A 72,089-nucleotide genomic window follows, 5' to 3' on the forward strand; every position below is an offset into this window, starting at 1 on the left:
ATTAAGAAGCAGACAGTTTCTGCTCCCCAAAATCTCACAACCAATGGACAAAGACGGGCAGACACATAGGTCATGATAACATAGTCTGTTGTACATGGGGAAAGCCCAGAGCAGGGACAGCTCAACTGGTCTAAGTCGACAGAAAATTTCCTTCAAAACTTGGAAACAGTCATAGTGGTGTTTTTGTTTTTTTTTTTTTTACTGGATGATTTTTTTTTTTTTTTTTTATTAGTTGGAGGCTAATTACTTCACAACATTTCAGTGGGTTTTTTCATACATTGATATGAATCAGCCATAGATTTACACGTATTCCCCATCCCGATCCCCCCTCCCACCTCACTCTCCACCCGATCGATTCCTCTGGGTCTTCCCAGTGCACCAGGCCCGAGCACTTGTCTCATGCATCCAACCTGGGCTGGTGATCTGTTTCACCATAGATAGTATACATGCTGTTCTTTCACAACATCCCACCCTCACCTTCTCCCACAGAGTTCAAAAGTCTGTTCTGTATTTCTGTGTCTCTTTTTCTGTTTTGGATATAAGGTTGTCATTACCATCTTTCTAAATTCCATATATATGTGTTAGTATGCTGTAATGATCTTTATCTTTCTGGCTTACTTCACTCTGTATAATGGGCTCCAGTTTCATCCATCTCATTAGGACTGATTCAAATGAATTCTTTTTAACAGCTGAGTAATATTCCATGGTGTATATGTGCCACAGCTTCCTTATCCATTCATCTGCTGATGGGCATCTAGGTTGCTTCCATGTCCTGGCTATTATAAACAGAGCTGCGATGAACGTTGGGGTGCACGTGTCTCTTTCAGATCTGGTTTCCTCAGTGTGTATGCCCAGAAGTGGGATTGCTGGGTCATATGGCAGTTCTATTTCCAGTTTTTTAAGGAATCTCCACACTTTTCTCCATAGTGGCTGTACTAGTTTGCATTCCCACCAACAGTGTAAGTGGGTTCCCTTTTCTCCACACCCTCTCCAGCATTTATTGCTTGTAGACTTTTGGATAGCAGCCATCCTGACTGGCGTGTAATGGTACCTCATTGTGGTTTTGATTTGCATTTCTCTAATAATAGCTCTCTGATTTTTTTCTGGATATTTTCTTTAGATAATTCCCCATAGGAGACTATTTCCATCTCAAATAGAGAAGGCTAAACATAGAGAAATTTACAGGAATGAGCTAGACACAGCTCTGATTAGAGAAATTTGTTTGCCAATATTATGACTGTATTCCTTTCCTTTAGAATTTTGCATATTGGACACTATAGGTCACTTTTAAAAACTGAATTAATTGACAGCCATTCTCAGATTTAAAACTCGGGCTGCTACTTACTTTCTAGATGATCTTAAAACTGTCTCAATCTCACCATGTCTCCATTTCCTTCTCTTGAAAATGGGAATGGTAGTGTCTAACTACTGGACTGGTTAAAAGAATTAGAAAAAAACAAAAATAGTCCATAGCACATAGTGGGAACTCAGTGTAAGTAAGTATTGCTGAAGAAATTTATTACAAAAAATGATAACAAATCCCAAATCATAATTCTCTAGGTCAGATTTATCAAGGATTCCCTTGATAAATTTGCCATCATCAATGCATCTGTAGATTCAGTGGCATTTGGAGGGGTAATTGCGGTGAACCAAATGAAATTCTATTTTATTTAGTATACTTTTAAATAGAGACTGTGTGTGCTTAGCTGCTCAGTCGTGTCCGACTCTGTGCGACCCCTTTGACTGTAGCCTGCCAGGCTGCTTTGTCCATGGCAAAGATGTGGCTGCTTTGTCCAATATTCTCCAGGCAAGAATACTGGAGTGGATCGCCATGCCCTCCTACAGGGGATCTTCCCAACCGGGGATCAAACCCAAGTCTCCCGCATTGCAGCAAGATTCTTTACCAGCTGAGCTACAGGAAACTACAAATACTAAAGAGTTTTCAGGAAGTCTACTGAACTCCTAGGCATAAATAAGTCCTCTGGAGATGAACACCATCAACTTCTTCTCACCTTTCCTTTTAGATAACTGGAACTAGAACCTTTCAAAAAGGCATAGTCCGACTAAAGAGAATGTCTTTCTCTTTCGAATGCAGAACTTCATGTCCTAAACAACTGGAAAAATGGCACCATATCTTTGGCAGGTTTCCTTTATCCTCATATTTTCACTCTAGCAGTTTTGCCTATAGCAATGAAATCACTTAACATAAGATTATATTAAGGTCAAAACATAAATTGCTTTTTTTTTAGTATTAGAAAATGATACTTGTTTTAAGATAAGCACTATAAAATAAATGAGGATGTAATATTAAGATGCATGATGTGGTTGTTTTCTTATTATATGCTAACAAGAGCTCTCAGTAAATGCTAGAATGTGTGTAAATACTAGAAATAAATCTGCCTTTATGCTCTGTTCTATGACTCTATAGAAGGTCCCTTATTTCTGAAATAGCCATATTACATTCGGAACATTGAGCTGATAATTAACCATTGAGTAGTAATTAACCAACTTGTCAAATTTACACAGAGGATCAGGTGGTAGGCTAGGAGGAATTGTACTGTGAAACAAACATGGGATCGGGTAATCCAGAGAAACCCATGTGCAAATGTATCAGAAATTAAGATAAGAGCCAGGGATCCCAGGCATATACAAAATCTACATCACACAAGATGACCACAGAGTTTCATAGCTAAGTTGAAAACACATGAAAAAAAAAAAAAAAAAAACAAATTCAGATGGAAAAAAAAATTAGTCTTTTATTAGTAGCAATAAATTTTAGTATTAAATTTGGCCCCCAAACCACAAGCAGAGAACTATGGTAGCTAGGCATGTCATTTCCAAATATTATACAATAAAGTCTAAATAATTCTATGTCTCAAAAACAAGGGAACCTGAGGCTGCACCCCTCCCACTACCCATCCAAGGGAAATCCAGCATCATACACATCTCAGTACCAGAAAGAGAGAAAACAGAGTTTACTTGTCCTCACAGGTGCACTTTCCCTCAGGTTGCAGCTATAGGTGGTATAGTCCCAGAACCAAGTAATTGGGAAAAAGAGCAAAACAGCCACAGAAGGGATTTGTGCTATACCTCCTAGACCTCCCCAACACCCACTCCCTGCTGCAATCATGGAGAGAATGAGAAAGACAGTTTGTTTTAAGATAATAAGGCAATGGATCCACCCACTTTTAGTATTGGTCTGATTGGTACTCTTTTTCCCATTGTGGTTGTATTAGTTTTGTATTGCCATAGCAATTTACCACAAATTTAGCAGCTTAAACAACAAAAATGTATTATTTTATAGTTCTGTAAGTAAAAAGTCCAACCCAGTTCTCATGATGCCAAAACTAAGAGATTAGCAGGTCTCTGTTCCTTTCTAGAGGTTCTCAGGGGAGAATTAATTTTCTGATCTTTTGGGTTATTGGCAGGATTCAGTTCCTTGAGATTGTAAGACTGAAATCTTTGTTTCTCTCTGGCAACTGCTTCCCACATCTAGAGGTCACACACATTCCTTGGCCCCGGTGTCTCCCTCCATCTTCCCCACCAGCAAGAGCAGATCTGGTTCCTTTCACACAGGATCTCTCTTTCTTTTTCTGTCTCATCTCTCCGACCCAGAAAGAAGGCTTCTCCACTTTTAAGGACTCTTACAACTTAATTTGATCCACTTGAATAATACAGAATACTGTCCCTATTTTAAGGTCAGCTGTTTAGCAACTTAATCCTATCTACAACCTGAATTCCTTCTGCTAAAGTAACATGTTCACTGTTCTAGGGATCAGGATGTGGACATTTTGGAGGGTCATTATATTTCTTACACCATGGAAGTAATGATGAAAATATAGGGGAAAACAAGCTGAATGTAAAGAGTCTTTGAATTTTTGCCTGGATTTCTTTTATGCCAGGTACTAGCTGTTTAAATTTGAGATAGATACTTTAGTTCTCTGAGCCTCTCAGTTCCTGTTCCTTTTACATCAAAGTACTAATACTTACCACAATGAAGGCTGAAAAGATTAGAGCCCAAGGTGTTTTTTTTTTTTTTTTTTAATTTTTTTATTAGTTGGAGGCTAATTACTTCACAACATTTCAGTGGGTCTTGTCATACATTGATATGAATCAGCCATGGATTTACACGTCTTCCCCATCCCAATCCCCACTCCCACCTCCCTCTCCACCCGATTCCTCTCAAAACATCCCACCCTCGCCTTCTCCCAGAGAGTTCAAAAGTCTGTTCTGTATTTCTGTGTCTCTTTTTCTGTTTTGCATATAGGGTTATCGTTACCATCTTTCTAAATTCCATATATATGTGTTAGTATGCTGTAATGTTCTTTATCTTTCTGGCTTACTTCACTCTGTATAAGGGGCTCCAGCTTCATCCATCTCATTAGACTGGTTCAAATGAATTCTTTTTAATGGCTGAGTAATATTCCATGGTGTATATGTACCACAGCTTCCTTATCCATTCATCTGCTGATGGGCATCTAGGTTGCTTCCATGTCCTGGCTATTATAAACAGTGCTGCGATGAACATTGGGGTGCACGTGTCTCTTTCAGATCTGGTTTCCTCAGTGTGTATGCCCAGAAGTGGGATTGCTGGGTCATATGGCAGTTCTATTTCCAGTTTTTTAAGAAATCTCCACACTGTTTTCCATAGCGGCTGTACTAGTTTGCATTCCCACCAACAGTGTAAGAGGGTTCCCTTTTCTCCACACCCTCTCCAGCATTTATTGCTTGTAGACTTTTGGATAGCAGCCATCCTGACTGGCGTGTAATGGTACCTCATTATACTCAAAATGGATTAAAGATCTAAATGTAAGACCAGAAACTATAAAACTCCTAGAGGAGAACATAGGCAAAACACTCTCCGACATAAATCACAGCAAGATCCTCTATGAGCCACCTCCCAGAATATTGGAAATAAAAGCAAAACTAAACAAATGGGACCTAATGAAACTTAAAAGCTTTTGCACTACAAAGGAAACTATAAGTAAGGTGAAAAGACAGCCCTCAGATTGGGAGAAAATAATAGCAAATGAAGAAACAGACAAAGGATTAATCTCAAAAATATACAAGCAACTCCTGAAGCTCAATTCCAGAAAAATAAATGACCCAATCAAAAAGTGGGCCAAAGAACTAAACAGACATTTCTCCAAAGAAGACATACAGATGGCTAACAAACACATGAAAAGATGCTCAACATCACTCATTATTAGAGAAATGCAAATAAGAGCCCAAGGTGTTAAAAGGGGGTTGTCTGTAATAAAACTGAAGAGCAAATGGCTCATCTAAAGGAACTTAAATTCCAAAATTTTGTTAAAATATTCCTCTTGACAAAACACATCAGTGGGACATATCAGGCAAAACTACAATATTCAAATATTCAGCTAAACTCATATGATTGCTATGAGGCCAAAGTGAAATGGATTTATGTAAGATGCGTAGCATATAATAAATATTCCACAGTTTTAGTTTTCTTTTTTCTAAATGTTTTATCCTAACAATATTTACCAAGTTTTTGAATATTAAAATATTATTGCATTCATTTATTTCTTATTTAACTATCCATATCATGCTATCTCTGACCACCCGGGTTCCTTTTTACATGCTTTTAAACACATCCAGTCAAATATTTGGTTTCTAAAATCTCTACTCTCAAAGTCCCATCTATCACAGTCAATCATATCTATTGGGTTGTTAAAAAGCTCATTCAAATTTTACCATATCTTATAGAAAATAACTGAACAAATATTTTGACCAACCCAAGTGTATTCATCCATGGAATGTAGACATTAAAAAATGTCCAATATTCAAATAGCTTTTTATAAAAGTCTTTTCATTATTCTCTTTGTGAGTTAGTTTTCTAATGCTTTTCTAATAATCTTATTTTATTTTTATCACTGTAGATGCTAATGTCATATCATTTTGACAGCATTGCTTATTCATTTCACCCTTAGTTTCTAATGATTTCAAAAAGGATTTTAAATTGCATATAGGCATATTTAATAGGCACTTTTTTTCTCATCCAGTTTTACTGGCTGTGGCTTATAATCTCAGATACATTGCATTGCTACATGTGTTTTATCAGTCTATTTATATACTCTTAGAAATATATTACTAGTATAGATATGTTAATAAATGAACTTTATATAACACTTCTTAATAAACATTAACTTAGGCCAAAAGATGAGGTATAAATAAGACATCTTTCATGGGAACATGCAGCATCTTTTTCATTCTTGAATTTCCTCTAAACTGAGGTTTCTCTCAAGAAACAATTCTCTCCAGCATTAGTCATAATAAAACAGAAAGAGCTAAAAATCTAAGGGAGAAATTGAACTTCTCAAGATCCTTTGCTCCTTCATTAGAGATGTAGGAAAAAAAAAAAAAAAAAGATGAACTAACTCTTCAGTAACCAGGCATAAAGTAACATATTATAACAGGTTATCTTTCTTTGTTTATCTCTCCCCTTATTCCTCCCTCCTTCCCTCTTTCTTTTCTCTTTTTTTTTGGCAGTGAGTTGGAAATATTATAAAAAGTTATTTTAATAAGATTTATAGGGACCATTTAGGCAAGAAACTTTTTTAATGAGAGGCATATGAAAGGAGCACAGGAAAACACTAATACTAAAAGAGGTGAGTTGTTCATTCTGAAGAAATAAGTTATCTATGGTTAAGAGAAGCTTGTTGGCATGAATTTTATTTGCAATCATGGCTCTCATTTGACCAGAACATTTTTTATTTGCTTTATTCTAGGATTGAAAGAATAACAAATAGTATGGCTTAAGAAAGAAAAAATGTCCAAGATTGAATACATACCAAACTACTTGATGTTTCAGTTCAGCTGACTTGGGTAACTATACACATTTTTTGCCAGACCCAAGACACAGTCGAGCTTCCCTGGTGGCTCAGCAATAAAGAATCTGACTGCAATGCAGGTGATGCAGGTTGGATCCCTGGGTGGGCAAGATCCCCTGGAGAAGGACATGACAACCCACTCCAGTATTCTTGTCTGGGGAATACAATGGACAGAGAAGCCTGGTGGGATACAGTCCATAGGGTCACAAAGAGTCAGACACGGACTGAGGAAATTTAGCATGCATGCACACAAGACACACTCATGTGGGCATAATTAGCAATCACATCAGTACAATAGCTGAAAATCTAGCTTGTCTTAAATCTGGACATATGGATATTCAATACCCTTTTTGGACTCAAGGTATTTGTAAACCTCATCCCTCCTTTTGGAATACTCTATCCCACTGCTCCTAGCTTTTCACCTACACCTTTTCTTTCTTTCTTTTCTTAAAGTTAAATTTTTCATTTTAAATTTATATTTTATTTATTTTTTGCCTAGAGGAAAGAACTTTATTATTATTTTTTGCCATGTTGAAAACATTTATTTTAAAATTCAGTTCAGTTCAATTCAGTCACAATTCAGTCACTCCAGCATGCCAGGCCTCCCTGTCCATCACCAACTCCCAGAGTTTATTCAAACTCAAGTTCCATTGAACTGTGGTGCCATCTCACCATCTCATCCTCTGTCGTCCCCTTCTCCTCCTGCCTTCAATCTTTCCCAGCATCAGGGTCTTTTCAAATGAGTCAGCACTTCGCATCAGGTGGCCAAAGTATTGGAGTTTCAGCTTCAACATCAGTACTGCCAATGAACATTCAGGACTGATTTCCTTTTGGATCGACTGGTTGAATCTCTTTGCAGGTGAAAGGACTCTCAAGAATCTTCTCCAACACCACAGTTCAAAGACATTAATTCTTCGGCACTCACCTATCTTTATAGTCCAATTCTCACATGAATACATGACTACTGGAAAAACCATAGCCTTGACTAGATGGACCTTGTTGGCAAAGTAATGTCTCTGCTTTTTAATATGCTGTCTAGGTTGGTCATACCTTTTCTTCCAAGGAGCAAGCGTCTTTTAATTTCATGACTGCAATCACCATCTGCAGTGATTTTGAAGACCCAAAAAATAAAGTCTGCCACTGTTTCCACTGTTTCTCCATCTATTTGCCATGAAGTGATAGCACCAGATGTCATGATCTTAGTTTTATGAATGTTGGGTTTTACGCCAACTTTTTCACTCTCTTCTTTCACTTTCATCAAGAGGCTCTTTAGTTCTTCTTCACTTTCTGCCATAAGGGTGGTGTCATCTGAATGTCTGAGGTTATTGATATTTCTTCCAGTGATCTTGATTCCAGCTTGTGCCTCATCCAGCCCAGCATTTCTCATGATGTACTCTGCATATTAGTTAAATAAGCAAGGAGACAATATACAGCACTGACATACTCCTTTCCCAATTTGGAACCAGTCTGTTGTTCCATGTCCATTTCTAACTGTTGCTTCCTGACCGGCATACAGAATTCTCAAGAGGCAGGTCAGATGGTCTGGTATCCCGATTTCTTTCAGAATTTTCCAGAGTTTATTGTGATCCACACAGTCAAAATCTTTGGCATAATCAATAAAGCAGAAATAGATGTTTTTCTGGAACTCTCTTGCTTTTTCAATGAGTCAGTGGATGTTGGCAATTTGATCTCTGATTCCTCTGCCTTTTCTAAAACTATCTTGAACATCTGGAAGTTAATGGTTCACATATTGCTGAAGACTGGCCTGGAGAATTTTGAGCATTACTTTACTAGAGTGTGAGATGAGTGCAATTGTGCCATAGTTTGAGCATTCTCTGGCATTGCCTTTCTTAGAGATTGCAGTGAAAACTGACCTTTTCCAATCCTGTGGCCACTGCTGAGTTTTCCAAATTTGCTGGTGTACTGAGTGTAGCACTTTCATATGATCATCTTTTAAGATGTGAAATAACTCAACTGAAATTCCATCACCCCCACTAGGTTTGTTTGTAGTGATGCTTCCTAAGGCCCACTTGACTTCACACTCCAGGATGTCTGACTCTAGGTGAGTGATCACACCATCATGATTATCTGGGTCATGAAGATCTTTTTTGTACAGTTTTTTTTTCTGTGTATTCTTGCCACCTCTTCTTAATATCTTCTGTTTCTTGCCATCTATTCTTAATATCTTCTTAATATTTTAATATCTTCTGTTAGGTCCATACCATTTCTGTCCTTTATTGAGCCCATTTTTGCATGAAATATTACCCTGGTATCTTTAATTTTCTTGAAGAGATCTCTAGTCTTTCCTACTCTATTGTTTTCCTCTATTTCTTTGCATTGATCGCTGAGGTAAGGCTTTCTTATCTCTCCTTACTATTCGTTGGACCTCTGCATTCAAATGGGTATATCTTTCATTTTTTCCTTTGCTTTTCACTTCTCTTCACAGCTATTTGTAATGCCTCCTCAGACAGCCATTTTGCTTTTTGGCATTTCTTTTTCTTGGGGATGGTCTTGATCCCTGTCTCCTGTACAATGTCATGAACCTCCATCCATAGTTCATCAGGCACTCTATCAGATCAAGTCCCTTAAACCCATTTCTCAATTCCACTGTATAATCATTAGGGATTTGCTTTAGTTCATTCCTGAATGATCTAGTGGTTTTCCCCACTTTCTTCAATTTTAGTCTGAATTTGGCAATAAGGAGTTCTGATCTGAGTCACAGTCAGCTCCCAGTCTTGTTTTTGCTGACTATATAGAGCTTCTCCATTTTTGGCTGCAAAGAATATAATAGATCTGATTTCAGTGTTGACCATCTAGTAAGGTCCATGTGTAGAATCTTCTCTTGTGTTGTTGGAAGAGGGTGTTTGCTATGACAAGTGCATTCTCTTGGCAGAACTCTATTAGACTTTGCCCTGCTTCATTCTGTACTCCAAGGCCAAATTTGCCTGTTACTCCAGGTATTTCTTGACATCCTACTTTTGCATTCCAGTGCCCTATAAGGAAAAGGGCATCATTTTAGGGTGTTAATTGTAGAAGGTCTTGTAGGTCATCATAGAACTGTTCAACTTCAGCTTCTCCAGCATTACTTGTTGGGGCATAGACTTGGATTTCCGTGGTGATGAATGGTTTCTCTTGAAGATGAACAGAGACCATTCTGTCATTTTTGAAACTGCATCCAAGTGCTGCATTTCAGACCCTTTTGTTAACTATGAGGGCTACTCCATTTCTTCTAAGAGATTCTTTAAGAGATTCTTTTTAAAATTAATTATTTTTAATTGGAGGATAGTTACTTTACACTATTGTGATACTTTTTGTCACACATCAATATGAATCAGCCATAGGTATATATGTGTCCTCTGCATCCTGAACCTCTTTCCTTACCCTATCCTTCTAGGTTTTCCAAGAGCACGACTTTGGGTGCGCTGCTTCATGCATGGAACTCGCACTGGTCATCTGTTTCAGTATATAATTCAATGCTATTCTCTCAGATCATGCTGCCTTCTCCTCTCCACTGAGTGTTTTTCTTAATCTTCTCAGTATTTAGGCTATGTGAGATACCCCGATATGATTTCTTTAAGCACACTGTAATAATCCTATTATAGCATATATCATACCTTATTTTAGCCATTTATTATTATATATACCTTATTATACCATATGGAACCTATAAATATAGAGTCTTAATCTTGCTCACCATTATTATCTTCATGATAAGCATAATATTTAGCCTAGCATAATTATTAGTCTGCTGTAGCATAACTGGTTCCCACTTCTGAATCATCAATGTGTAGGTACCACCAAATTCCTATTAAGTGGGGAATATTCAATGGGAAACTTTTCTCACACCTCTTTCTGGAGTAAGACTAACAAGGTATTTCCAATTAAGGGTTTCCCTGATGGCTCAGCAGGTAAAGTATCTGCTTGCAATGCGGTAAATACAGGAGATGCAGGTTCAGTCCCTGGGTTGGGAAGATCCCCTTGAGGAGGAAATAGCAATCAATTCCAGTATTCTTGCCTGAAAAGCTCCATGGACAGAGTTGCCTGGCTGGCTATGGTTCAAAGGATCACAAAGAGTCAGACATGACTGAGTGGCAGCATCAGACATGAAAGTCCAGGGAGCCAGAGACCAAGATATTAGTGGAAAGCAATATTGTGAGTTAACAAGCTCTGATTGTGAAATCATCATTATCATTTAGAAAACAAGCCCTTTTGAGAACCTGCAAAATAAATCATTTTAAGACAGGAAAACACCAAAATAGTTTTTTATTTCAAAATGATTTGAAAATCTTGCTGTCTCTACATGTTAAGCAACTTATTCCACATTTCCCCAAACTCCTAGACAATGCTATGGAGAACCAGCTACCGTGCTGGCTACACAGAGCACATGTTTTATTTGGGTACCTCGTGCTGTATGTTGGGCAACCACTTAACCTCTGTGCCCTTATTCCCACCCCAGTAATTTATGTGGATACTGGGGTGAAAAACACATAGACACAAATAGGTATGAAAGAAAATGTATTATTCATCCAGCAAACATGTAAAGCTTTCCAAGCAAAAGGGCTCAAGTTTGGTCTGGAGTAAAACAAGAAACATCACTGGGGAAGGTTGACTCTGGTTTTAGTTATTGTTATAAGATGGGGAAAGAGTAAAAGTTCCCTGTCCAGACTGGACACACATTATTTGAACTTTCTACCAGCACCAAGGGAGGGAGCAGGCAGCTTTCTTACAACTTTGTTCAGTTTTGAGTAAAAGGTGACGGTGAAGGAAGGAGCCTGAGAGTTGTGAGTGGTCAAACATCAGAAATGAAGCCTTTGTCTTTATTACAGTAAATAAAACTGATTCTGTTTTTAAGGTTTTTAAAGAATGAGATGAATAATATCAGTGATAGGTATTTTAACAGAAATTAAGAATTAAAATGTGTCAAGAATTTATCTATACAGTATTTACAGCATATGTGAGTAGCTTCACATACATTGACTTATTTAATCCCTGTTATATTCTGTCATGACCATATTAGGCAACTTAGAACTTCAAAGTTCAGAAATATGTAGTAACATATACAGGGTCATATGCATGTAAGACAGCAGAAGAACCAAGGTGTAATTACCCACTGAACCATTGTGAGTTCAAGACATATATTTTCCCTTTCAATTTAGAACATCTGAAATCTCATAATGTCTTCTACATCTTAGGGAAAAAGAAACAAGTAAATTCAATATTTCCTCTTAGTCCTTAATGTCATACTCTGACAACTGTGCTAAGGAACTTGAGGACACTTTTTAGTGTCATGAGAAAATTTGCCTATACCTCTGTTTCCAAAAAGGAAAATACTTTCAAGGCCTGCCTAATTCAAGTACCACTGATTCTTAAATGTTATGTAACAGCTATTTGAGCCACAATATTGGTAAGGAAGAGCACACTATACTCTGCACCTACATTGCAAATCAGATTTCCTCTCATGCTATGCAATGTTCATATTTGATTTCATAATTCAAATTTAGCAACACACATTTCTTACCTTTGTTTCCATGCCTGAGAGGTTTCTTAATGTGTAATTCCACTGAGAAAATACACACTGACTCTATGTGTCTTTTTAGTGTCATTAACATACAGTGTACACAAACTTTTCAACTCCTCTCTGAACTGTACTAATAATAAATGCAAAGCAGTTATTGTAATTATAGAGTAAATATAACAAATTGACATAATTATAATTAAAACCAGGAAAAGTGGTGAGCCCTTTTTGAAATGTATAAAAATTAATCCAAGACCCTTACTGTGGTTAAAAATTCTCTCTCCTTGAAGAAGCAAAATATTAACCAAGAACTTAGAGGCAGAAAATAAAAGTATGAAGCAATTTTCCATTCTAGGGCAGGAAGAATATCAGCTAAGCCAAATTTCAGCTCTACCAGTGTTCACTCAGTTTACTTGAAAGTGGACTTAAGATGACTCTTTCATGTTGAGATTTTGTCCACTATTATACTGTGAAAAGGAGATTCAAAAGAAATGTTCAGATAAGAAAAGCATGGATAAAATCACACACTCACATATAATTTTGCCTCATTCTCATCCAGTTTCTAGTGAAATAGTTGTTGGGATTAGTTATTTGGACAATTGTCTAAATTCTCTCAATTCTAAACCTTGCGTGTAAAGAAAAATATTACACACAGCTTCATTTTTCCAAGGTTTTTTCCTAGGTAATATTGCATTAAAGATTTCACTTTCAATTAAATATTTATTAAATAATAATTATTTTTATTAAAATTAATTAGCATTGTGCATTAAATACTTAGCACATTAAAAAAAAAAAAGCACACCTCTCTGGCATTTTCCTTCTCTTCTGGGAAACTGTTTTTTGGTGTCAATATTTCTGTGTTTGCCTTGGTTTTTCTGGAGTGAGAGAGACAGGTAAAAATGCATTAATATGGAGAAGATGCTTGTAGCATATTTTCAAAAGACTGTACCTTTTTTTTTTTCAGTAAGTGAATGTCAGTGATTAAAGGATAGCTTGTCAAAATACCTCCATATGGGGATCTTAAGACAAAGTATAAGAAAGGAAAGAATGAACAAAGAAAGAGGATGAGGGCAAAACAGTAGTAAATAATAAAAATAAATGTACATAGATATGGAGAGACTTGACACATGAATTTCTAATAGATAATGAGTTGGACATAGACAAATGATGGCTATGATGAGTTTTGTTGCACATTTTTTTGTGCATCATTAAATATGATGAATAAGATATACTTGCAAAGTCTAAAGACAAATCTGAGTGTATCCAGAATAACAGATAAGTATTAGAAGCATAGAGACAAAATTCACAGAATTGACAAGATCTGATTTTGTGAAGTCATTGTACCTCACATGACACAGGGAATTAAGAGAATTAACATAATTTTGAAGAAATGTTTGAAGGAACATTATTGGTCATTTTATGATGATAAGGATATTCAAAAATTTTTTTTGTTTGTTTTTCAACTAATGGAAACTGATCAGTCTGTAATGTCAAAAGCAAATAAAGGAATGACATAAAACAATAGTAAGAAAAATAACTCATTTGTATATTTCTAATACTCTTTTTTATTGATGTTCTTTTGTAATATGAGAAACAATGTGCGTGTAAGAAACAATGGCAACAATAAAATTTCAATGAAGAAACTTCCCGAGTCTTAATCTCAAGGACTTTTCACTAGTTCAAATTGTTAAGCTACATACTTCCCTCTATATAGTGTCTTTCCAGTGCATTTTCTCAGATGTTTTAGAAATCCTCAAAACTCATAATGTGCTCTCAGCACTCACATTTGAAACCATTTAATGAAGTTTGATGGTTCAGAGAATATGCAGTCATCTCTGATAATATAACCATTAAAATATAATCACATTATTTCCTTTTTGTCCTCATGGTTTCCCCTTGTCTTATGTAGAAGATGAAACAGAGGGCAATCCATAATTTAAAAACAAAAACAAACAAACAAAAAATACATCTTTCTCATGAACAAAAAGTGAAGTTTTCCATGAGGCCTGTAATCCCGATTTATCATGATTGCTACAGACTGTATTCAGGGTACATAGCTGTGGAACACACTTTTTTAAAAAATATTTTTATAATGTGCTATTACAGTAAGTTCCACAGCAGGCATCTGTGACCAAAATGAGTTGAGTTGGGAAGAGTGGGCTACGGACTTTCTTTTCACAGGATATTACTTCTACTTTTATTAATGCTTTTTCCTAGTGTATGATGCTTGGTTTTATACATTTATATGTTTTATTCATTCTTTCTACCAGAGGATATGTGAAAAGGTTAGTTAAATATATAGGAATATCATTATACTTTGCCAAGGAGGAAACTTGTACATAAGTGTGAAGGCAGATGAAAACTCATTTCATGTAAACCTTTATTTCATTTCTTGAAGGTGTAAAGAACTCAGGTACTATATTCAGGATTCTGCAATAACCTTTCATTTTGGCATAGGGTTTAGTGATGCTTGTGGTTGTGAATGGTACTCATTTCACTAAGTTATCTATTCATTCCTAAAAAAGCTGAAAGAAATGATGAAGAACAATGAGGAAAGAAGATACGGTGAAAAAGGAGTAAAAAGAAGACAGAGAGTAAGAAAGAAATAAACAAATGAAAAGGAAAATATCCAGCCAGATGAGTACTTTAGCAATTGAATCAAATTTTGATCCCTTCTTGCCATAATCATAGGAGGCAAGAATTATTATTTTTATACTACAGATGAGAAAGACAGCAGTCACTCATCTTAAAGGATGCTTGGTTGTCTTTGCCCTTGAAGCTAATATACCAACATATTTTCTCCATATAGTATATAATGTTCAGATTTGAAATTAATCAAACATATGAGAAAATATATTTTAATATACCTATATACAAGACATGTATGTACATATATATGTACATTTATAGTATATATGCATATATATTCCTTACATGGAAGTAATGTTTTGAAGGAATATTTCTAAAATTAATTTTTAATTAATATGATTAGGAAATTTTCTCAGGCTCACCTTTCTCATGACTTCCAATTATGCTTAAAATTCCAAATTCTTACGAAGACCTACCAGGCCTCCTAAATGTTGCCCATACTATCTCTCTGACATCACTCCCTGTCCCCTTCCCCTTGCTTCCTGTGCTGCCACATCGCTCTGCTTGTCTTCCACAAACGCTGGCCTGTGCTGTTTAAAGGAGTCACACTGTGATGCTATCTAGATGTCTTTTCATCAAATCTAATAAGAACTTTTTTCTCATCTCATTTAATTCATATGGGTTTTATTAATACTATAGAGCCATGGTATACATGATATGTCTGTTGTCAATAAAAAAATGGTAATTAAAATTTCCTTAGTAGAATTTTAAAATGTTTTTAATATTAAAATGCAATGCCAGAAAATTGAGTATCTCAGGTTACATAATTATTTACTGCTCAGAAAGGAACCTATAATGACCTTAGTTAAAAAGCTCTTCTTAAATATTACAGGCTTCTCCCATTTTCTCAACCATAAAGTATATTAAATGATCTGATATGTAGTAATGGGGGAAAAGAACCCCAGTCTAATTATTTTTATTTATATTATTATTCTTTTTGTCCTTTCAAATACAAGTTGCACTAATCAGTTCAGAATTGTATGTTAGATTTGGAGTCTGCCCTCAAATCCATTTCCAGGTCCTTTTATCTGAAGCCAAGAAGTTGAGAGAGAAAGGCAGACAGAGTAAGAAATATTATAACAGAACAGGGATAAATAGGAGAATAGGTAATATTTAAATCTCTATCAAAGAGAATCATGGGGACACTGTTGAGTACAATATGTAGGTGTCCCGATTGTCCAGGAAGTCACATTACCAAAGATTTTCCAAATTCAGAAAAAATATATATATATGGGAATTTCCTGGTGGTCCAGTGGTTAGGACTCCACTCTCCCTGCTGAGGCCACAAGTTCAAACCCTGGTATGGGAACTAAGATCCCACAAGCCATGGGTGTAGCTTCCCAAAATACATTTCTTTTTTTTTTTATATTATTATATACTATTATATTAATATTATTATATATTAATATACTTATATTACTATATGCATAGTTGCTCTTAATAATACATTTGTAGTGTGTATACGTATAGTAAAGTATACATATAATATAGTTTGGGAATGACATTCTTAGTTTAAACAACACTGTCAGTTCTGCATATCTTTTATATGACTATGAAAAACAAATATTAGCATAAATATGTAAATGCTACACTAATGGCATCAAAAGTGCATTTATTATGCTTTCTTTAGAAATCAGAGCTCTCACACCACGGAATCAAAGTGGCTTCCAGACTCATTCTCTGTTTTGCCAGTGTAAAGGTCACCTGAAGTACAAGTCAGATTTGCTGGAAAATTTGAATTTATTTGAGACTGATCTCCTAATTATCTTGAATACACATATTCTTATCCTGATTGCTTCTGTAAAAGCACTTGCTTCATAAACTCTCCTGTAAACTTACCAAACACAGATTTTTTAAATAAGATGTAATTTTCAAAACTATGTGTGAGCTCATGTGTGCATGTGTATATGTTTAATTATTCTCAAATTATTGTTTTTCTGTGAATTTGGGTGGGGGGAACATCATTTTTTCCTGTGAAATATCGTTTCCAAAATTTTCATCTTATTGTGCCTTACCTATGACCTATATATGTCCAATTTGGTGCTTTAAAACTTGAAGTCTCACTCTTTCTTAGCTGGGATGCTCTAATGCATCCATTTGAAACAGATGATTACGAAGGCCAGAATATCCATTAGAACTTCTGTTTAGTTTGTCAGATGCCAGTGGCAATGGTATAAAGCCACAACTTCAAAATAAAGAATATTAACCATGTTTCTAGTGCAGATGGTCATGGAAATTGACATTTTAACATTGTAATAAGTTCACCAACCAATGTGTTGCCAATTTCTGCATTTTTTCCCAAAGTGTATGCTTCTATGTAATGGAGGGCTGCTTAAAACATGAATAATTCAAAACTGATTAAAATTATAAAGTATCCATTCACTCTTTTCTCCTAAAGTTCAACATGGATGGCCACAGGGACGCCCTGTATACTGTAGGCATTGTGTTAAGTGTTGAGGAGATAAGTAAAAAACAACCCATTTATGTGGCCCATAGAACACATGGGTCCTAAATTATAATAAGACATAGAAGATTATAAGCAATAAGAGCATTTAAGTATTACCTGTCAGGAAACAGCATAGAGGAAGGAGTAGCCTGTTATGGCCAAGAGGGGAAGTACTATAAATTTATTAAGTTAGAAAAGATTCCTTGATATTGAATTCAATTTAATTTCACATAAAATATCATTGCCCTTCCAACGATAAGCTCTAATAGTTTGCACAGGCTTGAAACTATAATGTACCTGTGGCCTCCTCCCCACCACCACCCTACACACACACATACTATGAATTCCTCTTATCCTCTCTTTATCTCCCTTTTCTTTTCTCTCCAAGATCTTTCATCTAGTTCTTTAAGTGAGTTTCTGCCATGAGTTACCTATTTTACACTCTAGATCTTGCTACTTCTAAATTGAACTCACCAGAGTTAAACAAGGCATGATATTTAAATTCAAAGAGTTCTTGTCTAAAGAAAAAAAGCATACACATGGAAAGAGAAATACAGTAAATGTGAGGAAAGTATCACACACTATTTTGGAAATAGGCATAGACCTATAGTCTAAAGGATAGATTGGGTAGCTCTATGAGGTCAGTGTAGGATGGAGGAGTAGACATTTGAGATGAATGTTGAATTGGTAGGACAAATGGCAATTTGTTCTTCTTCCATATGGTATGTACTAACACAATGAAATAACTGAGCACTGAACACTGATTCACAGAACAAGTCACTACTTTGTACACTTCCCTACCTCCCACCCCTTACACTGCTTGGCCTCTGGGTGCAGGTTCAAACTTCCAATTCCTCAACTCCTGTCCTCTACAGTATATTAACTGAAGTTCCAACCTCATGTCAAGACTGCTAAAATTATAATTGGTACCAATCTCATTCTATTTTTTTAACCCCATCTCTCTCTAGTTAAGTATAGCTACCACATTAAAGAGAGAACAGTCATTTCAGTTCAGTTCAGTCGCTCAGTCTTGTCTGACTCTTTCGACCCCATGAACTGCAGCACACCAGGCCTCCCCATCCATCACCAACTCCCAGAGCTTACCCACTTGTGTCTGTGATGATTGAGTCAGTGATGCCATCTAACCATCTCATCCTCTGTCGTCCCCTTCTCCTCCTGTCTTCAATCTTTCCCAACATCAGGGTCTTTTAAAATGAGTCAGCTCTTTGCATCAGCTGGCCAAAATATTGGAGTTTTAGCTGCAACAACAGTACTTCCAATGAACACCCAGGACTGATCTCCTTTAGGATGGACTGGTTGGATCTCCTTGCAGTTCAAGGGACTCTCAAGAGTCTTCTCCAACACCACAGCTCAAAACCATTAATTCTTCTGCATTCAGCTTTCTTTATAGTCCAACTTTCACATCCATACATGAATACTGGAGAAGCCATAGCCTTGACTAGATGGACCTCTGTTGACAAAGTAATGTCTCTGCTTTTTAATATGTTGTCTAGGTTGGTCATAGCTTCCCTTCCAAGGAGTAAGCATCTTTTAATTTCATGGCTGCAATCACCATCTGCAGTGATTTTGGAGACCCAAAATATAAAGTCTGCCACTGTTTCCACTGTTTCCCCATCTATTTGCCATGAAGTGATGGGACCAGATGCCATGATCTTAGGTTTCTGAATGTTGAGCTTTAAGCCAACTGTTTCATTCTCCTCTTTCACTTTCAGCAAGAGGCTCTTTAGTTCTTTTTCACTTCCTGCCATAAGGATGGGGTCATCTGCATATCTGAGGTCATTGATATTTCTCCTGGCAATCTTGATTCCAACTTATGTTTCTTCCAGGCCAGCGTTTCTCATGATGTACTCTGCATATAAGTTAAATAAGCAGGGTGACAATATACAGCCTTGACATACTCTTTTTCCTATTTGGAACCAGTCTGTTGTTCCATGTCCAGTTCTAACTGTTGATTTCTGACCTGCATACAGGTTTCTCAAGTGGCAGGTCAGGTGGTCTGGTATTCCCATCTCTTTCAGAATTTTTCACAGTTTATTGTGATCCACACAGTCAAAGCCTTTGGCATAGTCAGTAAAGCAGAGATAGATGTTTTTCTGGAACTCTCTTGCTTTTTTGATAATCCAGTGAATGTTGGCAATTTGATCTCTGGTTCCTCTGCCCTTTCTAAAACCAGCTTGAACATCTGGAAGTTCATGGTTCACGTATTGCTGAAGCCTGGCTTGGAGAATTTTCAACATTACTTTACTAGCGTATGAGATGAGTGCAATTGTGTGGTAGTTTGAGCATTCTTTGGCATTGCCTTTCTCTGGGATTGGAATCAAAACTGACCTTTTCCAGTCCTGTAGCCACTGCTGAGTTTCCAAATTTGCTGACATATTCAGTGCAGCACTTCCACAGTGTCATCTTTTAGGACTTGAAATAACTCAACTGGAATTCCATCACCTCCACTAGCTTTGTTTGTACTGATGCTTCTCCCAAGGCCCACTTGACTTCACATTTCAGAATGTCTAGCTCTAGGTAAGTGATCACACCATTGTGATTATCTGAGTGTTGAAGAACTTTTTTATTTTTTTTTTTTATAGTTCTTCTGTGTATTCTTGCCATCTCTTCTTAATATCTTCTGCTTCTGTTAGGTCCATATCATTTCTGTCCTTTATCTCTGTTCGTTTCCAAGGCAAATATTCAATATCATCATAATCCAAGTCTATGCCCCGACCAGTAACGCTGAAGAAGCTGAAGTTGAACGGTTCTATAAAACTTACAAGACCTTCTAGAACTAACACCCAAAAAAGATGTCCTTTTCATTATAGGGGACTGGAATGCAAAAGTAGGAAGTCAAGAAATACCTGGAGTAACAGGCAAATTTGGCCTTGGAGTACAGAATGAAGCAGGGCAAAGATTAATAAAGTTCTGCCAGGAGAATGCACTTGTCATAGCAAACACCCTCTTCCAACAACACAGGAGAAGACTCTACACATGGACATCACCAGATGGTCAACACCGAGATTAGATTGATTATATTTGCAGCCAAAGATGGAGAAGCTCTATACAGTCAGCAAAAACAAGACCGGGAGCTGACTGTGACTCAAATCATGAACTCCTTATTGCCAAATTCAGACTTAAAGTGAAGAAAGTAGGGAAAACCACTAGACCATTCAGGTTTGAACTAAAGCAAATCCCTTATGTTTATACAGTGAAAATGAGATATAGATTTAAGGGACTAGATCTGATAGACAGAGTGCCTGATAAGCTATGGATGGAAGTTCATGACCTTGTACAGGAGACAGGGATCAAGACCATCCCCAAGAAAAGAAATGCAAAAAAGCAAAATGGCTGTCTGAGGAGGCCTTACAAATAGCTGTGAAGAGAAGTGAAAAGCAAAGGAGAAAAGGAAAGATATACCCATATGAATGCAGAGTTCCAAAGAATAGCCAGGAGAGATAAGAAAGCCTTACCTCAGCGATCAATGCAAAGAAGTAGAGGAAAACAGTAGAGTAGGAAAGACTAGAGATCTCTTCAAGAAAATTAGAGATACCAGGTAATATTTCATGCAAAAAAATGGGCTCAATAAACGACAGAAATGGTAGGGACCTAACAGAAGCAGAAGATATTAAGAAGAGGTGGCAGGAACACACAGAAGAATAATCATTTAGGAAGCAAACAAAAAGATGTGCTCTTAACTTCAGTGTAAAATGAAATCTTGAGAGAACAGATTCTTTTAATGTAGCCATAATGGTTATTTTACTCAGAATTTATGTTTACTTTCTCTGGTGTTCTCCCTGTTATCACCAGGTCTAAAAGATCACCATGTTTGCCAGAATGCTTCATCTTCAGGTATTGAGATGTGACAGCCATTTTTTTCAGTGAGCTCCCTTTAGACACATTCTGAAAGGCCAAAGGGAAACAGAAATCATCACTTTCTCCAGTAATGACAAACAGCCAAATGGGCTTCCAAGAATCTTTTAATGACTAGGAATTCCTTTGCAAATTATTTGTTTTGGTACTGCAGACAACTGCATAGGTGGGATTTCTTGTAGTTCTCAATCTAGGCAGTGACAGTAAATAACATGGCAAAAGTAACTTACTGGTGTCCTTAAAACTAGTGATGAGTGGCAGAACTGACACCTCACAGCACCTCTCTTCCTCTTTTGACTTTAATTCCTCCACCTTATTTTTTAAGCATGTATTTTTCTGATCAGGTATTATCCCATTTGAAATGCCTAGAAGGGATTGTATTATTATTATAATACTTATCTAAGAGTGAATTCCCTCTGTTTTACTTAAATATACACACTAACTATAATAAAAATATTGATTTCAGAATTTCATTAAAGCAACTTCACAGATATATGGAATGTAGCATATGAAATGTTTATATTTTGGATAATTGATAAATATATAAAAATGAGTTGTATTTATTGAGTATCATATACACATTGATCCAATCATTTCTACTATATATCTATATTTTTCAATTATCTGGTAACTCCACCGTGATATAATAAAAACCCTGCAAACACATATGGGGTACAATGATTGGTACCCCATGTACACACTTGTGTAAGCCAAAGCTCTAGGTCTGATTATCATCATTACTGAGAGCCAAGCATTTAGACTCTCAATATCTGTTTAGGATTAGAATACATGCACACAATACACATCCACTCAGAAACATGCAGAGTTACATACTTAAAAGAGAGTTGCCTCTTTCGAAACCATTCTTGAGATAGACAAAACTTGCTATTGTGTTTCCATCATGCATGGAAAGTAAATATATAAAATGCTAAAAAGAAAAAGATAAATGGTCAGCATTGCCTTTCTTTTCTTGTTACCTCTGGAGAAGAGAACAAAAGTTCCATGATTTTTTTTTTTTTTTACAATGGCTTAGAGCTAGTCAGAAAAAAACAAAAACAAAAACAAACACCTTTCACTCAGGACACAAGCCCACTGATACTTGGCATAACCTCTCAGTCATAATGAAATTCACTGGGTCTATTGCTACTTTCAATAAACTTCATTATGTTATTTTTTAATTCACCAGCCTTATTCCTCCTTTCTTGAACTCTACTGTGTTGAATGCTACTGATTTTTTAGGTTATATCTTATTCTCTCTTATCCCTCATTCTGGAGTCTTCCCATCCCTTTTTCTTAAGTTTTCTGGTAAGGGATATTGGGGTAGCTGATATGTGTCCATGCTTTGGAGTGAAACAACTAGCTTCAAATTTCAGCTCTTTCAATTCTTGATTTTGCAGAATTTGCTTAAGCATACCATTATTCAGTTACCTCCCCTGTCAAAGGAGAATTGATAGCATCTATGAATGTAGTTGCTATAAAAACTAAATAATATAAAGCATTATTGTTTAGTTGCTAAGTCGTGTACAACTCTTTGCAACCCTATGGACCATAGCCCACCAGACTCTTGTCCATGAGATTTTCCAGGCAAGAATACTGGAGTGGGTTGCCATTTCCTTCTCCAGGGGATATTCCTGACTCAAGGATCAAACCTGCATCTCCTGCATTGGCAGGCAAATTCTTTATCACTGAGTCACCTGGGAAGCCCAATATGAAATATACAAAATAGTTATCTATTTTTGTTAATACAACTGTATAACATGCAAATTTAATTTATTTTTTCTTTTCAAAGGATAAGTATTTCAATTATCTATCGCTACATAAAAATGCATGTCAATTAAAATTTTAAAATTTAAAGCAGCAAATATTTTATTATTTTCAGATTCAGTAGGTCATGATTTAGGCAAGGTTATAACACAGATAATTTTTCTCTCCCTCAAAATATCTGCAGGCTCAACTGGGAATATTCAAAAGCTGGGGTTATCTCAGTTGCTAAGAAATGGACTCATCTGGAAGAACTCATTCACTCACATGTTTGGCAGTTGATGCTGGCTGTTGACTGTCAACCAAAAAATTTGCATGTTACTGCTTAGGCTTTCTCACAAAATAGTGACTGGCTTACAAACATGACAACTGCAAGAAAACAAAGCAGAAGTACATGGCATTTTAAAGTATCTTTCCTTGAAAGTACATACTGTCTTTTAGCTGATGATGTAGTTATAAAGCTCTGCCCATATTCAAGGGAAGATAATATAAATCCTATCAGTCAGTAGGAGGAACATCAAGGTTACACTGTAGGAAGAGTATGTAATATTACTGCAACCATCTTTAAAAAGTAAAATCTGCCACTTTTACTTTTCCCCTTTTGATTATATTATCTCTGACCTACAAACTATTGGATAATAGTGGAGATAGCAGGCATCTCTTTCTTGTATATCACTTTTATAAGTTTATTATTTTACTTTTTTATGATGTCAATAATTTTGTTATGGTGAGGAGTATTCAGCAATGTCAATTATCATTTCTTTCCTATGTCAGTGAACACCATTAATTCTTTTTCTGTATCTGGGCACATGGAGTGGTGGATTCTTCCCTTCAATCTTATCTTCTCCTGCAATTGTTCACCTAATAAAATGTGGCAGATATGGCATGAGCCCAGGCTGTATGCCAATTGGTAGCTTCCTCTCCCTTCTTCTTGAAATTATATTCAATAATGGGAAACGCTCAGTATCCCTGGGTGTTAGCCCTGGCTGATATTATATAGAGCAGACAAATCACCAACTTGACCTCCTTTAGTCACCTGGTAGAACAAGGAGATGTAGAAAAATGGTTCTTGTTTTAAGCCACTAAAAATTCAAAGTTGTTGCGGCTGGTAAGTCTGGTATTCATAGGACAGCTTAGCAGGCTGGAGATTGAGATTCAAGTTAGAGTTGATATTGTATGCAGCCTTGAGTCTGAAATCTGCAGGGCAGTTCAGCAGGCTAGAATTTCAGGCAGGATTTATAGGCTACAACCTTTAGGCAGAATTCCTTTTCCTTTAGAAAACCTCAGTCTTTTCACTTAAGACCTTCACTTGACTGGGAGAGGCCTTCCTGCATTGTGGAAGATAACATGCTTTACTCAAAATCTACTGATGTATATGTTAATCACATATAAAGAATACTTTCACAGCAGCATTTAGACTGGTACCCTAGTCTAGTCAAGTTGACATGCTAAATTAATCATTATGGTTCAAAAATATATACCTGCTGAATCTGATACTTAAGTAATAGATTTGCAGGTCAAATAGTGAAAGAATCAACTGGTTTCATTTCACTGTATATAAATTATAGATAGGAGAGTTGAACTAGAAAAGGGACTATTCTGTTTCCAAGAAAATGTTTTCCACCAAGGATATACTAAGATGGAAAATCAAACTATTCATTATTTACAGTTTCTCCAGTCCACAAGTCTCCAAAATAAATTAACTAATGATATATTTAAAGCCTGAGGTCAAAGATCAAATCCTAATCCGAGGCTTTTCCCATAAATTGTAGCCTCAGAAAAAAGATCAGATCAAAGATATGTCTGTAAGAACCCTTGTTAAATGTTGGAAAGATTTAAGTATTTAGCTCATAGATCCTCCCAGACAGACAGAAATACTTACAAGAATCCTATGATTATTGTCCTAAGGTACTGTATTTCAACCAAAGGAGAGAGAGAGAGGGTTACTCTCCCAAATATACTTCTAATTGAGACTTTTACCTGAGCAGATTTTTTACGACTTAATATCCATGAAGAACTCAAGATTTTTTAAAGAATTATATCATCTTTGACTAAAAGGAAAATTGGTCTACTTGTAAAGAGATCACTGAATCCCAATCTTCCTACTGGACAGCAAGGAAATCTACTTATCTGCAAACATGGATCACTTCTAGTAGAAAATAAAAGCTGAATCAGAGGAAAGAGTCAAAATCCCAGAATAAAAATTCAACAACCATTTGGTAACTATTTCTAGGGAGAAGAACTGAGACCCATATAAAGAAAAGTTCTGGCCTCTGGAGTGAAGGAAATAGTGCTATGTGCCCAGTTTGACTTCAAAATCTCTATGTACCACTAGGGCTTCCCTGGTGGCTCAGATGATAAAGAATCTGCTTGCAATTCAGGAGACCTGGGTTCAATCCCTGGATTGGGAAGAGCCCCTGGAGAAGGGAACCACTACCCACTCTGGTATTCCAGCTGGGAGAATGCCTCAGACAGAGGAGCCTGGCAGGATGGGGGTCGAAGTGTTGGGCATGACTGAGCAATGTTCACTTTCACATACTGTTAACTGCAATGTGTATTTGCTTTCCCTCTTTGTGAACTGCCATGTCTGCTGTGATTATGCTGTCTCTTTTTCACTACTATAAAGTGGATATGTTCAAGGAAAGATAACTTATCTCTGCAAATGAGAAGATACACCGGAGAAGTCACTTCTGTAGTGCTACATCTGAGAAGTTTCATCTCAAACCATATTGAATAATCACATGACTAATATAGTAGGTTTCCCATATATTACTTTTTACAAATGACATGATGAAATAGTCAATATCAAAGTTCTCTACAAATAAAACTATTCTGATTACTGTTTTGCTTTGCTGTCCATTTCAGTAGCTGTGATCATTTTGTTTCTGGTGAATGAGCCTTACCACTTAGCCCCTGATACTATAAGTTTCTATCATTCTCACTGCATTTAGGGATTTCACTTCAATGGTAGCAGTTACTCTAATTTCTGACTTACAAAGTAGGGTCAACAGAGACCTTCAGTGATAATGAGGCTACTCTCAAATTTATTTCTCATAGTCTTGGTTAACAACTGTGTTCTTGACTTCCCAGGGAGTGTGAGCAGGTCTTCCATGGTAAACACTCTACGATCCCACTATCTTGAAGCTTTGCATATGTTTTTCTATAGTATGCCAATGAATTTCTGATATTTCAACATTATTTTGCTCTTAAAATTGATTTGCTATGATGTCCTAAAATAACTTCATAATGTGGGATGCTTTGCATCTTTTCTTCATGATTGTGACTATCTGCAAAAGATATAGAATTGTGGTGTCTCATATAAAGGTTAAATAAGCACGGTGACAATAAATAGCCTTGACATACTCCTTTTCCTACTTGGAACTACTCTATTGTTCCATGTCCAGTTCTAACTGTTGCTTCCTGACCTGCATATAGATTTCTCAAGAGGCAGGTCAGATGGCCTGGTATTCCCATCGCTTTCAGAATTTTCCACAGTTTATTGTGATCCACACAGTCAAAGCCTTTGGCATAGTCAATAAAGCAGAGATAGATGCTTTTCTGGAACTCTCTTGCTTTTTCGATGAGCCAGTGGATGTTGGCAATATGATCCCTGGTTCCCCAGCCTTTTCTAAAACCAGCTTGAACATCTGGAATTTCACGGTTCACATATTGTTGAAGCCTGGCCTGGAGAATTTTGAGCATTACCTTACTAGTGTGTGAGATGAATACAATTGTGCAGTAGTTTGAGCATTTTCTGGCATTACCTTTCTTAGGGATTGGAATGAAAACTGACCTTTTTCAGTCCTGTAGCCACTGCTGAGTTTTCCAAATTCACTGGCATATTGAGTGCAACACTTTCACAGCATCATCTTTTAGGATTTGAAATAGCTTGACTGGAATTCCATCACCCCCACTAGCTTTGTTTGTAGTGATGCTTCCTAAGGCCCACTTGACTTTAGATTCCAAGATGTCTGGCTCTTGGTGAGTGATCACACCTTCGTGATTATTGCACAGTTCTTCTGTGTATTCTTGCCGCCTCTTCTTAATATCTTCTGCTTCTGTTAGTTCCCTACCATTTCTGTCCCTTTACTGAGCCCATTTTTGCATGAAGTGTTCCCTTGGTATCTCTAATTTTCTTGAAGAGATCTCTAGTCTTTCCCATTCTATTGTTTTCCTCTTTTTCTTTGCACTGATCACTGAAGAAGGCTTTTTTAATCTCTCCTTGCTATTCTTTGGAACTCTGCATTCATATGGGTATATCTTTCCTTTTCTCCATAGCCTTTCACTTCTCTTTTCACAGCTATTTGTAAGGCCTCCTCAGACAGCCATTTTGCTCTTTTGCATTTCTTTTTCTTGGGGATGGTCTTGATCCCTGTCTCCTGTACTATGCCATGAATCTCTGTCCATAGTTCATTAGCCACTCTGTCTATCAGATCTAGTCCCTTAAGTCTATATCTCATTTTCACTTTAAAATTGTTAAGGATTTGCTTTAGTTCAAACCTGAATGGTCTAGTGGTTTTCCCTACTTTCTTCACTTTAAGTCTGAATTTGGCAATAAGGAGTTCATGATCTGAACCACAGTCAGCTCCCGGTCTTGTTTTTGCTGACTGTATAGAGCTTTTTCCATCTTTGGCTGCAAAGAATATAATCAATTTGATTTTGGTGTTGACCATTTGGTGATGTTCATGTGTAGAGTCTTCTCTTGTGTTGTTGGAAGAGGGTGTTTGCTATGACCAGTGTGTTCTTTTGGCAGAACTTTATTTGCCTTTGCCCTGCTTCATTCTGTACTCCAAGGCCAAATTTGCCTGTTACTCCAGGTGTTTCTTGACCCTACTTTTGCATTCCAGTACCCTATAATGAAAAGGACATCTTTTTTTGGGTGTTAATAATAGAAGGTCTTGTAGTTCTTCATAGAACTGTTCAAATTCAACTTCTTCAGTATTACTGGTCAGGGCATAGACTTGGATTATCATGATACTGAATGATTTGTGTTAGAAACGAACAGAGATGATTCTGTCATTTTTGAGACTGTATCCAAGTGCTGCATTTCGGACTCTTGTGTTGACTATGATAGCTACTCCATTTCTTCTAAGGGATTCTTGCCCACAGTAGTTGATATAATGGTCATCTGAGTTAAATTCACCCATTCCAGTCCATTTTAGTTCGGTGACTCCTAAAATGTTGATGTTCACTCTTGCCGTCTCCTGTTTGACCACTTACAATTTGCCTTGATTCATGGCCTAACATTCCAGTTTCCAATGCAATATTGCTCTTTACATCATCAGACCTTGCTTCCACAAGGTCCACAAGCTTGAAGCACAAGCTGGAATCAAGATTGCTGGGAGAAATATCAGTAACTCCAGATATGCAAATGACACTACCCTTATGCCAGAAAGTGAAGAAGAACTAAAGAGCCTCTTGATAAAAGTGAAAGAGGAGAGTGAAAAAGTTGGCTTAAAACTCAATATTCAGAAAACAAAGATCATGGCATCTGGTCGCATCACTCATGGCAAATAGATGGAGAAACAATGGAAACAGTGGCTGACTTTATTTTAGGGGGCTCCAAAATCACTGCAGATGGGGACTACCGCCATGAAATAAAAAGACGCTTACTCTTTGAAAGAAAAATTATGACTAACCTAGATAGCACATTAAAAAGAAGAGACATTACTTTGCCAATAAAGGTCCATCTAGTCAAGGCTATGGTTTTTCCAGTAGTCATGTATGAATGTGAGAGTTGTACTATAAAGAAAGGTGAGTGTCAAAGAATTGATGCTTTTGAACTGTGGTGTTGATCCATTTCTTCTGGAAATTTAGACTTGTGATTTAAAGACTACAATTTAATCTTGACGTGTTGCTCAAATTAAAGTTTATATTAAATAAAAAGTCTAGAGATAAAAGGCAACAATCTTAGAGATAGAAAAGAATGAACAGCTATTTAGCCCTATGACATGCTAAGCACGATTCACAATTATTTCCTTATATTTTCCCTTTTCATCTATGTTGGAGAGAGTCTGGGAAACAGGTTTTAATAACCCTATTTTAACATTGAAGACACAGAAAGGATAAGTAACTTTCTCTAAGTCCCAGAAGAGTGGACCAAGAATTCAAATGCAAGTGACTAAAAGTCAGAAACTATGCATGATGCTAGAATGCTTCTTAGTGCAGCTGTCTGGGAAAAAGCTGAGCTATATACTTGGAAAGAGCCATGCTGAGTGAGGGCTGCTTGGTTGCTTTGTCCTTTGGGCATTTTGCTTTGGCATTTCAGATGGAAGATTCAGTTTCTCATGTGGCCTTGGTGCTTTTTGCCTCTGTCTTCCCACATCAAATTGCTACAAGTTCTTCGTTAAGATAACTAAGCTTTGTGGAGCTCTGTTACTTTAATCAGAGGACTCAACTGAAAAAGTATACATTATTTTCAACCCAGCAAATAGACTCTCATAAATTAAAGACTTGGCATTCTCACTAAACACTAGTAAATACTCCATAAATTCAAACTGTAGCTTTTGAGGCTGGGGACTATGTGTCATCCATCTTTGTATTAGTTTCTAAAATTCTGTGCCTTATCCACAGTAGGTGCTCACTACATCTATTGAATGGTGAAATTTCTTATGTTGAACTACATAAAACTGTCTCAGTATTTAATCACTGTGTATTACTGTCTTTTCTTTTTCTTTTTTTTCATTTTCCTATTGATTCTATTTATACTAGTCACATTTATCATTTCTACCAGGCTGTTTCCAAAATCTAACTCCAGTGTACATATATATATATGTTCTTTATGAATATTATCTATACATTATACCTTCAGTTTTCTTCAAGTGTACCACCTTCTGTGGGCATCCTCCTATTCTCAGGCTGATGGCACTGGTGTAATTATAATCTTCCATGATTAATGCCTTTTACAGGCTTTTCTTATCTGCATACATATTTCTAAAGCTGAGTTTTTTATCCAGCCTGAGACATAGTAACTTCTTATCATTTATTTCCTTTCCATTTCTATTTTTTCAGTTCAGTTCAGTCTATTTTTTTACTGTAATCCAAATGATCACTTTGGTTTTTGGAGCACATGTTATATCTTCCTTTAGATAATATTGTACATCATCTCCTCTGGCCTGGCAAAGTCTAGCTTTCCTATAAAAATATCCTCTTTGTTTTCAATAGGGCTCTACCTACCTCATTTTAGTTGGGTTACTTCAGTTGTACTAATCTCTCCTTCCTGCCCTTGAAAACATAAATATCTTCCTTCCTTCCTCCCTTGCCTCCTTCCCACCCTCCCTCTCTCTCTTTCTTCCTCTCTCTTTTCTCCAGGGAGACAGATAAAGCATAGATAGATTTTTCTCTAACTGCTTAGGTTTGGTTTTGCTGTTGCTATTATTGTTTTTGTTGTTTAGGAAATCTTCCTCCTTAGTTTTTTATTGTTAACGTTCCCCTCTTATTTTAATAATTGAAATAACAGTTTCAAGTCCATGGTGTGTTAATCACTAAGTTACCATGGCACATACATGGATACATATTGCTTACCACATCTACTTATTTCTGTTTTCATAGGGTGGTCACCTATCAGCTTTATCAGGGAGCAAAATAAGATTGATTTTTTACACAAATAGTTTATAGCTGAGTATCTACATTTAGATACATATAGCAGGCACCTTTATGGAGTCTGAGAAAAATTGTAAAAAAAAAACAAAAAAAAGTCTGTGTTCTTTTAAATTTATTTATTTCTCTCTTATTTTCTTATTGTCCCTTAATACATTTCCAAACACAGAGAGAAGAAACAAAAAAACTGTTAATATTTTGAGATTAAAAAAATGCATGAGATAGCAGGAGCAATTCTGCCTCCTGCCAACACCAAATTATACCATTTCAAGTTGGAAAAAGGGAAGGGAGAGAGAGTGTTCGGGTTTATTAGTAACTATTGGACGTTAAGAAACTTCCAAAGAGAGACTATCTAAAATAGACCTCCAGTTACTAATACTCATACAAAATTAGTGTACAAAACAACTTTTTTCTTAGCTTCATGTCAGTTATTTCTGTTTCTATCAGGCTTTATTTTGGTTTTCTGATCCCCTGCCTACAACTTCTAACAGAAGTGCTGTGTTTAAAATTGACTGTGAGTTTGTGATTCTAGTATTCCTTATCACACTCTATTTTCAGTATCATCTCTATCTACCTTTGGTTTCACTTTCCCTTACTTTCATTTTAAAAACATAGCTTACTTCTTGCTCTTGGCTGCCCTCTCCTTGATCATTTTTCTTTCTGACTTCCTATCTTACTCCTATCTAAACTATGAATTCAACAATAGTCATTTTTCTTCTATACATTCTCACCTAGCAAAATGTATATATTTTCTCACAAACTGAAACTGTGGCAAAAAGTTTACATGCATAGATGATTCACCACAAGTGCATAAATAGACTTCATTATTGTTTTTCCTTACTTATCACAGGAATCCACTAAAGTCCAGCCATTTATCAACTGTGACTAGTGTATGTATTGTATGGAAAGGAAATGATGCACTTTTTTATGTACAGCCAATGTGGTCCCAAAGATATTTAAAGAATCAGTATTACTGATCTCATTATTGTATCTGGTTTTTGTTGTTGAATTATTCACATTTATTCACACTTTCTGAATGTTGTTTAGATACCTACTTTAAAGAATCATGATAATAAGATTTTTTTTGAGTTTAAGGAGACTAGGGTATAACCATGAAAGATGACTGTGTGTCATGTGTTATCACATAACCGAGTTTATATTGTGGCTAGAGAGAAAGAAGGGACTTGTGCTGATATGAACTTGAAGATTGATAAACACTACTTCCTTATATACAGTTCCAAATTTCCTGCTACCAATTTGTTCCTTGGAATTGCTCAGAGAAAAATTTCCCTAAATACCAAGGCATACAATTAAAGAAATATTTATATCAGTGGCATAGTTAATATAATCAAAATACCTTAATTATTGTGATTGCTTTTCTTTGTACAACAGTCAAACGTGTACAAAATCTCCAACAAACACGCCAATAAAAGTTCAGTTTACAGCAAAAGAAGATCGAGTATTATTACGCAAATTTTAGTATTTATAGATCTCTAATATTATAAAAATTTTGCATACAAAATATATCTACTTGTACAAGAGTTCATGTTAGGTGAAAAATATTTTAATAGTCTTACATAATTTAGAAATGTAAATAATCTCTAAAAATATTTTTACATTTTATGTTGTAATCACGAATTAATTAGAAATGTACAAAATAATTTTTTTCTTAGAAAATTCATATTCAACCATAAGCATGAGAAAGACAATAATGTAACCCTGGTTTAGATTGACGTTAGAAATTAAAATAAAGATGTGAATGCTTTCCAAACTCAAGAATTAATGTTTTTCTTGCAAATGATTTAGACTGTTAACATAGAGAAAAATATAATGGTTTTGAAAATCATAGATATCCACACTGGTTGTGTCATCATTAGAAATAAAGTGCAATTGCATATGTTTCAACTGTACATGACATCATTTAGCTTTAAATCATAAGTGAGCTAAATGCCCATTACAAGCATGTTACAAATAAATCTAGTTTTTATTTTATTTGCACTCATACTTTTCTAGATTGTATTACTATATGATAATATGCTTTTGTCTGGATGAAAGTACATAATCATTAACATTTATAGTTCTCTGTGGTAAAAAGGCAGATGACATACATTATCATTTTGTGATGTGTAATTCAATTGCTGGCACATTAGGATTTTTAACGGAAGGCTTATAATGTAAATTTCAATTCTGTACTCTGTCAGTAACTAACAAATGTTGAATGATTTCCTTCTTTAGACATACACCATTGGAATCCATTTAAAGTGCTTAATGATGTATTAATAAACCATGATTTTCCAGCAGAGTTTCTGAACTCCCCTTACTGGCACCAGCTCTGGTGCTGCCAATCAAATTAGAATCCCATGATTTCTCAGTAAATAAAGGTTAATTGGACATATAAAGGGAAATTGAACATCAGAAATATCTATACTCACATTATTCTAATGTAAAACTTAATTATTAAATTTATTTTTACCATAAGTGTGGTTAAAATATTCATAATAGCATATATTGAATCTTTATTTTTTGTTTTGAATACAAAGAGCTAACCACTTGTAATTTCAGATAAAACAGTAATATCAGGCTTACTGTTTACATCTGTGTTAAAGTTCTAACTGATTATTTCTTAGGAGAAAGTAGCTTGTGTAGGCTAATTTGTGCTTAGTAAGCTTAACTGTAAATGCTTTTCTAAACCATTCTCCTTAATCCCCCAAATCTTGTCCTTTATAAAAATAAATATGTGGAAACATATTTACACATGTGTAACATCTTTTTCTCAAATAGCATTTATTCTTTGTTTACTTCCTGATCCATTAGATAGCTTAAAACATAGTCTGCTTTTGTAGTCTGTGTAGTAGTCAATTCAGATGTGCATCATGTGCTTGAGTTGTTCTAATAGAATTGTATGATAAAAATTTCTAAGCATGTTTTGATACTTACCAGCTACATTATTTTAGAAATTCCCTGGTGGCTCAGCTGGTAAAGAATCCACTGCAATGCGGGAGACCTAGTTTTGATCCCTGGGTTAGGGAGATCCTCTGGAGAAGGGAACGACTAGCCACTGTATTATGGCCAGGGGGATTCCATGGACTGTATAGTCCATGGGGTCGCAAAGAGTCAGACATGACTAAGCGACTTTCACTTTCAGTGAGAAAACAGAAAGCATGCTTGTATACAGGATTAAATGTTCAGAGTAACTACTCTAGATATAATATACTTAGTAATGTTGGAAAAGATAAATATAAATGTTTAAGACATGACTGTCATAGCTGGAAATTTAAATAATTCTTTGGAAGCCAGAAATAACAACAACAACAAAGTAAAATCCATAATAAGTAAGAAACTAGAACCAATAGTTGCTAGTCTAGAAACTCGCCAGAAGACAAAGCAGGTAGGAGGTCATCAGCCTCTCAGCCCAACATCATCATCTCCATCCTGACATTTGACATCCCCAAAGGGGAAACCTTAGTGAAAGATATGAAAAAAAAAAAAAAAAAACTACTAGCAGAGTAAGAATGTGGGAATTTATCTCTATCTCACCATTGTCTTTAAACTATCACAAATCATGAGTCATCCTATCTTCGTATATTCCCTCCTCAAAATCCCTAATTCAAACTTGAAAAATTGTGAACCCAAGTTATTTTGATCCTTGGAAATAAATAAGCCCCTGGGTGAATTTATCTACTAAGCCCAGGTAATTTATCCTGAAGAAAATAATGTAAAATCTAGCCCTCAAATATTTTCTATGGAAAGTGAACTCACCATTGAATATCACTAAAAATATGAGAAAACATCACCACAGGAAAAAGACAGATAAGGCACTCAAAAGTGTATAATTATATCCAGAGAAAATTCAGTTATTAAATTTAAAAGATGCAAAATTTAAAGTTGTATTTATAAAAAATAAAAGAAAGAAATGAAACAATGGAAAATGAGAGATTATCAAATTTGACAGCCAGATTCAAAACAGAACAAACTAGAAATTTTCGAATTTGAAAAAGTAACTGAAAAATTTGTATTCTCCAAATAGCATAGCTTCAAATTAAACAAGCAAAAATACAGAATTATATGAATTTTTTTTTACTAAATCGTTCTAAGTCTGGAGAAGTTATACCTTGAACTTGTTTCTTATATTTACAAAATGTGTAGAGTCCACTAGATTTATTCAGTCTTTCATTTATTAGCTCATTAATTGCTGTTATAAGCATTTTCTATGGTCCAACTATGCTACCTTATAGTCTCATAAACATAAAGTTATGGCCTTTGCCTATGAGCAGTTGGCTTTCTAGCACAGGAGTTGATGATGCCTCCTAGTTCTAATTTTATTTTCAGATAGCAGTCAGTTCAATTTATTCTTCTAGTTAAGACAAAGGGAAGAATTTGGCAGGCACTGAGAACTTGGTCCTTAGCCCTGAAGATATCCATAAAGTGAAGGTGGATAAACAGACGGAAATGACATACAGGCAGAGGGAGTAAGAAGAAGAAAATTCCTGGCTTAACACTATTGACAATGTATAAAGCAATAATCATGCTGTGGAATACAGTATCATTGTATTCTAACCCGGGGTAACAACAACATAAAAATATTCTGGGTTCATGAATGTCATACTCAATTTCAATATATATACAAATTTCCAAAGCTTTAATGAGAAAAACAAGCCCACCTAGAATTCACAAATGTTAATTCAAGGTTAATTTGGCAGTTATGATGTTGTCGGGAAACACAACACATGCCCAACATTCATAATGCAGCTGGACTTTACAAATTCTATATTGTTTTATTAGGAAGGCAAACTGCTCTGAATCTTTTAAGAGGAACTTTAGAACTCATTCTCAAGAAATAAATCATCCTTTCCTATACTAACTATTGAAAACAATATCAAGTTTCTTAAACTGAGTTCTCAAATTTTACACAAGTTTATGATACAAGTAGAAGAAATCTCCCTGCAGAATATTAAAAAAGACATTCTAATTGAAAAATAAATAGATGTGAGTGTCATTAAACATTTGTTTGAACCTTTATATATCAACTTTTGATTAACTAATTTTAGTCATCAATTTTCAAATTCTGAAAGATGCTTTACTTAAAATTTTAATTTATATAAATGCAGAAATTTTCTGATATGATATTTACAAATATAAATTAACAACTTTGTAATCAAAACTATCTGTGTATCCCAACAGGCTTGGTCTAGGTTTGAAAGAAAGCAAACATACACTGTACATTTCTATCTATGCCTACCCATGTATCTATTTATTTATAGCCTTATATTGATACATTTATAATATTACTAATGTTCTCAACTATTTAAAACATTAAGCTTATGTTTGACTTTTTGGCTTTTTCCTTTCTACCCAATTCTGTATGTGTACCTCCTGTTATGGAAGCTAACATAAACTGACATATTTCCCTTTAGGTTGGCCTCATATGTGTCTACTGAGTTGGCTTATATTTGAACTAATTGACAAGAGTGGTAATGCAAAAGCTATGCAAATGAACTCCCTCTGGGACTCCTCTTTCTAAGTTCAATTGATCCCTATGCAAGCATAACACTTTGTAATGTTCTTCCAGGGTATTTAATTTTGTGGTTTTTGTAGACGTTTAGTATTATTGACAGTGATACATTGGCCTTCTGTACTATCTATCTCTGACAAACATTCTCTGCTTTAAATAAGGCACTATGGCTGATAAGTTTGAAACATGTGAAATGAGTGCTGTTATATTATTGATGATAAAATTAAATCATGGAAAATTTAAAACTGTGCTAATATGACTTGCCCTAAATGCATACACACACATGTACACACACACACACACACATACACACACAGACACCCAAATTTTTTTTCACTGAAGGTAGTGAGCGACTAACACTAGTATAATGCAATTAGCAATAGAAAACTGAAGTGTATATGACTGCTCAGTTTCAAACATTTATTTTTAAAAAGTAACTATATTTAAGGTGGTTTATTTAGTTATACGCTTCACTCACGATTGTGTTTATATTGTAGGAAGTGGTTTTGTGCATTATAAGATATTCAGCAGTGCCCCTGTCCTCTCCCCATGAGATACCAGTTACACCCTCCTAAGTTGTGACAATCAAAATTATCTCAAGACCACCCTAAGAAAGCAAAATTGTCCCCATTTGAAAAGCATTGTACTCTGAGGTCCCTACCAAATGTCTTAGTTTCAGTGGAAACCCAACTGACTGGTTGGAACTCAAATGTGTGAATTCTCGGGACATTTACCTCTTAGCTCCCCAGTAAGTTTTCATTATTCTGCAGTAGATATCTGACAAACCTTGCAGTATCCTTTCCTAGAAACAAGCAATTCAGTGTTAATTCAAATACTTAAGCACACCCATATGCCAATTTATGGGTATCTTCTTCTACATTGTTGTCTCATATTTTACTCTGTGCTCTAAAAATTATTCTTCTACATTGTTCTTCTACATTGTTCTCTCATATCTTACTCTGTGCTCTAAAAATTCTTCTTCTACATTGTTCTCTCATATCTTACTCTGTGCTCTAAAAATTCTAACCACATCAGCCTCCCCACACTCTAATTTCTTTGTGTTCAACTCAAGGGATGGACACACTCTTCCTGTTATCTTCTCATAGAGTTCCCTCTCTTGATTTTTCTCTGAGCATCTGAATCTTGTATTGCCTGTTGTCCAAGTTTCTGAAACACATACTTTACATAGTTTTTGCCCAGCTTCCTACTTGTTATAGAAGGACAGCAAGTCCAATCACACTTATCCATTCCTTCATGGACTGAAGTAGAAACAATACAGGAGTCAAGAGCACTGGGTAATGTCTGGACACTTCTACCCTCACAAGTTGTATCTTTAACAATAACAAATATGTTTGTTCCCAAACATGTCTGTGCTGGACATGTTTATTATTGCAATCTCAGCTTTCAAGTACATAACAGAGCATTAAAAGGAAGAATTGCTTTTTATAAAAAATCAAATTAAATGTTTTGAAAGTTTAAAGACAAATAAATAAAAAATATTTTTGTCTCATTATATGCAAGATAATTGTCAAGAAATGGGAAAACATAATCTAGATAATATCCACTCATGTTTCATCACAAATATCTTTAAATTCTTATCAGAATTTAAAATAACCAAAGCTTGAAATTATAATTAGAGTCTGTTATTTTAATATTTATTCTATAAACATAATAGGGAACTGTAATTAGAACTCTCAAAGAACTTTCACTCCCACATTAAAGTCTGACAAATATATATGTATATATATATATTTTTTAATTTATAAAATTTTTATTTTGAAATATTCATTATTTTAATGAATCTATACTTTAATTGTGTATTTTGATTATACAACTCACTACCTACTTTTATAATGTCAAAGGATGAGTTATATTTCACATTCATGGAAATAACTAATTAATTAACCCAACAAATATTTATTAAGCACCAACTCTTTACTGGGTGAACACTAAAACCTGAAGATTGAGTAGTGAAGGACATATACAGAAATCCTCATTTTTTTTAGCTTGCATTCTAGTAAGGCTGTTATACAATAGGGATAAATAAATGAATATATATGCATGTATTTTGGAATCCCCTGGGAGCTCAGTGGTAAAGAATCTGCCTGCCAACTTTGGAAACACATGTTCCACCCATGGGTCGGAAAGATCCCCTGGAGAAGGAGGGCAACCCACTCCAGTATTCTTGCCTGGAGAATTCCATGGACAGAGGAGGTTGTTTGGCTACAGTTCATTGCGGTCACAAAAGAGTCAGACATGACTTAATGACTAAACAACAACAAGATGCATATATTTGTTCAATAAGTAAGTCAGGGACTTCCCTGGCAGTCCAGTGGTTAAGACTCCCCTGTGTCAAATTCTATGTCATGCAGGGGACATGGATTCGATATCTGGTCAGGGAACTAAGATCTCCCATGCTGTGCAATGAGGCCAAAATAAACAAATAAGCTCATATAGATAAGTACATACGTAAATAAGTAAGTAAATAAGTCAAAAGTGGCCTCTGTGTATTTTCCCCTAGGTTGTTTATTTCTTTGCTGCAAGATGAGACTCATTTTCTCAAAAACCCGCTGGCACCAAACTAAAATTTTAAAAAATCAATTTACTATTTTAAAAGCCCCAAAGAACAAATTTTATCCATTTAGAGAAGGGAATGGCTACCCACTCCAATATTTCTGCCTGGAGACTCCCATGGACAGTGAAGCCTGGGAGGTTACTGTCCATGGGATCCCAAAAGAGAAATGACTGAGTGAGTTACACTTTCTGTCTGTTTTTGAAACTTAACCATATCAAAAATTAATATTCTAGTATTTTTCAACACTTAAAGCATGTCCACAATAGTCACCCCCAACTGTAACAGAGGTGCAGCCCAGACCTTAGCCTTAATGGAAAAAATTTTTTAAAAATCTGGTAATGTGACATGAAAACCCTTTCAAAAATCTTGCCTTTTTAAATGTAATCCCTGTGGGAACAAGGAACTTTGTAGAGTCAGAAGCTGTACAAAACTTAGTAAGCATTTTCTTCATAACACTGGTACAACAAAATTGTGCTAGGGATTATATATATATGAAAAAAAAATTTAGGGAAAAAATGATATGGCCAAAACCCAGAACATTGTTGAATTGTAAATTGACTAAACTAAGGTCAGCTTCCATTACTGAAAATCTAGGCAAGAGTTAGCCTACAGCCAAGAGTTTAGATCACCACCTATTCTGAAAAGAAATCTCCATACTGTTCCACAGTGCTGCACCAGCTTACATTCTCACCAGCAGTGTACAATTGTCTTTTTGATAATATTTAATATTTCCTCCTCTTATATCTTATAATATTTTGTTTCTGTACCTCATTTTTTTTTTTTTTTTGCTTTCTCATGGAACTCCAGTTACACATATATGATGCTGATTGATAGTGTTCTAGAGCTCACTGAAGCACTGTTCATTTATTTTCAGAGTTTTTCTTTTTGTTTTTAAAATTTTGGATATATTCTATTGCTAGTCTTTCAAATTCACTAATATTCCCTTGTGTAGTTTTAATATGCTGACTAATTTTCTATTTCAAATATTATATGTTTTAACTTTAAATTTTTGATATGGATTTTCATTGATTGTCTATACTTCTTATCATTGTTCATACATTAGTTTTCCTACTTAAATAGGTAGAAGTATTTATGAGAGTTTCAGTGTTATGAGTTGATTTCATTATCTCTGTGTTTCTGGGTCTCTTTCTATTTAAATATTTTTCCTAGCTATGCATTTTCTTATTTTGTACATACTTGATCATTTTTTAATTTAATTTCAGAAGTGTTGCATTGTTGTTTGCTGAATTATATTTTATTCCTTTAAATTAGTGTAAGATTATTTTTCTGTCCTTTATTTAAGTTTCTTGCAATCAATCTGATTCCTCTGAGTCTTCTTTTCAAATTTTCTTAGCAGGAATTTTGAGCAATCTTTACTTTAGGATTAGCTCCCTGAACTCTGCACAAAACCCTTTTTATGATAATATTCTTATGAGAATGCTCTCTTATATCCTAGGCATTGGAAGTTTTCCCTCATTCATCACTGATGCAATGGACAGGAACTTGGGCAAACTTCGAGAGATGGTGAGGGACAGGGAAGACTGGCGTGCTGCCTTCCATGGGGTTGCAAAGAGTCAGACACTACTGGGCAGCTGAACATCAACTACTGGGAATTTAACATATTCTTGCCATGTATGAGCTCTGATTGTTTTTTCTTCCTTTTTCTCTCTCATGGTACTTCCTTTGTACCTTTGTATCTTTGTATCTTCCTCTCACACACATATGCACACACACACGCACATGCGTGTGCACACACACACATACACATCAGTACTCAGCCCCAAACTCAAGGAACCACTCTAGAATACCAACGCTCTCTCTATAGACTCCTCTTTCCAGTACTCTACATGGAAGATTTTCGCTACATTAGTCTCAAACTCTGAATCTACCCATCAAGAGAGAAAATCTGCAATATTTGGTTCCTCAAACCACTGTTTCATATCATTTTTTTTCTGAAGCTGTTATTTCATTATGACTGAAAGTAAAAGTCAGAGATCATTATCTGAGAAGATGTCATCATGAGTATTACATGATATAATATATTTAAAGTCCTGATTACTTTGCCTATTATATCAGAGAGGTTTAATAAGCATTAATGCATCTCCTACTTCTGTATGTTCACTTTATTTCATCTTATACACTCTAAATCTCAAGTCATATATAACATTTTAATAAATAAATACTATTTTAGTGGAAGTCAGAGAGTCAGCTAACTGATGACCATTTCTTGCCCTTAATTTTTTTACAAACTCTGGATTCATGAAGTAGCTGCACTTTATCTATATAGGATGAACCTTTTCAGGTGTTTAATCCCAGATATTTTAACCCTCTCAGATATTCCTTGCTCTGAAATAGGAACACAATATTGCTATAGTTTTCAAATTTTTGATTAATTTTGTTTTGTATGGCTTGCATCTTTGTGTCCCCCCATCCCAATTAGTATGTTAAAACCATAATCCCAATAGGATAGCATTAGGAGGTAGAGTCTTTGGAAGTAATTAGGTCATGAAGGTAGCACCTGCATGATGGAATCAGTGCTTTTATAAGAGGAGACATCAGAGAGCTTGCTCACTTGTCCTCTCTCAACAATGTTAAGGATACAAGAAGAAGATTGCTGGATGTAAATTAGGAAAAAAATCTTTCACCAGAAATTGACCAGGCTGCCACCCTAATCTTGGACTTTCAGCCTCCAGTGCTGTGGGAAATAAGTATCTGTTGTTTAAACCACCCAATCTATGGTATCCAGGAATAGCAGCAAAAACAGAAAAAAAAGACACATTTTAATCCATGCTTCCATAGATGGAAACAATCTGACTCAAGCCTCCTGAATTTGTCTCCACAGATGTTAATGCCCTCATTGGAACAGTAAAAGGAATGCTACCAAGGTGATCCCCTCAAACAGAAAATGGCAACCCACTCTAGTATTCTTGTCTGGAAAATACTATGGACAGAGGAGCCTGGTAGGCTCCAGTTCATGGAGTCACAAAGAGTTGGATGCAGCTAAGTGACTGAGCACACACACACACACACACTCTCTCTCACACACACACACACACACACACACACAGCAAGGAGATACTCTCTGTTAATACCACTCATATTTCATAAACTGACAAATTCAAGCTCGGGACTTAATTGTTATGCCTAAAGTGACCACTGACTATGGAAACCCTTGGTGATCTCACACTTGACAGCTGCTTTCCTCAATTTTAAGTATATATCTGAGCAACTGGAGTGGAAGGGGTATATCTGGATGACATTCATGGTCACTACTTAACCCATAGAAAATAGGCAGGAATATATTCTACATAGAGGTGACCACTCCCTCCTTTAAAGGGAATATCACTATATCCAGCCCTTCAAATTGGACTTAATACCATGATTTAGCTAACTAATATTGGTAAAAGATAAAACAAAGTGAAAAAAACAAGCCAAGAAATATAGATAGAAGATGAGGTTTGGAACCTCAAATCTCATCAGTTGTGTGACCTGACATGAGTTTCAGAGCTTCCCTAATTCACATATCAAAGGACACATAGTGAATATAAAGATCACTAGAAAAATAACAAATATATATATATATATGTGTGTGTGTGTGTGTATGTGTGTGTGTGTGTTGCTACTTTTACAGGTTATACCTTTTAAGCTATATTGTCAGTTTTTACAAAATTATTTACCCATTGACTTCTGTGGATCTGAATTTTGAAAGAATCTGAAACAATAGAAGTATTAATATTTTCCTTTCAGGGAGATAAATATCAACTCAAAGAGAATAAGGTGACAGATGGGCCTTTGGAGATTCATAACTCTGAATACAGCTTGTATTTTATGAGGTCTCTTCTATGTGTATTTATTTGACAGAGATTTTATTTTTAACAGGTGTTATAGAGCACTACTGTGCACCTCCATAGAATTTTTATACTTATCTTCGACCACTTGCTTCTGTTTGTGTCTATCAGTAACAGCCTTGTCACCTTCATCTAGAGGAGACAGTTTCACAAGTTCATCAACAAGGTCAGCAGCAATAGCCATCTCTAAAAGATCCAATCAGGCCTGCAATAGGATCAGGGTGACTGTTTCTTTATCCATTTAATCTTTAATATATTTTTCAAACCTGTTGTTCTGAGTTTATCACCTATTTCATAGTTGTATAATAAGGTTCAAAAACCTGATTTTTCATACTGAATTGTTGAAACATAATAGTATTGTGAAATCTGTGCAGTCTTTCACTGTTTGAAATAAGGGGACAGACTGTTTTTCCAGAGTTAACAGGAACATATACATTTGGCTTGTTTTCTGTTGCACTGATTTTTATCTTACACCAATAAAATGTGGAGCTTGCACATAGGTCCACCTATACACCAATGTTAATAGCTGTTCAAACTCATGTCCTTAACTTGGGTTGGATGGTCAAATACCTTGCAAGTAATTAGCCAAGGATTTAGGACATGAATACTTTCTGTATCCTGCATATTGTTTCTAAGCATACTTCTTAGATATTCTGTTAACCTATCACCTCTCATCTAAACAATATCAAAAGTGAGAATGAACTTATATAGTTATAGTGTTATTATACATGTGGTATTATATATATATAACTGTAATAAGATCTCTTCATATAAACATTTGTACATGGAGAGAAATGAGTGAAAAACCTTAAATCAAAATCAAAGCTTATATTCTATGCTATCTGTTTATATATATATATACATATATATATCCTTTATCTGTGTATATATATATATATATATATACACACACACATATATGCATATCCTATATATATATATACACACATAAATGTATATGTATACATATACATATGTATATACATATACATATATGCATATATACACATATATATACACATATCCTATATATACATACATATATATATACACACACATATATATATATCTCCTTTGTCTGCCTGTCTATATCTATCAGTGTATGCATATATATAGAGTATATGCTTTGCTTTTTATTTTTAATGTTGTTTTTTAATTATGCTAAGAAAACTGGCTTGATTTTTCCCAATGAAGTGATGAAATATAAGGATTTTTAAGTTATCTTTTGTTTTACTCTATGGAAATTTTTTTTTTTCATTTTACAATAGAATGATGATGCTATTCTAAGGTTGATCCATAGGATCGCAAAGAGTCAGACACAAGTGAGTGACTGAACTGAACTGAGCCATTGAATTACAGAAGCTCAAAACTGGAAAGAAATATCATTGGATATCTGACCAAACTTCCTTATTTTAAAGCTGACTGTGTATACAGAGAAGTCACTGTGTTGCTGTTATTTGTCACTAAGTCATATCTGACTCTTTGTGACCCCATAGACTGTAGCATGCCAGGCTTCCCTGTCACTCACTGTCTCCCAGAGTTTGCTAAGATTCATGTTTGTTGAGTCGGTGATTTTCTGGTGCTATATTTTTGCCTTTTCATACTGTTCATGGGGTTCTCAAGGCAAGAATACTGGAGTGTTTTGCCTTTCCCTTCTTCAGTGGGCCATATTTTGTCAGAACTGTCCCCCATGACCTGTCCATCTTGGGTTGCCCTGCATGGTATGGCTGATAGCTTCATTGAGTTATGCCATCTCCTTCACCATGACAAGGTTGTGATCCATGTCATGAGCCATGACTTTCCCCAAATCTCTCAAGCTAGTCTTGTTCATACCACAGACTACACTGCTGTAATGTCACTGTTATAATAAAAGTCTGTTGTTGTTTTTCAATTATTTATTGGGGTGAAAAACACATACAGAACACAAAGCTACTTTTACACAAGTATACTAGAATTTGGTGTTCTTGGTAGTGGTGATGGCTTTGTTGTTTTATTCTGATTGTCATTTTCTGGTGCTTCCCTGGTGGTTCAGTCTGTAAAGAACCTGCCTGCAATGCAGGAGACTGCCTATAATGCTGGAGACTCCAGTTCAATCCCTGGGTCAGGAAGATCTCCTAGAGAAAAAAATGGCAACCCACTCCAGTATTTATGACTAGGAAATCCTGTGGACAGAGTCATTCTATAATTTTTATCATCATATTTTTATTTTGTAAATCCATATACTTAGATGACATTAGACCTTTGAGTAGGATTCAGGTTAAAATATCCAGTTTCAAGTTAAAATATCAAGTTTTACACTAAAATCCTATGTGACCCAGGCAAATGCTTGACCTTCAGGACATCTTTTTTTATCAAAATATTTCATAGTACAAAGTTTATAATCTTTTCCATTCTCTTGCTTTCTCTGGGATCCTATGATTCTAATATATATGTATATATACACTTTAAAGCTTCATTATCAAAGCAATTTGTAACCTAAATATGATGTTATTTCTTCTAAACCTTTGCAATTTTCATGTAGAACAAAAGATAAATACCCGTAATTCACCAAATATGTAGTGAATAGAAAATACAAGCTTAACAACAGATACTTGCACAAATAATCAAAATGTACTACATTAGATCAAAATTGTAGGAACTTTAGCACTGTAAAGTATAAAACTCATGGGCTTGTGTATTTCATCTGTTTTGAATAGGATCTGCCCATGGGAAAAGCACATTTTATGTTTTGGAGAATCAAACTAGCTACTTCAGGTGCACTAAGTGGCATTTGGTCAGGAATGAGCTGTGGAATCAGAGATATTGCTCCATCTTCAGAATTTCTAACTCCCCAAAGAGATATAGCAGTGAAAGCCTGTCAAGATGGTTTCTTCCATTCAATGATCATAGTTCCTCAAAGGCAAATAAAATAGATCCTGACCTGTAATGTGTTTCATTGGTCTCAAAAGCATCTGATTCTCAAAGGGCACAGTTGGTTTCATAGGAACAGACAATAAAATTACCTATAAAGAGAATACTGAAGATAATGGTAGATAACCAACAAAAGACAAGAATAAAGATTTAGAAAAAGGCTAGCGGAAAGAAATAACCTTTTAATCAGAGTCTGATGGAGTCTTAGATAAGATTCTTTTTGTCTGTTGTTGACTGAAGAAAAGAACTTACGTTCAGGTAAGGCTTATAGACCGCTCATTGTTTGAGTTTCAGAAAACAGAGCACCAAGTTCTGATAAGTTTTTCCACCTTCTATTAGTTGTTTTGGGAAGGAAGGAAAGCCAAATATCTACAAGTTTGCATATTGGCCGCAGAGAATCAGCCCTAGTCAGAAAACAATGCCAGTAATCAGAAACATGCCAGTGCATGCCCTACAGGAAATTAAGCATTCCATTTATCGATCACTGACTTTAGCATCTGAATTTTTAAAATCAATGAATGCATTTTTCTGAAAAAAATTTAAAAAATCATCTCTAGAATGAAACCCTCCAAGGGGAAATTTATAAGCCACTGAAAATAGATTCTCAGAAAGAATAGGCCAGCTCAACCATAAGAATAAAAATAAAAGTGTCACATAAACAGAAGCAGCATTCTGAGAATAAAAAAAAAAAAATTCAAAACCTTCATGGACCAAATATGTAGTTAGAGATGAGCATTATGATGAAATATCATATAAAATGATAGTATTTATGAATAATTAGCTCCATCAAGTAACTAGATAAAAGACTAGAGATCAAAGTCAGCTAAAAAATTACAGACTATATTGAAGCAGAACTTGTATTTAAGTTCTAAATATCTGTTAATTGTATAACAGATCCTTTCTTTCATCTTAGCAAGTGTCTGAACCAATACTCTAGGGACATCTCCAAATTCTACTGGAGAAAGCAGTAGATAAAAGACAATGCATTCAGCCTCTCTGCTCCTTTTAAATCAGTAAGTAGCCAGCTGTTCCATTGCAACCAATTCTGTACTTTGAGTATACTCATGACATCTATCAAAGCAATGTTTACATTTTCTTAATAATATTAACTTAAGCATTTTATTGCCATGCTCTGCAAATTGCCTATGTGCACTAAAGAAATTTGCTCATAGGAAAGGTGGTTAAGCAATAGGCAGACTACATAAAAAGCTCAGCATCTCTAGAGGTTAGCTGCGTGACACCTGGAATGACTGACACAAAGCTCTGTTGCTTTTGTCCAGAGCCAACGGGGAATCCCCTGTGGTCAGGGAAATGTTGGTGAAAGTAAATGCCCTTCCCTGCAAACATCTGGAGCCCAGCGGTCTGTGCCGCTTTTAACAGAGGAAGGCTGCAGAACTGCTTAGAATCCCAATAAAGTGATGAGATGCAGATTGCAGTTGTTTCCACATTGTTTTTTAAATGCACGTTGTGAAACAAGGCATCCTGACTTCCTATTCAGGACTTTGAACAGCAAATGCCAGAAATCAGAAGTTTTGTAACAAATCCATTCTTGAGTTACCCAACCACAAAATTATATTTGAGCAATTGCCTTGACAGCTAAAATACAGAGCACAAATAACTTGCACAATATAACTCAGAGGCAAAAGCTCAGATTTTTTTTTTTTTAAATCTACCATTCCCTCTATCTCATACCTAATAATAATAGAAATATTAATTTAAGCTCCAGCAAAGATCTTTTAATACTGTCTACTTGATCTCTTAAGAGTAAAAAAAAATGAGATTGACTATCGACCTTATGCCTTCTGTATGAAATCTGGAAATATGGTTGTTTGGGGGATGGAAATTCCCCAGCTTTACACTAAGATCATTTTCTCGCCTTGCATGCGTGCAAGCTAAGTCACTCCAGTGGTGTCTGACTCGATGATGGACTGTAGCTCACCAGGCTGCTCTGTCCTTGGGATTCTCCAGGCAAGAGTATGGAGTGGGTTGCCATGCCCTCCTCCAGGGCATCTTTCTTTCTTTTTTTTTTTTAATTTATTTATTTTTTCAGTGGGTTTTGTTATACATTGACATGAATCAGCAATAGATTTACACGTATTCCCCATCTCGATCCCCCCTCCCACCTCCCTCTCCACCCGATTCCTCTGGGTCTTCCCAGTGCACCAGGCTTGAGCACTTGTCTCATGCATCCCACCTGGGCTGGTGATCTGTTTCACCATAGATAATATACATGCTGTTTTTTCGAAACATCCCACCCTCACCTTCTCCCACAGAGTTCAAAAGTCTGTTCTGTACATCTGTGTCTCTTTTGCTGTTTTGCATATAGGGTTGTCGTTGCCATCTTTCTTAAATTCCATATATATGTGTTAGTATGCTGTAATGTTCTTTATCTTTCTGGCTTACTTCACTCTGTATAATGGGCTCCAGTTTCATCCATCTCATTAGAACTGGTTCAAATGAATTCTTTTTAACAGCTGAGTAATATTCCATGGTGTATATGTACCACAGCTTCCTTATCCATTCATCTGCTGATGGGCATCTAGGTTGCTTCCATGTCCTGGCTATTATAAACAGTGCTGCGATGAACGTTGGGGTGCATGTGTCTCTTTCAGATCTGGTTTCCTCAGTGTGTATGCCCAGAAGTGGGATTGCTGGGTCATATGGCAGTTCTATTTCCAGTTTTTTAAGAAATCTCCACACTGTTCTCCATAGCGGCTGTACTAGTTTGCATTCCCACCAACAGTGTAAGAGGGTTCCCTTTTCTCCACACCCTCTCCAGCATTTATTGCTTGTAGACTTTTGGATAGCAGCCATCCTGACTGGCGTGTAATGGTACCTCATTGTGGTTTTGATTTGCATTTGTCTGATAATGAGTTATGTTGAGCATCTTTTCATGTGTTTGTTAGCCATCTGTATGTCTTCTTTGGAGAAATGTCTGTTTAGTTCTTTGGCCCACTTTTTGATTGGGTCATTTATTTTTCTGGAATTGAGCTTCAAGGGTTGCTTGTATATTTTTGAGAGTAATCCTTTGTCTGTTTCTTCATTTGCTATTATTTTCTCCCAATCTGAGGGCTGTCTTTTCACCTTACTTATAGTTTCCTTTGTTGTGCAAAAGCTTTTAAGTTTCACTAGGTCCCATTTGTTTAGTTTTGCTTTTATTTCCAATATTCTGGGAGGTGGGTCATAGAGGATCTTGCTGTGGTTTATGTCGGAGAGTGTTTTGCCTATGTTCTCCTCTAGGAGTTTTATAGTTTCTGGTCTTACATTTAGATCTTTAATCCATTTTGAGTTTATTTTTGTGTATGGTGTTAGAAAGTGTTCTAGTTTCATTCTTTTACAAGTGGTTGACCAGCTTTCCCAGCACCACTTGTTAAAGAGGTTGTCTTTTTTCCATTGTATATCCTTGCCTCCTTTGTCAAAGATAAGGTGTCCATAGGTTCGTGGATTTATCTCTGGGCTTTCTATTCTGTTCCATTGATTTATATTTCTGTCTTTGTGCCAGTACCATACTGTCTTGATGACTGTGGCTTTGTAGTAGAGTCTGAAGTCAGGCAGGTTGATTCCTCCAGTTCCATTCTTCTTTCTCAAGATTACTTTGGCTATTCGAGGTTTTTTGTATTTCCATACAAATTGTGAAATTCTTTGGTCTAGTTCTGTGAAAAATACCGTTGGTATCTTGATAGGGATTGCATTGAATCTATAGATTGCTTTGGGTAGAATAGCCATTTTGACAATATTGATTCTTCCAATCCATGAGCATGGTATGTTTCTCCATCTGTTTGTGTCCTCTTTGATTTCTTTCATCAGTGTTTTATAGTTTTCTATGTATAGGTCCTTTGTTTCTTTAGGTAGATATACTCCTAAGTATTTTATTCTTTTTGTTGCAATGGTGAATGGTATTGTTTCCTTAATTTCTCTTTCTGTTTTTTCATTGTTAGTATATAGGAATGCAAGGGATTTTTGTGTGTTATTTTATATCCTGCAAATTTACTATATTCATTGATTAGCTCTAGTAATTTTCTGGTAGAGTCTTTAGGGTTTTCTATGTAGAGGATCATGTCATCTGCAAACAGCGAGAGTTTCACTTCTTCTTTTCCTATCTGGATTCCTTTTACTTCTTTTTCTGCTCTGATTGCTGTGGCTAAAACTTCCAACACTATGTTGAATAGCAGTGGTTAGAGTGGGCATCCTTGTCTTGTTCCTGATTTCAAGGGAAATGCTTTCAATTTTTCACCATTGAGGGTGATATTTGCTGTGGGTTTGTCATATATAGCTTTTATTATGTTGAGGTATGTTCCTTCTATTCCTGCTTTCTGGAGAGTTTTAATCATGAATGGGTGTTGAATTTTGTCAAAGGCTTTCTCTGCATCTATTGAGATAATCATATGGTTTTTATCTTTCAATTTGTTAATGTGGTGTATTACATTGATTGATTTGTGGATATTAAAGAATCCTTGCATTCCTGGGATAAAGCCCACTTGGTCGTGGTGTATGATTTTTTTAATATGTTGTTGGATTCTGTTTGCTAGAATTTTGTTAAGGATTTTTGCATCTATGTTCATCAGTGATATTGGCCTGTAGTTTTCTTTTTTTGTGGCATCTTTGTCTGGTTTTGGAATTAGGGTGATGGTGGCCTCATAGAATGAGTTTGGAAGTTTACCTTCTTCTGCAATTTTCTGGAAGAGTTTGAGTAAGATAGGTGTTAGCTCTTCTCTAAATTTTTGGTAGAATTCAGCTGTGAAGCCATCTGGTCCTGGGCTTTTGTTTGCTGGAAGATTTTTGATGACAGTTTCGATTTCCTTGCTTGTGATGGGTCTGTTAAGATCTTCTATTTCTTCCTGGTTCAGTTTTGGAAGGATATACTTTTCTAAGAATTTGTCCATTTCATCCAAGTTGTCCATTTTATTGGCATAGAGCTGCTGGTAGTAGTCTCTTATGATCCTTTGCATTTCAGTATTGTCTGTTGTGATCTCTCCATTTTCATTTCTAATTTTGTTAATTTGGTTTTTCTCTCTTTGCTTCTTAATGAGTCTTGCTAATGGTTTGTCAATTTTATTTTTTCAAAAAACCAGCTTTTAGCTTTGTTGATTTTTGCTATGGTCTCTTTAGTTTCTTTTGCATTTATTTCTGCCCTAATTTTTAAGATTTCTTTCCTTCTGCTAACCCTGGGGTTCTTCATTTCTTCCTTCTCTAATTGCTTTAGGTGTAGAGTTAGGTTATTTATTTGGCTTTTTTCTTGTTTCTTGATGTGAGCCTGTAATGCTATGAACCTTCCCCTTAGCACTGCTTTTACAGTATCCCATAGGTTTTGGGTTGTTGTATTTTTTCATTCATTTCTATGCATATTTTGATTTCTTTTTTGATTCTTCTATGATTTGTTGGTTATTCAGAAGTGTGTTATTTAGCCTCCATATGTTTGAATTTTTAACAATTTTTTTCCTGTAATTGAGATCTAATCTTACTGCACTGTGGTCAGAAAAGATGACTGGAATGATTTCAATTTTTTTGAATTTTCCAAGACCAGATTTATGGCCCAGGATGTGATCTATTCTGGAGAAGGTTCCGTGTGCACTTGAGGAAAAGGTGAAGTTGATTGTTTTGGGGTGAAATGTCTTATAGATATCAATCAGGTCTAGCTGGTCCATTGTGTCATTCAAGGTTTGTGTTTCCTTGTTAATTTTCTGTTTAGTTGATCTATCCATAGTTGTGAGTGGGGTATTAAAGTCTCCCACTATTATTGTGTTACTATTAATTTCCTCTTTCATACTCATTAGTGTTTGCCGTACATATTGCGGTGCTCCTATGTTGGGTGCATATAAATTTATAATTGTTATATCTTCTTCTTGCATTAATCCTTTGATCATTATGTAGTGTCCTTCTTTATCTCTTTTCACTTCCTTTATTTGAAAGTCTATTTTATCTGATATGAGTATTGCGACTCCTGCTTTCTTTTGGTCTCCGTTTGCATGAAATATTTTTTTCCAGCCCTTCACTTTTAGTCTGTATGTGGCTCTTGCTTTGAGGTGGGTCTCTTGTAGACAGCATATATAGGGGTCTTGCTTTTGTATCCATTCAACCAATCTTTGTCTTTTGGTTGGGGCATTCAACCCATTTACATTTAAGGTAATTATTGATAGGTGTGGTCCCGTTGCCATTTACTTTGTTGTTTTGGGTTCACGTTTATACAACCTTTCTGCATTTCCTATCTAGAGAAGATCCTTTAGCATTTGTTGAAGAGGTGGTTTGGTGGTGCTGAATTCTCTCAGCTTTTGCTTGTCTGTAAAGCTTTTGAATTCTACTTCATATCTGAATGAGATCCTTGCTGGGTACAGTAGTCTAGGTTGTAGGTTATTCTCTTTCATTACTTTCAGTATGTCTTGCCATTCCCTTCTGGCCTGGAGGGTTTCTATTGATAGATCAGCTGTATCCTTATGGGAATCCCTTTGTGTGTTATTTGTTGTTTCTCCCTTGCTGCTTTTAAGATTTGTTCTTTGTGTTTGATCTTTGTTAATTTGATTAATATGTGTCTTGGGGTGTTTTGCCTTGGGTTTATCCTGTTTGGGACTCTCTGGGTTTCTTGGACTTGGGTGGCTATTTCCTTCCCCATTTTAGGGAAGTTTTCAGCTATTATCTCCTCGAGTATTTTCTCATGGCCTTTCTTTTTGTCTTCTTCTTCTGGGACTCCTATGATTCGAATGTTGGGGCATTTCACATTGTCCCAGAGGTCCCTGAGGTTGTCCTCATTTCTTTTGATCCTTTTTTTCTTTTTTCCTCTCTGCTTCATTTATTTCCACTATTTTATCTTCTACCTCACTTATCCTATCTTCTGTCTCCGTATTCTACTCTTGGTTCCCTCCAGAGTGTTTTTGATCTCATTCATTGCATTATTCATTTTTAATTGACTCTTTTTTATTTCTTCTAGGTCTTTATTAAACATTTCTTGCATCTTTTCAAACTTTGTCTTCAGGCTATTTATCTGTAACTCCATTTTGTTTTCAAGATTTTGGATCATTTTTATTATCATTATTCTAAATTCTTTTTCAGGTAGATTCCCTATCTCCTCCTCTTTTGTTTGACTTGGTGGGCATTTTTCATGTTCCTTTACCTGTTGGGTATTTCTCTGCCTTTTCATCTTGTTTAGATTGCTGTGTCTGGACTGGGCTTTTTGTATTCTGGAGGTCTGTGGTTCCTTTTTATTGTGGAGGTTTTTCCCCAGTGGGTGGGGTTAGATGATTGGCTTGTCAAGGTTTCCTGGTTAGGAAAGTTTGCGTCAGTGTTCTGGTGCGTGGAACTTGATTTCTTCTCTCTGGAGAGCAATGGAGTGCTCAGTAATGAGTTTTGAGATGGGTCTATGTGTTAGGTGTCACCTTGGGCAGCCTGTATGTTGACGTTTAGGGCTATGTTCCTGGGTCGCTGGAGAATTTGCTTGGTATGTCTTGCTCTAAAACTTATTGGCTCTTGGGTGGTGGTTGGTTTCAGTGTAGGTATGGAGGCTTTTGGACGGTCACTTATTACTTAAAGTTCCATGTAGTCAGGAGTTTTCTGGTGTTCTCAGGTTTGGGGCTTAAGTCTCCTGCCTCTGGATTTCAGTTTTATTCTTCCTGTAGTGTCAGGACTTCTCCAACTACACAGCACTGATAATAAAACTTCTAGGTTAATGGCGAAAAGATTCTCCCCCGTTAGGGACACACAGAGAGGTTCACAGAGTTACATGAAGAAGAGGAGAGGGAGGAGGGAGATAGTGTTGAGCAGGAGGAGAAAAAGGGGGACTCAAGAGGAGATAGACAGATCTACGCAGTTGTCTGTTCCCAGAGTGTTCTCCGTAGCCCAGACACCCACCAAGATTCACAGAATTGGATTGGGAAGAAAAGGGGAAAGGAGGAAATAGAGGTATTCTGAGGTAGAAAACAGAGAGTCAAGATTGGGAGAGAATAATCAACACACTCCTGAATAAAAATGGGAACTGAATATTGGATTCTTAAATGTTCACAATTTATATAATATATTGAAAAACAAAAATTAAAAATCTAGAGTAGAGATTAGACTCTTAAAAATACTATATTAAAAACAAAAACCAAAACACACACCAAAAACAATTTTAAAAATATATATGAAGTTCAGTTTAAAAAATAGGGCTTCTCTTTTTTTTGTTTTGGTAAGGTTATAGTGTATTGAAAATGAAAATTAAGGAGTAGTAGAGGAGTACTAGGGGACTTTAAAAGAAATAAGAGAAAAAGAAAAATAGAAAATAGAAGAGAAAAAGGAGAAAAAAAGAAAAGAAAAAAAAAAGAATTTTCCCTAATTAAAAAAATCGTAAAAATCTATGAAAATGAAAGTTAAGGAGTGATGGAGTAATAGGGAATTTTAAAGGAAAATAAAAGAGAAAAAATAAAAATTTTTTTTTTTTTTTATTTAAAAAAAAAAAAAAAGTAAAAATATATCTAGGAATTTCTCTGGAGCTGTTGCGGTCAGTGTCGGTTCGGCTCAGTTTCAGATATCTCCTCGTTCCAGCTTACACTTCTCGATATCTACAGGTCTCTTCCGGTGTAATTGGTGTTTTCTACAGGGATTTTAATCTGTTGCACCACTCTCTCCTGAAGCGGTTCCCTTTGTTTATTTGGCTTCTGTTTGCCGGTTTCTTCAGAGCCTCATTTCCGCCCTGACACAGGCGAGCGGAGGTGGACTCTTATTCAGGTAGCTAGTTCCGTCGCACTGGTGGGAGGGGCTGACGCTGCCGGGAGGGGCTGACGCTGCGGTACGGGCTGGCGCTGCCGGGAGAGGCTGGCGCTGCTTTCTCGGTCTGCGCTGCTCAGGATCCCGGCTGCTGTATATGGAGCGCGCCGCGCGCTGTGCGCAGCTCCAGCCCTCGGGTGTCCCACAAAAGCGCGGAACAAAAGGCTGCGTCCGCTCTTGTGCCTTCCCCGTCAGAGCGGTCCAGGCAGCCAGGAACTTGACAGGCGCACTCTCTCCGGGTGCGGCGCACCCGCTCCCTTCCACGGTCCCAATCTCGGTTTCTGCCGGCGCCCGTCGGGTGCGTGTGCCTTCTGCCCTCTGCCCCCAGCCCCAGTCCCCGCCCGCGCCGGTCGGGTGCCTGCGCGCTGTGTCTCGCCGTGACCTGCACCGGCCTCCAGCGGGTCCGGGCCAGTCCGCAGTCTGCGAGCCCCTCTCCGGACTCTCTCAGTCCCCCCGTTCCGCGAACGGCCGGCAGCGTGTCCGGGCCAGTCAATTTTCTCTCTCTTCCCTGCTCTCCCACAGTTCAAGTTGGCAACTCACAAAAGCTCCCTCCGATTATCCTCAGGGCACTCAGGCCCGGACCTTACCCCAAGCAATGCCGCCTGTTCCTCTCCGTGCCGCCCCCACTTGCTGGTGGCGGATGCAGGTGTCTGGGGTACTTTTCTGCTGAGAGTTGCTTTTAGGCACGTAATCTGTGGGTTTTATTTATTGTTTCCCTCCCAGTCAGGTTGCCCTCCTAGATTCAAACACTTCCCCCAGGCCCGCCAGTGCAAGGGTTTCCCGGTGTCTGGAAACATCCTCTAAAGACTCGTTTCCCGGGACGGATCTCAGTCCTTAGCTCTTTTGTCTCACTTTTTATCTTTTATATTTTGTCCTACCTCCTTTCAAAGACAATGGGCTGCTTTTCTGGGCTCCTGATGACCTCAGCAAGCGATCAGAAGTTGTTTTGTGAAGTTTGCTCTGCGTTCAGGTATTCTTTTGATGAATTTGTAGGAGAGAAAGTGGTCTCCCCGTCCTACTCCTCCGCCATCTTGGCTCCTCCCTCAGGGCATCTTTCTGACACAAAGGTCAAACCGGTGTCTCTTAAGTCTCCTCATTGCCAGGTAGGTTCCTTTACCACTATGCCACCTGGGAAGCCCTTTCTTCCCTTAAGCTAATGGAATTCCATACGCAGTCTCACTTTAGTGACATGAATATCATCATACAGTCTTAACAAGAATTAGATATTTAGGGGGAAAATAGTATACTATCTATCTGGATAAAAATGAGACTTTATTTCTAGTTGTCGTAAAATAAATGTGAAAAAGAAATAGCAAAATGTATGAAGTAAAATATATGGTATATAATAATGCAGTGCATACCAAAGAAAATTTAAAATTCACTTATTTATAATATTTATATAGAGCTGTTTTAGCTAGTGGGCGTATCTAAAATGGTGTGTGGTTTTCTGAACAATTAACTGATAATTCATCAATTTTGTTGATAAAATTTCAATAAATTTCAATACTTGTAACTGAGTACTTTGATCCAGATTTTAAGTGAAAAACTCCACTTAAAATGCAATCACAAAGGGTCAAATGTAGTATATTTAGTATAGTAAAGAGATCAGAAAGTCACTGAGTATTTGGCTAAGTGAGATTTCAGATGCCATTAAACGGAATCAAACAAGTTTAAATGTTCTTCCTGAACACAGTGGATTAATATCAGTACAGGATTGTATAGTTTTATTCCTCTTTTGCCATATTTATCTAAAACAAAATAGTATAAGCTTTATAACAGTAATTTAAAAAGGCATCTCTCTTCCAAACTTGTCCTTTGGTGGCTCAGAAGGTAAAGCGTCTGCCTGCAATGCGGGAGACCTGAGTTCAATCCCTGGGTCAGGAAGATCCCCTGAAGAAGGAAATGGCAACCCACTCCAGTCCTCTTGCCTGAAAAATCCGACGGATGGAGGAGCCTGGTAGGCTACAGTCCATGGGGTCACAAAGAGTCAGGACACAACTGAGTGACTTCACTTTCTTCCAAACCAAAGAATTTTATTTCCACTTTAATACCAACGGACAATGTTAAACTGAACTGGTCATATAGTCTTATTTAGCCTCCTTTTAATTTTTCACACTAAAAATTCTGATTATTGAATACTAATGTATGTATACATGTATGTGTGTTTGTAGTGTAGTAATGCAGTAGAGAATATAATTTAGAACCAGCATATGTGTTTCTATAATTTTGGTGATCATTCAGAAATAGTTTGGAGCCTTCAGAGAGATCATATTGATCAAAATACTCAAGCTTTACTTTCCTCTTAATGTAAATGAAGTGCAATCAAATATCCATCAGGTTCTCATTTTTTAGGTCACGATTACTAGCATATGAAATATATTTTTGGAGAATCCATTTCCACTCTGCAGACTCCACATCTGTTCTAAATACCATTGTCACTATCACCACCATCATCACCTCCATTTACCACCACCATCACCTCCCTTTACTGCCACTACAAATGCAACTTTGCAATGATCTCCTTTATTGAGCCTACTGTCCCATCAATCAGTCATGTTTCCTCTGCATCCAAGACTAAGGAATCTGCATATCATTATCTTGGAGTAGAGTTTTCCTAGGCTCTCCATTGTCTGTTTAGTAGCTTGGTTTTCCTGAAAGAAAAGAAGAAAAAATATTGCCTGGCTCTTCCCAGACTGTCTTAAGGAAAACACCTAGTGAGTCTATCATCTAGTTGAAAACTTCTTGAAATCCTCTACCAAATGCATTATGATATTATATCTCATATTTTAGAACTATGTCCATTTGGAGGTTAGTGAAGGGTGATATATTTTTTTAAGTTATCTTTCTTAATAATTAGTCAACTGAAGTGCTCTGAAAAGAGAGATTGTTATTGTTGTTCAATCACTGATATGTCCGACTATGACCACATGAACTGCAGCATGCCAGGCTTCTTTGTCCTTTACTGTCTCCCAGAGTTTGCTAAAAGTCATGTCCATTGAGTCGGTGATGCCATCCAAGCATCTCATCCTTTATCATCCCCTTCTCCTCTTCCTTCAGTCTTTTTCATCATAAGAATCTTTTCCAATGAGTTGGCTCCTCACATCAGGTGGCCAAAATATTGGAGTTTCAGCTTCAGCATCAGTCCTTCCAATGAATATTCAGGACTGATTTCCTTTAGGATTGACTGGTTTGATCTCCGTGTTGCTCAAAGGCGTCCTCTCCAGCACCACAATTCAAAAGCATCAATTGTTTGGTGCTCAGTCTTCTTTATGGTCCAACTCTCACATCCATACATGACTACTAGAAAAACCATAGGTTTGACTATATGGACCTTTGTCAGCAAAGTGATGCCTCTGCTTTTTAACATGCTGTCCAGCTTTGTAATAGATTTTCTTTCAAGGAGCAAACATCTTTTAATTTCATGGCTGCAGTCACCATCTGAAGTGATTTTGTGACTCAAGAAAATATGTCACTGTTTCCACACCCCGCCCCCCATTTATCATGAAGTGATGGGACCAGATGCCATGATAATAGTTTTTGAATGTTGAGTTTTAAGCCAGCTTTTTCACTCACCTTTTTCACCCTCATCAAGAGGCTCTTTAGTTCCTCTTCACTTTTTGTCATTAGAGTGGTATCATCTGCATACCTGAGGTTGTTGATATTTCCCCCAGCAATCTTGATTCCAGATTGTGATTAATCCAGCCTGGCATTTTGAATGATGTACTGTGCATATCAGTTAAATAAATAGAATATCTTGACCATCTTTCATTTCTTGAGCATTTTCATGGAAAAGGGATCTGAGTTCTCTGAATGATAGCCTAATATTCTGCCCTGACCTCTCATGTATTTCAGCAGTCCATGACAAGGCCGTTTGAAGTTGGAAACAGACAGGGAAGCCTGGCGTGCTGCAATCCATGGGGTCGCAAAGAGTTGGACATGGCTAGCCGACTGAACTAAACTGAATAGAGATTTTAGGAGATCCAGCTTCAAAGGAATGGAGACACATACATAGAGAACAGACTTGTGAGCACAGCAGGGGAAAGAGAGAGCGGGAACAGTGGAGAAAACAGCACTGTCATATATACACCATCATGTGTAAAATACATAGCTGATGGGAAGTTTCTGTATACACAGGAATCCCAGCCTGTAGCTCAGTGATAACCTAGAGGGTGGGATGAGGAGAGGGGAGGGAGGCCACAGAGGAGGGGATACATATATAATTATGGCTAATTCACATTGCTGCACAGCAGAAACCAACATAACATTTTAAAACAATTTTCCTCCCATTAAAAAATAAATTAAAAAAAATTCCTTTGATGCCCACATCAAAATCAATAATAGCCTACTCAAACTGAGGAAAATTATACTTTTCTTATTCTGAGCACAAGCTAAACTGCATCAATCTTTATTTTCGTCTCTATAAAAAACTTAAATGGACACAAAAATATCCTCATGGTAATTTTACCCTTGAAAATATTTTTTTTTAGTTTATATCATGTTTTGACTTCTGTTTAATCAAAGTAGGTTCTGCCAGTCACATTGTCAATAAAATCTGTTGTCTCCATGTTTCCTTATTTTCAATCATATTTCTTAGTTTGTCTTCACATTTTAGAGTTGCTTTAGAACTTCCAATTATATATCTGTATGCTCTTTCTTGACGATGTGTAAATGATAGGTATCAAATGAACAATTAATAAAAATTTCTACCGTTACACATAATAATGAAAATATTACTGGCCCAACTAGAATTCATTTATAATTATTAATGAATATTATATTCTCACTATTGCATTAATTCACCATGCTCCTGCTACTGGAGCCATGAGACATGACAATAGGATAACAAATGGTGGAGTTCTGAGCTCCCTAACAGATATCACAGTTTGTTTTAGAGGCTCAAGGACCAGTACAAAAAATATACCAGCTGGGAAGGAGAGAGAATGGGAATTATATTGTCTTGTCTATTTTACAAGTTACAGGGTCACCAATAACTGGAGTCTTTCAACTGTAAGCTACCCAACTAAAATTTCAATTTTCCATATACATTTGTGCATCACATTTATCTTTGAATGTAATTATGTGGATACTTAAAAATCAGATTGACAGAACAATCATTATCTAGTCTACTTTAGAAAGTAGAGCACTACTGACCACAGTTTTGAAAAATAAATTAGGCCAAAGTAGCTTATGGACTTCTTTCCCTTTTCAGATAAATAACAAAGTACATGGAAGGTTATGATAACTTTGTTATACATTAATTTTGAAAGCCAGAACTTTAGCATATATTAGAAGTATTTCAAGAAAAATTAACAAAATAAAAAACTTGCACCTTTTAGAAACTTCAATTTAATCACTTAAAAATGCAGCTCTTAATGAGATATTTAGAATGATCAATTCATTCCCTGACAATGCTTTATAAGTATGGAATTATAAACACTTGCTATTGAATGAACCACAAGACATTATAGGAAAACTCTTAAAGCAGTTTTTTGTTTGTTTGTTTTGTTTTTTCTTAAAAGGTTTACTGTATAGTTTAAGAATTTTCCTTTAACATTTTTTAATTGAACACACAAGGTGTCTACAAAATCTGCATACCATTTATATACTGTTGATTTAAGTATTCTGTGTAAATGAATTAAACTAAGCAGTGATTTGAGTTTGATGGTTGAATATGAATATGTAATAATAATTATATTGTTCTTAAAGAGACTAAATTGTTTCTAAGGGAACTTTTATATTTAGCATGTTACACATTTTATCCTATTTGCTTGCAATATAATATCCACTTTCATTAAGGTTAATTTTTAACTTCTTGTGATTTGCATTTTAAGAAGTACACGAGTTCTAGTACATTAAATAAAAAGAGAAAATAATTCTTTGCCTACAATGTTCTCACAAATTCAGGACTCATTTGTATGTAACTTTATATACATGAGTTAATATCCATATGCTTATATATGTGTGTGTATGTATAGATAGATAAATAAATATACATATATCAAATAATTTTCTAAGTCCTTATTTATACTATCTACAAACCTTCAGTTTAAGGTAGGTTATGAAATAGTCCAGAGAAGATAGATTTTTGAAATACAACATATTCAATGAATGGGGTTAGTGTGGAGCTAGACTGTATTAACTCATGACAACTCATTAAGACAATATGAACATATATAATCCAGTAAATATGGCAACATAAAAGATAACAGGCTAATGAAATAGTTGTCCTAAGAAACACTCAGCAGTAAACTAAAGTGATAGTACATAGATAAAGGACGAAAATGGGAAATTGCTACTATTAATTCTTCTAGTGTTAGTCTCTCAATCGTGTCCGACTCTTTGCGACCCATGGATTGTAGCCCACCAGGCTCCTCTGTCCATGGAATTCTCCAGGCCGAGTGGGTTGCTATTTCGTTCTCCAGGGCATCTTCTCCCAGAGGTTGAACCTGGGTCTCCTGCATTGCAAGCAGATTCTTTACCATCTGAGCCATCAGGGAAGCCTACTAACTGCTGGTATTAACAATATATAATTAATTGTTATTACTATAATAATGCTTTATTGTACCAAGTATTGCACTAAGCACAATAGAAATATCATCTCCTTTAAAAATGGAGGCAAAAACTAGTTACTTTTATTTACAGATAAGAAGACTGATACACACAGTGTTCAAATGTCTAATACAAACTATCTCATTCTGAATTTCATGTTTTATACCACTATGCTAGGGGCAGCAAGAAGATTTGGCTTCAGGCAGCACAATACTGCATAGAGGATGGGGATTTAGTCCTTTAAGAATTAAGACAAGAAAAAGTGTTAAACCATGGTGTTAGGCAAGTCAGAAAGCTGAACTGGTTGAGCTGAATTTGATAAATAGAGGAGAGATGTCCCATAATAAAGATAATATAGATACGGAGCAGAGTAGCCACTGGGTTAACCCAAGACCCTGTAGTACTGGTTGTGAGCTTCAATTTCTTAAACTGAAAATGCTGATTAGAGGACAGAATTATTTCAGGATACAGATATAAATGATGTGGTTTCATATGTGGACTAAAGCAGGTCTTAAAGCAAGAAATATAGTTTCTTGTTTGAAATACAGTTACATATTAGAATAATGAGTAATCAGAAGGTGCTTTATGGTTGTTATTAAAGTTATTGCAGTGATCAAGACCATCCCCAAGAAAAAGAAATGCAAAAAGGCAAAATGGTTGCCTGACAAATAACTGAGGAAAGAAGAGAAGCTAAAGGCAAAGGATAAAAGGATAGATATACCCATTTGAATGCAGAGTTCCAAATAGTAGCAAGGAGAGATAAGAAGGCCTTCCTCAGCAATCAATGCAAAGGAATAGATGAAAACAATAGAATGGGAAAGACCAGACATCTCTTCGAGAAAATTAGAGATACCAAGGGAAAATGTTATGCAAAAATAGGCACTATAAAGGACAGAAATTGTATGGACCTAACAGAAGCAAAAGATACTAAGAAGAGGTGGCAAGAATACACAGATTAACTATACAAAAAAGATCTTCATGACCCAGACAACCACAGTGATGTGATCACTCACCTAGAGCCAGACATCCTGGAATGTGAAGTCAAGTGGGCCTTGGGAAGCATCACTACAAACAAAGTTCGTGGAGGTGATGGAATTCCAGTTGAGTTATTTCAAATCCTAAAAGATGATGCTGTGAAAGTGCTACACTCAATATGTCAGCAAATTTGGAAACTCAGCAGTGGCCACAGGACTGGAAAAGGTCAGTTTTCATTCCAATCCCAAATAAAGGCAATACCAAAGAATGTTCAAACTACCACACAATTGCACTCATCTCACAATCTGGCAAAGAAATGCTCAAAATTCTCCAAGCCAGGCTTCAGCAGTATGTGAACCATGAACTTCCATATGTTCAAGCTGGATTTAGAAAAGGAAGAGGAACCAGAAATTAACTTGCCAACATCCCCTGGATCATCTAAAAAACAAGAGAGTTGCAGAAAAATATCTACTTCTGCTTTATTGAATATGCCAAAGGCTTTGGTTGTGTAGATCACAACAAACTGTGGAAAATACTTAAATAGATGGGAGTACCAGACCACCTGACCTGCTCCTTGAGAAATCTGTATGCAGATCAAGAAGCGATAGTTAGAACTGGAAATAGAAGAGCAGACTGGTTCCAAATTGGGAAAGGAGTATGTCAAGGCAGTATATTGTCTTCCAGTTTATTTAACTTATATGCAGAGTACATCAGGCAAAATGCCAGGCTGGATGAAGCACAAGCTCGAATCAAGGTTGATGGGAGAAATATCAATAACCTTAGATATGCAGATGACACCACCCTTATGGCAGAAAGCAAAGAGGAACTTAAGAGCCTCTTGATAAAATTGAAAGAAGAGAGTGAAAAAGTTGGCTTAAAACTCAACATTCAGAAAACTAAGATCATGGCATCCGGTCCCATCCCTTCATGGCAAATAGATGTGGAAACAATGAAAAGAAACAATGAGAGACTTTATTGTTTTGGGCTCCAAAATCACTGCAGATGGTGACTGCAGCCATGAAATTAAAAGATGCTTACTCTGTGTAAGAAAAGTTATGACCAACCTAGACAACATATTAAAAAACAGAGACATTACTTTGTCAACAAATGTCCATCTAGTCAAAACTCTGGTTTTTCCAGTAGTCATGTATGGATGTGAGAGTTGGACTATAAAGAAAGCTGAGTACCAAAGAATTGATGCTTTTAACTGTGGTGTTGAAGAAGACTCTGGAGAGTCCCTTGGGCTGCAAGGAGATCCAACCAGTCCATCCTGAAGGAAATCAGTCCTGAATATTCATTGGAACCACTGATGCTGAAGCTGAAACTACAATGCCCTAGCCACCTGATGTGAAGAATGGACTCATCTGAAAAGACTCTGAGGCTGGAAAAGATTGAAGGTGAGAGGAGAAGGGGACAACAGAGGATGAGATTGTCGGACAGCATCACTGACTTGATGGACACAAGTTTGAGTAAACTCTGGGAGTTGGTGATGGACAGGAAAGCCTGGCATGCTGCAGTCCATGGGGTCACAAAGAGTCGGACATGGCTGAGCGGCTGAAATGAACTGAAAGTTACTGCTGTTATAATTATCAGTAGTCTACACCTTACCTTTTTCAATTTGTGTATAATCATCTTTCACATGGTTCTGGTATAATGCTCTGCTTTACAAGTCTTATTTCTTAATGATTGGCAAATGCTGACCTATTGTTTTCTGAATCATCAGATACAGCTGGTATATTATGCTTTAATTCACAAACTCTGCAGGTAACAGTGGTTTCTATTCTGTTATATTTGAGTTTCTATAGACTAGTCATAACATAATCAACAGTTTCCTAAATTCTATTTAAGAGAACATGGAATGTGTGTGTGCTGCCATGGAATGGGTAGATATTTTAAGTAACTTAATTATTTTAAAATGAAAATTCAAACTAATTTTGTTAATTTGATCTTTGATAGAAAGACTAATATCTTATGTAGTAAAGAGAATTAATGTCAAAGTTTTTGAAATGGGGATTCTCTGGTAATTTCATGAATGCAAAGATTCAAATGGTAGATCTCATGATCTTAATACCACAAATATTGTAGGCATTCAATGTGAATATTTTACTAATAAATGTAGACACGATATAGGCACTAACAACAGTGTCTGAGATTTTATCTTACCTGATGACTCGATCTCTGGGAAGGGAAGATCCTCTAGAGAAGGAAATGGCTACCCACTCCAGTGTTCCTTCCTGAAGAATTCCATGGACAAAAGCCTGGCGGGCTACAGTCCATGGAGTCACAAAGAGTCAGACTTGACTAAGGGACTAACACTTCACAGACAAAATATTACCCCAGATTTCTGACTGATAGCTCTGCCATGATTTTACTAAGGCAGAAATAGCTAGATTAAATTAGTGCTATATTTAAGGCTCTTTGATGATAAGTCAGGCTTCCCAAGTGGCACTAGTGGTAAAGAACCTGCCTGCCAATGCAGGAGAAATGAGATGCAGGTTTGATCCCTGGGTTGGGATGATCCCTTGGAAGAGGGCATGGCAACCCACTCCAGCATTCTTATCTGGAGAATCCCCATGGACAGAGGAATCTGGCAGGCTATAATCCATAGGTCGCAGAGTCAAACATAACTGAAGCAACTTAGCATGCACGCATGATTGTTAAGTGACAGAAACCCAACTCTAACAAGTATATGCAAAAAAGGGATTTTGGTTTAAATATTTGTCAGAATGACCTGTTTACACTACATCATGAACAGTTGTAATAGTTCAATGGCTTAAATTACAGTTAGATCTATCAGCTTAAACAATATTATCAGGAAACTTTCTCTTTACTTACCTGTGGACCTTGCTGGATTGACTTCATCCTGAGGAGAGTGGGAAAGATTAATCTTAGATTTTGCAAGTTTTAAAACTTAGGAATTCATGAGAAGAAAAGATTTTGGTATTCACATTAGTTCTCAAGGAAGCATTGTTCTTGGTTCTACTTCAGTTATATGTACTCCTGGTCTAATTTACTAGGGAATAAAGGAGTTTTGATCTGATGATGAAAGTTAATGGTGATAGTTAATTTTATATGTAAATTTGGCTGGGCCATAGTACCCAAATATTTGGTCAAACATTATTCTGGATATTTTGTAAGGGTGTTTTTTTTTTTTTTTCAGATGAGATTAATTCTTAAATCAGTGGACTTTGAATAAAGCAGATTGCCCTCCATGATGTGAGTGGGCTTTATTCAATAAACTGAAGTCTTAATAGAACAAAGACTGACCTCCCCTGAGCAAAAGTAATTCTGCCAGTAGACAGCCTTCAGACTGAACTGTTTAACCTTGACTCCTTCTTGGGTCTCCAGACTGCTGGCTTACCCTGCAAATTAGGACTTGCCAGCCTTCATAATCATGTGAAATATGTTCCTTAAAATAATGTTAAATATTAATATTAAATATTAAATAATGTTAAAATAAAATTTTTTAAATGTTCCTTAAAACAAGTGTCTCTCTCTCTCTCTCTCTCTACACACACACACACACACACACACACTTTATTTATTCTATTTTTTCGGAGAGTCTGACTAATAAATTGCTTATTTTCATAGGAAAATATTATGCTTGATTGTTGCACAAAATGATTTAAAGTAGGTAAGGGACAGTTACTGAATAATTATGAAAAGAGCACACAATATAAAATAGATGTCTACTACATAATTCTAATTCAGCAAGCCACTACAGTGCCAAGATGATTAAAAGAACAACATATTTTTTTTAAAAAAACTACATTTTTCTAATAGGAAAGATGTTATCATCATTAAATAAAATTTGGAAAATTAAGAACTGCAACAAAAAAAGGAGAACAACCCTAAAATTTTCCAACCTAACAATTACCAATGATACCATCTGGTGAATTTTTGTCTCCTATTGTCTTTAGGTCTTTTGTATATAGTTATATTTGTACTTAATGAATACCTTTAGGCAAGGCATTTGTCACAGAGAGGCTAAGTTTTCTGCAATGATTTGACTTTAAAACTCAATTAATGAAGTAGCCACTATCTGAAATATTGCCAGTTGAAGTGACAGAAGGAATAAAAGATCTCTGAAGAGTCTTATACTCACATTCAAATACTCTGGCCAAACATTACTTGAGTATCTCCATCCACAATTCTTTGGCCCAAACTGGTCATATAGTTCCAGTCTAAGAGAAAGTTGTAGGAAACATTTTTGAATAACAGTAAACCAGAAATTCTTATTAAATAGCACCAACAGCTTCCACCATTCTTAATTGATAGGAGAATTATGATTATTAAAACAAAATTGACTGAAATATACAAGTTTCAGGAACCTAAAAGGCTGTTTCTTAGTATTCTTTACCTCTTAGTAACTCAGAAGTTGTGACTTATTCATGATACAACTAGTATCTTAGCCTCCCCAAACAGGTTGTAGCCACATAATCAGATACTTGTCTAAAATAGTCTAACATTGGTGTCACTTTGTAAATTTATATCATTCTTGTTAGGACTAGACTTTGCATACAATTGATATGGTTTTTAGTACTATCTCTATAACCCATCTGATAAGCCATAGTTACATGGTTTGTCAGAGTTAGAGCTGGTGAAATGAAAGAAGGAGGGGGAAAGGAGCATTACAGAAAGAAAAAAAAAATCAAACAAATAAAAAGGATTGGATGGAAACAAGAACACATAAATTCTGCTTTGAAATATATGTAAAACTGTTTGGAAAGCAACTGGTGAGATGGAGAAAAGAAAACTTGAGGATTCTCAAATGATGCTCTTATTTTTTACTCTAAGGTAAAAATTGAGCTTATTTGTTGTATGTTGTTTCTTAGGTCTCTAATAAGAAATATTCTCCTTCTTATCACATGGGTCAAAAAAACATAAAGCTATAAAACTACCAGTATTCCCTGAATTTTTACTGTTCCAGAACAATAGCCTTTCAGAAATGTTACTTTCTTAATTTCATTTCTACTTATAATGTGTGGCTTAAAATTCTCACAGAACCACAAGGAAGGCTTGCAGTCCTGTTTTCCAGGCATGTGGGTTTCAGAGCCAGAGACTGCATACATTATAGATGTTATAGGTTTAGCAGAATTAGAAAGATAATTATGATTATTACCTGGAATTATAAGCCATTAATAATGAGAACAGTTCAGTCTCCAAATATTTAATGAGTTCCAAGTGGCACTAGTAGGAAAGAACCCACCTGCCAATGCAGGACGTATAAGAGATGCAGGTTTGATCCCTGGTTCATGAAGATCTCTTGGAGGAGAGCATGGCAGCCCATTCCAGTATTCTTGCCTGAAAATTCCCATCGACAGTGGAGCCTGGCAGGCTATAGTCCATAGGGTTGCAAAGAGTTGGAAATGACTAAAACAACTTAGCACACCATGATGGAAACCAGAATAATTTCACTGTTAGATTCCACCATTCATAATACTACCAGAGCTATAGTTTGTGACTTCACTGCTTACAGATTTTCAGTAACTTCTTGGTACTTCAAGTATTAATATAAACTCAAAAGAGGTGCCATTTTGAAACTGTAATTATTTTACCTTAATTTCTTTTCCACTATTTTATTTTACACAGAAAGTTCTCAGATAAATATACTAATATACATCAACATGACTCAGAATTTTTCTATCTGAAAATTTCAAGAATATCCTTCCTACATTCTTGAGTAACCCCAATGTCTGGACTCAAGTATCACCTTCTTTAGGAAGTAGTCTTTAAATATCCATCATGACCCTGTATGAGGTAGTTATTCCTTTCTCCATGCTCAGAAATATTTGATGTGCTATCCTCCTTCTCACATTTAATGTTGTACTAAAGCTGTTTATCTGAGTTTCTACATTTACATGTAGCTATCCCTTTATTGTTTCTGTACTGACACTGAATACCTTGCTTGCTCTGCCTCCATCTGTTAATTTATAGATTTGTAGATGAGGTAAGCTGATTACAGTAATATTCAGTGACCTCACCTAATTGGAGTGTAGAGAAAGTGTACTTGATTAGGTGATATCAAAGAACATAAACCAGAGTGAAGTGACTGATGATTATGATGATTATTTTTTAAAGTGATGTATCTGTAGTTGTATAGGATGTTAGAATAGAAGGCTACTTGAACTCAGGTTTCTTACTCTCAGACATATATATATATATATACACATATATATATCTAAGATATATATATCTCTTAGAAACTTTGTCTTTCTTCAGTAAATACTAAGATAGATAATGCTAATATACCACAATGCTGATTTAAATATTTGACTTAATGTGACATTATAAAATATTAACTTGTTAATTCTATCTATGCGTGCATAAACTTTGTCCTAGAAAACATAAGCATCTTTCTCATTGCTCTTGTATTAACACAAATCTCTAAGTTACTGGGGTTTCTTCTTTATAATGTAACTAATATTTTGCAAATACCATGCATATGTGCTCCATCAGTTATGTCGACTCTTTGCCATCCCATGGACTGTAGCCCTCCAGGCTCCTCTGTGCATGGGATTCCCCAGGCACGAATACTGGAGAGGATTACCATTTCCTTCTCTGGGGGACCTTCCCAACCCAGGGATGGAACCTGTCTCTCTTGCATTGTCAGGTGGATTCTTTACCTTTGAGCCACCTGGGAAGTCCACATGCAAATACCACGTATTGCAAATACTTTTTCCTTCATAATCTAACCCAAAGACTGCTTTCAGAGATCCTCATTCTCAGAGTGTCTCTGAACTTATTGAATTTTCTAAAAATACAGAAGTCCAAGCTCCTTTTGAGATATACTGAATAATAGTATTCAATTCAGGCTTTGAATATGTATTTACTATAAGTTCCATAGGAGATTTTAAATCATTGCTGGGATGGAGAATGTTTGCCTTCAAAATAGGGTATTCTATAAGGAGCTGTTGAAAATCCTTTTGCATTATAGGTATTTCTCTTTTTTTTTTACTCTAAAGCTGGCAGTGTTGCAGTGACCCTCTGGAAAGAGCCCTGAGGTCTCCATGTGAATATCTACCCTTGCACCTGTCCCTTTGAAGAACAAACTAAATCTGTCTCAACTTTAAACAGCTGATACTAACCTGGAAAGCCTCCAGCTTTGCCTTTGTCTACTCTCTATAATGCTGAATATGACCAAATAAGATAGAGCAGAAGTAAGGATGAGAGCACAGTGAGCAATAGGAAAACTGAAAGGAAAGAGTAGGTCATATGAATGAATTCTTTCTATGCTGGATCATGTCCAAAGATGATAACATGGTATTGTTATGTTTTTAACCCAGGCAGAGGCAGTCAAAAGCAGCATTTTTTTAGACAACTGTCTGAATGCACAGTACAGGAAGAAATTTTATGTATCAAGATTATTCATGTACACCCATGAATGATTCATGTCAATGTATGGCAAAAACCACTACAATATTGTAATTAGCCTCCAATTAAAATAAATAAATTAATTTTAAAAATGAGTATTTAGTTAAGGTAGATCAGTTATATGTTTATTTCAACATGTGTTGATATATAAATATATTGAGGGTGTCCAATAGTTGGATAACTACATTGAAAATTTATTATCCAAATATATAAATGTTGTATTTTTAAATTTGTCCTAATTATCTATGTCAAATTTCAAAACAAGTTGTTTTTAAGTTTTACTACATTAGAGTTTGGTCAGACTGCTTCCTTGGTTTCTGAGAAGCTTATATAAAATTAATCACTACTTATTTGATATGATTTCTATACCTGTCAATTTTGAATGACCATCTCAAAATCTCTTTAAAGATATCAATATCCATCCCCATTACTAAACTAAGAGCAAAGACTATGGCTTGTTTTTCTTTATCTTTTCAGAATCTAAGTGTTATACATGAGTGAACTCATTTATTTTTCAAAGTAATCTCAGGAGGTAATTAATAATATTATTTCCTTATTACTTGTGGGGAAACTGATTTCTACAGAACTTGTTTTGTTCATAACCTTCATTTTCTGATCATTGCTAATCTTTTCATATGTTAAATGAAGAAACTGGTACTTAGATGTGTAAAGTAATAAAACTGAGAATGCATGTTGTATCATCTCTAGTTTCTGTTCTTGTCTCAAATTGGTAATTATCAGAAAAAAAAAAAAAAAGAGGATAATGATTAAGACCATTCAAATCCCAGTGAACACTGCAAACCAAAGTGCAACTGTTTTCTTCAGTTAACATGTTCAAATTCCAAAGTCATCCTTTAAGAAAATTAACAATATGACAATAATTGTCACGTTTCTTTAATAGCATGTATGAAAGTAGAAATATTTAAATCATTTTAATCTTACAGGTTTTAAAAGTTAGTAATATTGTTATAAAATATTGACTATGTATCTTATGGTATTGGTACCACGTATTATATAAAGACAATTAAAGAGATGTAAAAAATCACAATCTTTGAGCTCACAGTATAACAATAATTAAACAATAATATATATATATATATATATATATATATATATATATACAGTGTCTCCAAGTTTCCAAGGAATATGATTCACATTATAAAATATTTACAATGGTCTTTGAAATATCTAAATTTTTGGATGATGATTATTATGTGAAAGAATTGGAAGTAGGGTTGGGGGTAGAATTTTCATCCTAAGAGAAATAAGTAATAAAAGTAAGCAAAGTGTGTAAATATCCAAACAGCTCTTATTTACCCATTTATTTATTCACTCAACTCATAATTATTGAATGTCAACTATATGTGCTGGGCATTCTTCTAGACACTGAGAATTCAGTAAAAAGTAAAGAAATCTTTGCTCTCATGGAAACTATTTTAAAATAAAGGTACAGATAATGAGTAAATAAAGGTAATAAGAATGCTATGCAGCTATTATAGTTGAGTGATGTCATAATGCATAACAAAATGGATACTTCAGAACTGATGGTGTGTGAGAGTTTCACTGAGTGTATTTGAGGAGAGAGTGCTGAATAACACAAGATGGTAAATAATATTAACATTATAAGAAACATTTCAGGGTGAGCATTCAAGAGACACATGAATTTGAAATTCTTAAAGGTCCAAAGATAGGCAATAGAGGTGAAGTGTAGAAGCCTGGGGTACAAGATAAAGACATTGATGAAGACAAAGATAAAGACAGAAGGCATATCTTACAAGAAAGGGAGAGGAAATTCTCTGATTCTGATTGTTTTAAATCATTGGCTATTGACGAATGATGGATGTAGTTTTGGCAAAGCTAGAGACAGGGCTATCAGGTAAAAAATTATTGAAGATGTCAATGTGGGAATCATGCAACAGAAGTGCAATGGAAAGAAGTTCGTCATTTAAGAGAGATTGTGGAGTTAGGATTTGCCAATGAATTGGATTTGGTGGGTGAATTAAAGATAAATCAATGATTATTTAATTTTTATTTTTTATTTTTCTTGAAAAGTGGGTAGTTCACTCATATATGGAAGCCCTGGAAAGGAACAACTATGGATAGAGAAAAATAAGGAACTCAGTGCTAATTGAAAACATCTATATTAGATAGATGATAGATAGATAAAATTAAAAAAGACAATAAGATATACCTATCTAGAATTTAAGAAAGGGTTTATAGTTAGAAGTTTATGTTTGGAAATTGTTTGGGGGTTAAAAGATAACTAATCATAAAGAGCTGGATTGAGTCATCCAAATACATATTCAGAAAAGAAAAGCAACTCTAGACTAGGTACTAAAAACTTAATATATGAACAGAAGTAAAGGAACTAGAAAAGATTAAAGATAACTTGGTTGGATTGTAATGAAGCAGGACCCTATGGGGCCTTTCCAGAATAGACCCCTCATGTCCTCAGCCTGTCTCTTGTCTGTAGAAACTTAAATTTAATCATAGAAGTGAGAAAATGCAGAAACAAAGGAAAGCACTCAAACAAGACAAAATAACAATAGTTAGCTCTTAAGTAAAGTCAAGGGCCTTTAGTTCCTCCTCAAGTACAATAGATAATATTCTGAGTCATATTCTTTGAGTTTTTTTGCAGGTATTGAAACTTTACCGTGTGGAAGAAAATTAACAACAGGATGAACAGACTGTAGCCATGACACAAGCTGCTCCGTGACAATTTTGGAACTTGTCTCAAGGAAATGGGAACAAACTGATCCTGGAACTGCAAAATAATTGTATTAAAACAATCAAGATGATGTTGATCAGACTATCACATGGCCAATTTGAAGATGATTTTCAGAGCTGACTGTGCTGTTTTGCATATAGCCCCCTCTTTCCACACATACAACCCTGAAAATCCTCCTGTGGAAAGCT

Source organism: Dama dama, chromosome 20 (genome assembly GCF_033118175.1).
Source record: "Dama dama isolate Ldn47 chromosome 20, ASM3311817v1, whole genome shotgun sequence".
NCBI lineage: Eukaryota > Metazoa > Chordata > Mammalia > Artiodactyla > Cervidae > Dama > Dama dama.